The following is a 72089-nucleotide window of genomic DNA, read 5'->3' on the forward strand; positions in this document are numbered from 1 at the left end:
TATTTTATTTATGAAAAGGTAATTTAGTTTTTTCATTTCTTCCATTTTGCATTTTCTGCTTTCCTTTCCATTTCGCAAGCAAGGTTTCAATTCAGCAAGTAGCTTTTTCATTCTGTCAGTAATTTTCATTCAATCAACAATTCCAATTCTTCAAGTACTTTTCAAGTTTGAAAAAATACAAAACCAAACCAAAAATATTTCCTTTCATGCCTCGTAGGAATAGGAACAGCTCAGGGAAATATTTGCCAAATACCCCCACTACATCAAACAGCCAACCTTCCCTCTTCTCCGGTGGCTATGAACGGAAGGAACCGGTAGGTGATCAACCTGACATATTTGAAGAACCTACAGGGGAAGAAGAAGAAGAAGAACCCATTCCTACTGAACCAATGGCTAAAAACAGAAATGACAGAGGGAATAGGGAGAGAGTTGAGGGTACCTTCCCCATTAGGGAAACCAATGGGGACACTAAGATGAAAAATATAAGCCCCTCTGCCCTTCTTCATTTCCATGGCCTGACCACAGAGGACCCCGACACTTTCCTATTTGAGTTTGTTGTTATATGCTGAACCTATGACTATACAGATGATGAACAAAAGTTAAAACTATTTCTATCTACCCTCAAGGAAGCAACAGTATGCTGGTTCATGGGTTTACTTGGAGATAGCATCACAACTTCGGCTCAGGTGTAGCAGGCCTTTAACAACAAATATCGGGACTATTGTCGGTCAAAGGATACTAAAGAAGAAATTTTCAAGATGACTATAAGCAATGATGAATCCCTAAAGGATTACGAAGAAATATTCCATCTTAGTAACAAAAGGGCCAGGTGCACACATGACCCTGAGTCACTAAAGTCAGTCCTGCTTAGGGGAGTAAGGGAATATCTTCTAGATACCCTACATTTTTTAGCAGGAGGAGATGTCTACCAGTTAATATATGAGGATATCAAGACTATCTTTAGAAACCATTCTAGGGAAGCTAGGAAAAAGGGTAGGGGTGGTCAACCTATGGTCAGTACATCGTCTTTCAACTCATCCATCAAGGGTGAAATTGGAAACATGCTGGAAGATTTCAAAAGTGAGATGTTGCAAACCCTTGCCTTGCAAATGGATACCATCCACATTAATAGAAAGCAGGAGGAAGTAGAGAGATCCTTGGCCATTTTTTGTCCTAGGTGCACCAATAGGCATCCTAGGAATGCATGTCGATTGAACTCTATTGAAATTTTCTCAGTCTGTGAAGAAAACCACTCCACAAACAAGTGCCCTTCTTTGCCTGGATTCAAATTTGTATATCAAGGAGCTAAAGGGGTCACTGAGAAGCTCTACTGTATTAACCGAAGGATACCTCATGGGCTTAGACCATACCAATAGGGCATGCAAGGGTTGTCCCATGCATATTACAACCCCAACCAAACCACAGCCATACTTTTTTGGGGACCACTTGCTCATTCTTCCTGGTCTACACCCCCTTCTTCATCCTTTGCATATCAGTATCACTCCCAGTCAACCTGTTGAGAATGCAACAAGATGATGGAGCTTAGTGGAAAGGAGTCGCCTTCATTAAGTGGGCCCGCAGGGAAATTATGGTGCAAAGTCTATTTTTAGACTATGTCTATTTTTAGACATATGGATCATGTCTATGAGCTGCAAGATGCTGTTTATGGATGATTGGTCATGTTTTGAAAAATAGATGGACTTCTATTTTTGGATCATAGAAGGAGTAATCAGAGTCTATTTTTAGACTGCCAGTCAAAAATAGAAAAGTCAAATATTATTGTCTCATAATAATATTTAGACTATAAACTTTATCTTATCCTCTTGGAGCACTTCAGGTTGAGCTACAGATGTGGTACATGCAGCTGTCAGAAGGAAATACGCTTTTCTTATGAGTCAGTTGAGCTATTGCATGCATGACATCAGTTAGAACTCATGCATGTGAATTCTGTGGAGTTGATGGAGTTGTGTTCAGTTTGACTTTGTTAAACTAATTGTAATTAGTCTAAATACAAATAGACTAGTGATGAGTGATGTGAATTAATTGATTGAATTAATTCACTAATTATTAACTCATAATGCAATTGAAGAATACATCAATTAACTCAGTGCATGTACAGTTCAGTGGAGACAGGTGTTAGAGGTTGAGATTGCTATCAGTTGTGACTATAGTTGTGCATGAGATCTTGCACAATCATTGGGATTGAGTTATGCCAATGAGTATTGCGCAGTGTGGGTCAATATGCCCAGTGATATAGCCTATGCTCACGTGATTTTCAGTGTGTATGATTTTCACAAGCATTGTTCAGTGGAGGCAGGCAAAGCAGTGGAGGAGATTTGAACCTGTGATTCAGATCTTAGCTAGTTTTGTGTGTAACAAGTGGAGATAGTGCTGGATACTTGTGAAGAGTATTGTACTATGTATTGTTACATGTTCTCAATCATTAATATACAGATAGTGTGGGGTTTTCAGCTGTAAGCTTTCCCCGGGATACATACTGTGTTAATGTGTGCATGCTTTTGATGTTTCATTGTTTTTTATGCTGCTAAATTGATGATCAACATAGAGGAGGTTATGTATTATGAATGTATTCCGAAATAGTGTATAATCGGGATAATCTCTATTGAATATGTGTTTATTATTCAAAATTTCTACATGGTGTCTGAGCTGTTGATCATCAGATCTATTATTCAGAAAGTGTTTACATCTTATTTCTTCAAGCAGAGTCTATGAATGGGCCAGGTAGCCTTTGGATTCATCCTTCCTTTGGAAGGTGAGATATCCGGTAAAATCCCATACAGTCAATCTCTGTACGAGAAATACTTTGTTCTCACGAATTCTAGATCAGAGGTGGTTGAGTTTGGAGCTGGTGGAATTCGAATTTGCAGCAGTGTTTTCTTGGTATCAACGTGGCAATGTCTTTCAACGGATTACGATTGGAGTATGCTCTTGAGGGCAGCTCAAACTATATTGCGTGGAAGGACAGGATGAAGGCAGTGTTGGATGATAATGGGCTGAAGGATTTCATAGAGGCTGATGTCCCAAAGCCTACTAATACTGCACAGGTTGATGCTTGGCAAAAGAAGACAGCAAAGTGTCGAAGGATTTTGTTGGGGGGCGTGAAGGATCACATTGTGTCCAGCTTGCATGGAAAGGCTTCTCCATACTTGATGTGGAAAGCATTGACAGATCTATTCCAAAGCAAGAGCGATCAGAGGAAGCTGGCGCTCAAGGATAAACTTAGGAACATCAAATGTGAGAAGGGAGACAGTATGCCCAAGTATCTCACGAAGTTCACTCAGTGCAGAGATGAATTGGGAAGTGTGGGGGTGACTGTCAATGATGAGGACTTGGTGAGCTTGGCTCTCCTTGGTCTTCCAAAGAGTTGGCATTTCTATCAGGACTTTGTCAATGGTTGGGAGAAATTGCCAGGATGGGAAAGACTTTGGTTAGATCTTGTGCAGGAGGAGATCAGGCAGAATACCAAGGACGGATCTTCATCAAAAGGAACTGATGAAGAAAATTGCACTTTGGCTGCCAAAGAAAAGATGGGGAAGAATAAGAAGGCTTCTCAGTCTGGTGCGAAAGGCAAGAAGCAAGACATGTCCAAGGTGAAGTGTTTTCACTGTCACCAGCATGGACACTATGCCACAAATTGTTTGCAGAAGAAGAAGAACAAGCAAGCTGCTGGATCTGCACCAAGAGAGGCTCTAGCCTCACAGTTTGAGCTTGATTTTTCATTGATTGCATGCTTGGTTTCAAGTGTGATGGGATCAGTGTGGTTCTTGGACAGTGGTGCGTCTTTTCACATGACAGGAGATCAAGATTTGTTTTTTGATCTGGAGGACAAAGATCTTGGAGTGCACATCGAGATGGGCGATGATGGTAGATAGAGTGCAACCGGTATCGGTACCATTTCCTTTGAGAGGGAGTCTAGTAAACCCTTCGTATTGAAGGAAGTGATGCATGTTCCAGGATTGAAGAAGAATCTTATCTTTGTGGCGATGTTAGAAGACAAGGGATACGATGTTGTTTTCAGTGAGGGAAAAGCTTTCCTGCGCAGCAAGAAAACTGGAGAAACCCGGAAGATAGGGATTCGAGTGAGGAACCTTTATCAGTTGCATGTAGATGGTTGCGTAGCAATGGCATGCAAGGTAGAAGGATTGGTGAGTCGGGATGATGGCGAGCTGTGGCACAGGAGATTGGGTCACCTTCACCATGGAGCCTTGAAGATACTGCAGCAGATCACTACAGGGCTTCCTAAAGGCACTCTTGCGCAGTTAGATCAACGCAAGGGGTGTACCTTGGGAAAGTTTGTGAAAGCCACCTTTCACAAGAAGGATAGTTGTGCCACGATGATCCTTGGGAGAATTCACACAGACGTGTGTGGACCTTTCTTAGTAGCTTCGACAACAAAGCACAGGTATTATGTGATTTTTGTTGATGATTTATCTCGTAAGTGCTGGATCTTCTTCATGCAGAAGAAGAGCGAGACATACTCAAAGTTCTGTGAGTTCAAAGCACTGGTCAAGAAGGAGTCGGGGAAGAAGGTTAAGGCTCTTAGGAGTGATAATGGTGGTGAATACATCTCTGGCAAGTTCAAGGATTTATGCAAAGCAAAAGGGATTCGAAGAGAGCTCATAGCTCCCCATAACCCACAACAGAACGGGGTTGTTGAGTAGAAGAACAGAATGATCGTGGGTGCTGCACAGGCGATGTTGCATGATCAGGGCTTACCCCTTCACTTGTGGGTGGAAGCATGAAATACAGCAGTTTATGTGCAGAGCTGTTGTCCTCACAGGATACTTGGCATGAGTACACCCGAGGAGGCTTATTCTGGTAAGAAGCCTGATCTTTCTCATTTGAGGATTTTTGGTGCTAACATTTACATGCATGTGACGAAGGATGCCAGGAAGAAGTTGGAGCCGACCACAGAGGTTGGGATATTTGTGGGGTACACTGATATGCCCCACAACTATCATGTGTATTTGCTAGATAGTGGTAAGAATGTTGTGCAACGGGATATAAAATTTCAGGAGGAGAAAGCCATGAAGTGTTCGCTTGAGAGGGAGCTACACTTGCATGCAGATGAGGAGCTATTAGTCCCTAAGGATGAGCTTCAGGATGTGGATTAGCCACAGGACGAGGTTCATGGAGTGGAAGGGACCACTCATGCAACGCCAACCATCAGAGGGCGAAAGCACTTGACAGAAGCTGAGTGACTGGCTCAAGATGCAGAGAAAGTTGTAGGAGCACCTACAGCGCAACCCAGATAGAGACAGTCACCTGATCAGTACACTGGATACATGGCTCTCGTGAGAAAATGTGTTGTGACTGAACCATCCTCTTTCTAGGAAGCTATGGAGGATCCCGCATGGGTAGACACCATGGTGGAAGAGTATGATTCAATTGTCAGAAATAGTGCATGGGAGATTGTTCCTAGACAGGAAGGGAAATTAGTGGTGGGTTCGAGATGGATCTACAAAGTTAAGCAGGTGTCTAACAGGAGTGTGGAGAAGTACAAGGCAAGATTTGTTGCCGAAGGCTTTTCACAAATAGAGGGTATCGATTATGAAGAGACCTTTGCACCTGTCGCAAGGTATTCTTCCATACGGATGATTCTTGCTCTCTCAGCGCAGATGGGGTGGCACATTCATCAGATGGATGTGAAGACTGTGTTCCTCAATGGAGTCATTGAGGAGGAGGTGTACATTGAGCAGCACGAAGGTTTCGAGATCTTCAGTAGCGAGTCGCATGTGTGTTGGCTCAAGAGAGCGTTGTATGGGTTGAAACAAGCACCATGTGCTTGGTACACACGGATAGACAGCTATTTCACCGGACTTGGATTCTCTAAGGGTAAGGCGGATCCTAACCTATACCAGACTGTGGTGGAGGGTAAGTTTCTTATCATTGTACTTTATGTAGATGATTTGATTCTAATGGGTGATGAGTTATTGATACTTTTATGCAAGGATGATCTTGCTAAGGAGTTTGAAATGAAGGACTTGGGCCTCCTTCATTATTTCTTGGGATTGGAAATTTGGCAGCGCAGTGATGGACTATTTGTTTCTCAGGGTAAGTATGCTCAGGAGATACTGGAGAAGTTCAACATGCAAGGATGCAAGCCTGTTGATACTCCTCTTCCTGGAGGTTGGAGGAAGGAGGATGCCACTTCGGCAAAAGAAGTGGATGCCACTATTTATCGACAGTTGGTGGGTTCGCTTATGTATCTGGTCAATACATGACCTGATATATGCTATTCTATTAACCAGCTTTCACAAGCTATGGTTAAGCCTACCAAGCTCTTCTAGAAGGCGAGAAAGCATGTATTGTGTTATTTGAGAGGCACATCGGGATATGGTTTGTGGTACAAACAGGAGGATGAGGTGAAGCTATGTGGCTTCACGGATGTAGATTGGGCAGGGAGCCCAACGGATAGAAAGAGCACATCAGGAGGGGTCTTCAGTATCGAGTCGACAACAGTTTCTTGGTACAGCAGGAAGCAGAGATCCGTGGCACTCAGTTCAGCAGAGGCCGAGTATATGGCAGCAAGTTTGGCCGCATGCGAGGCTATATGGATGAGGAAGATCCTGGTCGGTTTGTTCAGTTCTCACTTGGAGCCTACTGTGATTTACTGTGATAACCATAGTTGCATTAAACTCTTGGATAATCCTGTATTTCATGATAGATCTAAGCACATTGACATTAGGTACCATCATATCAGAGATTGTGTGCAGCAGAGAATCATGTTACTTTCATACATTCCAATGGAGGATCAGGATGCTAATATCTTGACGAAGGCGCTCACCAGGAGCAAATTCGAATACCACTGAGGTAGGATAGGGGTTGCTGATAATACATATCTTGTTGAGAGGGAGTATTGAGAATGCAACAAGATGATGGAGCTTAGTGGAAAGGAGTCGCCTTCACTAAGTGGGCCCGTAGGCAAATTATGGTGCAAAGTCTATTTTTAGACTATTTCTATTTTTAGACATATGGATCATGTCTATGAGTTGCAAGATGTTGTTTATGGATGATTGGTCATGTTGGGAAAAATAGATGGACTTCTATTTTTGGATCACAGCAGGAGTGATCAGAGTCTATTTTTAGACTGCTAGTCAAAAATAGAAAAGTCAAATATTATTGTCTCATAATAATATTTAGACTATAAACTTTATCTTATCCTCTTAGAGCACTTCAGGTTGAGCTACATATGTGGAACATGTAGTTGTCAGAAGGAAATACACTTTTCTTATGATTCGGTTGAGCTATTGCATGCATGACATCAGTTAGAACTCATGCTTGTGAGTTCTGTGGAGTTGGATGTGGAGTTGATGGAGTTGTGTTCAGTTTGACTTTGTTAAACTAGTTGTAATTAGTCTAACTACAAATAGACTAGTGATGAGTGATGTGAATTAATTGATTAAATTAATTCACTAATTATTAACTCATAATGCAACTGAAGAATACATCAGTTAACTCAGTGCATGTACAGTTCAGTGGAGACAGGTGTTAGAGGTTGAGATTGATATCAGTTGTGACTATAGTTATGCATGAGATCTTGCACAATCAGTGGGATTGAGTTATGCCAATGAGTATTGCACAGTATGGGTCAATATGCCCAGTGATATAGCCTATGCTCACGTGATTTTCAGTGTGTATGATTTTCACAAGCATTGTGCAGTGGAGGCAGGCAAAGCAGCGGAGGAGATTTGAACCTGTGATTTAGATCTGAGCTAGTTTTGTGTGTAACAGGTGGAGATAGTGCTGGATACTTGTGAGGAGTATTGTGATATGTATTGTTACGTGTTATCAATCATTAATATACAGATAGTGTGGGGTTTTCAGATGTAAGCTTTCCCCGGGATACATACTGTGTTAATGTGTGCATGCTATTGATGTTTCATTGTTTTTGATGCTACTAAATTGATGATCAACGTAGAGGAGGTTATGTATTATGAATGTATTATGAAATAGTGTATAATCAGGATAATCTCTGTTGAATATGTGTTTATTATTCAAAATTTCTACACAACCAACCAGTCATTTCAACCTTATGCTCTACCACAACCTCAGTGGAATGCACCGCCCCAGGGGTGGAGGCCCCAATACAACAATGCTCTAGCTCTATTGCCTCCACCACCTGCCCAACCATAGCTTCTACACTCTACTCCACCCAAGAAACCCCCGATGCATGCCCAGCAAAATCTGGACCCGAACAAGAGGCAGGCTCAACAAGTATACAGTGGAGAGACATCATATCCAGCTTATGATGTGGAAATCCACGAGATTAACTTAAGATCTAGGAGAGTTCTCCCTGATAACCAACCTCCACCTCCACCTAGGGAGGTTGAGGAAGAGAGAGAGGAAAGCAATCTTAAAGTAAATCCACCCTTTCCTGAGAGATTAGCCCAACCACTCCAGCCTACCCTAGAAGAGACTGAACTTTTGGGAGAATTGAAAAATCTATGTGTAAAGATTCCACTTCTCTAGGAAATAAAAGATGTTCCTATTTACAATAAGTTGATTAAGAAGAAGTGCTTCAACCATCCAGGGAGGAGAAGAAGGGATTCCCCTACCATTAATGTCATTGGGCAGTTGTCTGACTTAATGTTGAGGCAGGTAATCTGTTCAAAATATTTGGACCCTGGAATCCCTGTAGTAGATGTGCACATCAATGGCTCCACTATCCCACACACTTTGATCAATATTGGGGCTGCCATTAAAGTGATTACCAAAGACACCATGCTCAAGATCAACCTCCAAGGTTCATTGAGGAATACCAAAACAGTTCTGCAACTTGTAGACCCTTCCACAGTAACCCCTGAGGGGATTGTGGAGGATGTGATGGTCTCCATTGACTCTTTGGAGTACCCTGCAGACTTTCTAGTTCTCTAGCCTAAGGCTAAGCTTATTGGTTACCCTCTCATCCTTGGGAGACCATGGTTAGCCACTGTCGACGCTTACATTAGTTGTAGAGCTAGGAATATGACCATCAAGAATGGGCATACGTCCAAGCAGTTAGTCCTATACCCTCATACTCAACCTTCTCTAGAGCATGATTTACCTTTATGGTTGGAGGAGGAGGAAGAACATGAATTTTATTCTGCCCAACTTTATACTTTAGAAGCAACCATGGGAGGAGGACAGCAGGATGAGGATGACTTGATTGAACACCTACTCCAAAGTCCAACTCCCAATTCATTTCCCTTAGAAGAAGCAGTAAAGGAAACCTATAACAATCATCCAATTGACTTATGATTGGACGATTCCAACCCCCTCCCTGTCAAAACCACAAAATTTGACCCAGAGAGAAACTTGAAAATCAATCCATCTCTTTCTGCTCTCCAAGAAGAGAAGTTATGCAACATGCTAAAGGAAAATCTGTAAGCCTTCACTTGGAGCTACAAATAAATGAAGATATTACACCCCTCAGTGTGTACTCACCACATATACATCAAATAAGGTTACAATCCGGTCCAACAACCCCAAAGGAGGATGAATCTAGCTCTTTAAGATATAGTCAAAGAAGAACTACAAAAACTACTAGATGCAAGATTCGTTTACCCTATCTCAGACAGTAAGTGGGTCTCTCCTTTGGTGTTAGTTCCAAAGCATAATGGTAAGTGGAGAATTTGTGTCGACTACAGGAAATTGAACAAAGCCACAAAGAAGGACCATTTCCCTCTACCCTTCATTAACCAAGTGATAGATGGCCTGACAGGGAGAATGTTTTTCTCCTTCCTAGATGGATTCAGTGGGTACAACCAAATCCAGATCTGCTCGGAAGACCAGGATAAAACCACTTTCACTTGTCTTTGGGGTATTTTTTCCTATAGGGTCCTTCCTTTTGGCCTATGCAATGCTCCTGCCACTTTCCAAAGAACGGTCCTGAGTATTTTCGCCGAATTAGTCCATGATGTGGTGGAAATTTATATGGATGATTTTACACATTATGGCTATGATTTTCAAGAAGCTCTGTCTAACCTAGGAAAAGTACTACACAAATTCATTGACATTAACTTGTCTCTCAGTCACGAAAAATTTGAATTTTTGATGACTACAGGGACCGTGAGAGGTCATTCAATATCTCAGCAAGGATTGCAGGTGGACCCAAACAAAATAACTGTCATTCAAAGGGTCCCACCTCCTCGAAAGAAGAGAGATATCAAAAGTTTGCTACGGTTAGTTGGATACTACCAAAGGTTTATAAAGGACTTCAGCAAGTTGGCCTCTCCTTTATTTGCTTTGTTGGCCAAGGACTCTGAGTTTATATGGTCAAAAAGCTGTCAAGAGGCCTTAGACATCCTAAAGGATAAGTTAACCACTGCACCGATTATCCGAGGTCAAAATTGGGCCCTCCCCTTTCATATCCATGCTGATGCCTCACACAAAGCCATAGGAGAAGCGATAGGTCAGATAGATGAAAAACTTCCTTATGCTATCTATTTTATCAGTAAGAATTTGTCAAAGGCTGAACTAAATTACATAGTGACCGAAAAGGAACTCCTAGCTGTTGTGCATTCATTGAACACATTAAGGAATTATATTACAAGCTATCAAATATTTGTTCATACTGACCATGCTGCAATCAAATATTTAATGAATAAATCAGATGTGAATGCTAGAACTATAAGATGGTTACTTTTATTACAGTAGTTTGATCGAACCATTGTTGATAAGCCTAGTAAGGAAAATGTTGCTGCAAACTTTTTGTCTAGAGTAAATTTGCCTGCAGGTGAAGAAGGAATGGTTGATGATGAGTGACCGGACAAGCACTTATTTTCTATTTCAGTTCTCTCTCCATGGTTTGCTGATATAGCAAACTATTTGGTATCAACATAGTTCCCACCAAAATTGTCCTTCGAATAAAAGAGAAAGATAGTAAGGAAGAACGCCCCCTTCACTTGGATTGGGGGCAATCTCTTCAAACTTGGCCCAGATCAAATCTTGAGAGGGTGTGTCAAGGAGGAGGAAGTATTTGACATCCTTCTGAATTGTCATGATGGGCCTTGTGGAGGCCACTTTGCAGCAAAGAGGACAACATTCAAAGTGTTACAAGCAGGCTATTATTGGCCCACTCTTCATCAGAATGTAAAAAAATATACTAGTCAGTGTGATCAGTGTGAAAGGATGGGAAGGCCAAATCCAAGATATGAAATGCCTCTGCAGCCTCAAGTGACTTTTGAGCCATTTAACAAGTGGGGCATGGACTTCATTGGCCCTATTGACCCTCCCTCCAAGAAAAAAAGTACATTATTGTGTGCACTGAGTATTTGACTAAGTGGGCTGAAACCAAGGCAATTAAGGAAGCAACAGAGGAGAAGGTGGCTGAGTTCCTAAGGGAGAATGTATTCTACAAATTTGGGTACCCTAGAGAGCTTTTCACAAATGAAGGCAGCTAGTTTACCTCCAACATGGTTGAAGACTTTCTCAACCTGTTGGGTGTAGGAATTACACTTAAGTAAACTCCCCAACACTTAAATTGTCATCCTGGGGGATTCGTAAACTTAGAGACAAAGCATAGGCAATGCCAAAGATGGTATGAATATTTCTAATATCAACTCCTACTTTCTTTAAAGGAAAAATTGCATAATCAAACTATAGAGATAATGGAAACTCAAACCATCAAAATAATCCAAGGCTGGAACAAGAAGAAACGTACTTGCAAAAGAGATTCAGAAATAAAAGAAGGCAATTACTCTAGCTTACTATTGATTAATTACTGAGAATGGTTTTCTTTAGCAAAGACACCTTAGCAGTCTTCAACAGATGGGCCTCTTCAAACCTGCTTATGTAAAGATGCCCTTCTTCGCAGGAACCGATCTTGCACTAGTGCAGTTTGCTTGCACTAGTGCAGGAACAACAATTTATGTAGAAGGTGTAAAATAATGTCTTGTACTAAAAGTGCTTTTCTTTGTGCAAGGGCTTTGAACTTTCTCAAGTCCAAAGCACTTAGATCTAGTACCAAGAAACTATTTCTTGTACTTGATCAGAGCTTCTTACGCTTAAAATTTTTAATTCTTGAAATCAATGCTTAATTACTGCAAGTGTTATGAAACCAGATTGTATAGAGAAAAGATGAATGTCTGCAAAAGTGGAGAAACAATATTTTCAAGCTATCCTGTTATGAAATGTTAACAAAAACAAGAAAGTTGTTAGAAGTAAACTAAAGAGGCTTACTACATCACACTATCTAGCACTGGTGCAAGAACAGTTCTCCTGCTCGGACCAGGGGAAAGCCAAACCAATCATGCAGAAAGTGAATAGCACACCAACGTGCACTGGTGCAGGTAATTTCTCCTACTCAAACCAGGTGAGGAAAACCAAACCAATTGTGCAGAAAGTGAATAGCACACCAACGTGCACTGGTGCAGGTAATTTCTCCTGCTTAAACCAGGTGGGGAAAACCAACTCAAAATGAGATGTAGAAAAGGAAATTTAACTACTTCAAGCTACAGATATGCTTCCACTCAGATAGAAATTCAAATTTTGTAAAGTAAATCACACTTGATAGTTCAAAAACATAAATTACAAGATCAAAAAAGAGGGAAAATATGCTGGGTTGTCTAGGCCCTAGCCAACCAGCGTATTTCCCTTTCAAATGGAAATGCTACTCAGTACTGAATGGATTCATCAACTATTAAACATATAGAATAAACTTCATGAAGCATAAGAAGGAGCTCTTCTTATTAAATCATCAAAGAAAGTACATGCGTGATTACATATCCAGCCCAGATTTGGACGATAACAAAAGACATGCCTATTACCGCCTTCCTGGTTCTATTCTTTATTCTGTACAATTCTATCAACCATTAAGCATCTCATCCTATTTACATTTCTTCTTATATAGATCCTTGGCCGAAGGCCAAAAGGATCGTTTAACTTGTTACATAGCAGAATAAGCTTCCGTTACAACAAAATACATAATTGATTACAAAATAAGCTTTCGTTACACTAGATTACATAACCGATTGCAAAATAAGCTCTCGGCCTCCATAATTAGACATTTTAACAGAACAGGCCATGGCTATCTCTAGTTGTTCATTCCACCTAATTCCGATCTCAGCTACTCCAGATTGACTTGCTGTTATAACTGGGACTCGGCTGCCTTCAGATATGTTCTATTGTTCATGGCTAAGGCGGTGCAAAATTGGGCGGCAATCTAAGAGATCCAGATTTGCTGCCAAGATTCGCGGCATTGGCACTGGTGCGAGATCTGGTCTGCACTTAAAATCAGCAGTCAAGGTGAGCATTTAACTATTCAATAACATAGGAGGTAATGATAAGTTACAAAAGTAATTCTAAGTAGGAAATCACATAATAAATAGTTAATAAATGCTAAGTTAAATTAAAAAATGTAAAATATGAAGTTAATGCAAAATGTGTCATCGTTCTCACACTAGTGCAAGATGAGGGCGCATAATATAAGTAAAACAGGGGTAAATAGTTATGATTTGGGAAGGGAAAAATGGTCAAAAAGGATGCAAATTAGGGAACTAACATCCTCCCATCCCTAAGCTATTGTGCGTCCTTACACAACTCTTTACCTCTGCAAAAAACTTAAAAATTCTAAGCACTCCAACTCAATCCTATTTTTGCATGTTGTCCTTAGGCTGCACTGTTTTAGCCTTCTTCTTCTTGATGTGCCTTAACTTCTTTGCTACCCTTTTCAACCACCTGAAACAACGTCCAACCCGATATTTCCAAACTCTGACCTTGCTTTTCTTTTGTTTGAGCTCTGCCATTAATTCTTCTCTGCTTTGTTCTTTCTCCTCTTGTGCTTTGGTCACAAGTTGCTCCAAGTTTTGCACTTGGAACTCTAACTCAGCTATTTGAGCAGCAGAAATCACAAATTATTTTCCTCCCTCTATCTCAGCAGGGGCTATCACCTTTTCAGGGACTTCCATATCTACCATGGTCATATCAGGGAATTCTTCTTCTTGTGGTCCCTCTTTTTCCAGGTCTCCTTCCTTATGCTCTTCTTCTAATTTTTCCTTTTCTTTTTAGGTTCTTCCGCCTCTTCTTCTTCCTTCGGTTCTTCTTCCTCCAGTTCCTCTTCCTCCAGTTCTTCTTCTCCAGTTCTTCTTCTTCCGGTTCTTCTTCCTTCAGTTCTTCTTCCTCTGTGGGTTTTGTATCTTATTTTTCAGGCTCTTCATTGTCTGGTTCCTCCTCTCCAATCTCTTCTTCTCCTACGTCTTCTTTTTCTTCAGCTCCTTCTTCTATCTTATGTTCATCTTCTCGGGCTGGTGCTTCCTCTTGTACTGGTACAGGATGGGGATCCATACCCTATGGGGGTTGTGATTCTTTACCTACATTAGAGAGTTTACTCTTCTTATGGGACCTTTTGATAAAATTTTCCAACGGAGTATCGTCCCCGACTTGTGCAATATTAGTCGTGTCTACAAGGACCGACAAGTTGTTGCATTCAAAGGCCTGTGCCTATGGAGAAGGGGTTTCTTTAGCAGGTGCACCAACTGTTTCCTTAGTGGAAGACAAGGTCTTCTCTTTTGTCGATTTCTCTGACCACTTCATTTTCACACTAGTGCGAGAAGGACTTCCATTTTCGCTTTTGTTCAGGCCCTTGCTTGTACTACCAGGGGCCTCTGTATTCTTTTCCTCAGATGACTCTTCATGCAGTTGTTTCAACAGCTCTTCCCATGACATACCTTTGCTCTCCAGCTGTTTTAGGACCAAGATCTTGATCAAGCCATGATGGTATAACCGTGTATTGACCTGGTCTTCCCTTCCATCCTATACACTTCTAGCCATTTTCTCCAGGATTTTGAGCAAGAAGTGAGGGAAGTTCATCCTCCAATGAATGTGCCGACTTGCTTCAAAGTGTTGCAACATTTTGAAGTGATACACCAGGGTGCGGGTGTCTCTCCCTTTGCAGGTCACAAATTTCTGCAAAATAAACGATAGGTCCTGCCATTGACCCAACAGGGCTTTGCGCGGGACTCCACATTTCCAGTTCACGTCTATATTTTTATCCTTGACAAAACACTGCTAGCATTTTCTTTCTAGCTTTTGGTTTTTGAACCATTTTTCTCCCGTATTCTCCAAACCTATTGTTGCTTCTACAAATATCCTCATGACTTTAAATTTTAATGGCCCAATTCTCACTTGGCCGTTCTTAAATTTTTTTGCAAATTGTAGGGCGACCTCTCTATCATACCCATCAAACTTCTGCAGGAACTATAGAAATCCCGACCCTCACAACAGTGCAAGACTGTTGTGATATTCGGTAGTTTGCTCAATTTTTCTGAGAGGCATGGGTTCATTTCGGACAGGCGACATTGCTGCTAGCAGCTGTGAACAACTGAGCTCTGAGACTTTTCATGCAATACCGGGGAATCAACCTTCATAAATAAAAATCTAACCGTTCATCCTCTGTATCTCCGATTTATTTTCCATAGATACTCATCATTTTCTGGTCAGGCCCAATTGGTACACGCGGCAGTGGTTTAACGGTTAAGTGTAATGATAATCACAGTGAAAGGACGTTTAGGATAAATGGAGGAGCAGGGGAATTATGAGTGAAAGATGTTTCAAATCATGGCAGAGCGGGGTAGATTATATGCAAGCAAGGATTAACACAATTCTTACATTTCTTCATAATTACAAAAAAAGACTTAGCATTCATTTAAAAAGGATCATGATTTTTACTTAAAAACTTTGTACTTTTAACTAATTTCCTCCTAGGTAGTATAATAACATAAATACTCATTCATGACATGAAAAGACGTCATATAAATTTCCATAATGACCACTTTTTTATGTCATATGATAACTTGTACTATGTTGCCGACGAAGTGCATGCTCGTATTGATCTTTGTACTGCTTAAATCATATAATTATGATGGTACTTTTCGGCTCATCTTATCACATAGGACAACATGCTTGCACTAGTGCAAGCATAATATTAAGACAGAGAATTAAAATATAGGCTGGATTTCACATGATTTCCTCAACTTTGTTCTGAAGTTTGCTTTGCCCTTTCTGATGTTTCAGAGCAGATCCTTTTGCTCTTTGTATGTGTTATCACTCAGGTTTTCCTTAAGCTCCAGAAAGGATACAGCCGAGGTAACCACAAACCAACTTTGGACTGCAGGTTCTAGCCCACCGGCAGTCAGAGAGGGCTCTCTCTTTTAGATTAAGCTTTGTTGATGAGGATTTTAGGCTAGCTATTAGTTTTAGGGGTTTTATTTGTATTTTGGTTGGAAGGATGATGCTTCCAAGTAGAGAGGCAAAATACTATCTGGTCGTTTTCTAACCATTAGGCATGGAGTCAAAGAACAGGACTGCCGATGTATTTTCCTAGTCACAAGATAATCATGGAGCAAGGTAGTTGTATATGAATCAACTTTTCAAGCTAAAAGAATGGAGTGAAAGCTAAGGCATGAGAGGCAATTAAGAATCTCTCAAACGTGTTTAGCAGAGGGAATTGAATGAACTTTGCCCAGGAGCAATTAAGAATTCATAGCTAACAATCCATCATATGTGAAAGAGGTTAAACATGAGCCATAAAGGAATTCATATTCATCCCTAATCCAAGAGGAAAACATTAAGAAACCACAGAAACTGAGCATAGAGTGCAAGCATGAAAATTCTAGACCAATCTTTCTTCCTGTGACTTGAGCAAATTGAAATGAAAATAACAGAGATGAAGAAGACTTATTGATTCATATAGCAACGCAAGAATTCCACGTTCACATCCTCAACCATTTTAACACAGTGCAGACAGTTGTCCTCCAAACTTTGAGCAGTCTTTGATTATAGAAAAGTTTCAGACAATACAGTGCGAGTCTCTCCTCAGATACATAAACCGACCAACCCTTTTAACAATGCTGAGGGTGGTATTTATACAAAATTGGACACAAAAATATCTAGATGAGAAGTTAATAGCTAATAACTTCTCCACCAACTCTTAAGGGGTGGTTGATGAAAAGTAAATGCTGAAATAAATACAAGTTCAACAGCTGTTCTTTTTTGCCAGTAAATTTTGACTTTTGTGCTCATTTTAGCCGGCTGGGCTGTACTTTCAAAATTCGCGCTCCTTGGCTTGTCGGTCCATCAATATTTCTCTGCGACCGCTTCATTTTGTTTACTGTGCTCCTCCGTTGCTTTGGCTGTTGTCCTTGTGCTTTAACCTGCACTTGATGGTGACCTATAGCTGACCGAGATGCTTGAAAATAAACAAAAAAGGGAGTGCAACTGACGCTTACCTGGGCAAAACCGCCAGCATTGCCCGCCACCAGTTCTCAGAAGGCAACTGATGCCTTTGTATTCTGACGAGTGTTTCATCAGCCTCTGTGAATTTGTAGTAACTGGGCGGCATCTCAAATAGATGTTTGACTTAATGCTCCAGGTAAAACAAGCTTTCCAGCTTGTCGTAGATTTCTTGACCTGTAGGCGACCCTGTTTCTGTTGTAGAACTAGATGCAGTAGCAGTAAGCTGATTAGCGACAAAAGTGTTGAGCCTAGTAGTGTACTGCTCACATGTTAATAATCTCCCAGCACTAGTCAGCAGGCTGGGTAGTCCTCTAATTTGTAGCACTGCAATCTTTAGGTCAAAATTGTCTAGATCCCTTTGTATATCTCGACATCTTGCCTCCAGAGTCTGCACCAAGCTCCTCAAGGTGATCACACTTTTTGCTGTTAATATAGCATCAGTCCTGTTCATGATGCTGAGTGCTGCCAGCTCTTCCCTAGTCTGATGATTCAAGAAATTGATCATTCTGTTGGCTTGATCAGGCATATTACCTAATGCTGCCTTTGCTCTCTGGATTTCATTTTTAGCGCGGCCAATCAGTTCCACCTACTCATATATTACCTGAATTGACCTCCATTAGCTAGCGATTGACTGATTTATTTTGGCCCACAGGAGCTTCTTTATTTCCGAAAAAGCCTTGTCTAATGATAGCTCTTTCTCCAATGTCTTGATTCTGTCCTTCAGGGCCTTGATTTCTCTTGTTTGCTCCGCCACTGTCATTTTGGACTTGTCATATTTTGTTTCTAGCTCAGCCAATTTTTCTCTGGCTTGCCTAATCTCTGTTGCCTGAAGTTCTACCTCCTTGATAGCCTTTCTTAATTCGTCCATGCTCATACTGGCCTCTGGAGCTGTTGTTGTCGCTGCTGTAGCATCTGTAGTTGTTGTTGTTGTTGGAATAATTGGAGGGGTGGCCATTGCTTGTGCTGGTGGGACGGCAACACCAGTTGGGATTGCTTGAGGTGGCTGGGAGGCCGATTCTCCCTCCTTGCTTTTTAATGCCCTCTCCAAGTCTCCCTCTAAATCAATCACTTTCTGATTTAATTTCATTATTAAATCCCATTGATCCTCAGCTTCCTTTTCCTCTTGCAGCTCTCCTGTCTGAGGGTGCTCAGTAGGTTGCAGCCTCAATCTTTTCTTTAATGCAGCAATGTCCTCATCTTTCTTTTTCATAAGGGCCCTCACACCCTTAGGATCTTTTGGATCATGACCCAAGTCAATAATGATTTCCTCCAAGGTTTTGATTCTATTATCCTTCGCAGTGGAGGACAATCTTTCAAAATCCAACTGAGTGTTGGTATTCTTCAGTGATTCGCCCAATTCATGGGACAGCGTGGCCTTCTCCGCAAGGGTAGCATAAAGCATTTCAGCTGTCTGCTTGTGTAATTCTATTTGGTCCATTGGGTGGATGTCCTTAGACAGGACTTCCAACCTTGTTTTAACAAAATCTGCCACTGATTGCGACTGCGGGACCTTGGGTTTGAAGTGGGTTAGAAATATCTTTTCTTGCTTTATATCATACGTTACCATCAACCTTTCCTGTTTGGCAGGCGTTGCTTTTAAGAATTTCTTGTACACTTGCACTCTCAATTGCTCATTTTGAGCTTTGATTTGTATAAAGCTAGCCTTGGTGCTGGCTGGTTTCTTACTCTGTTGTGTGGAGGAAGACACCTCCATGCCTTGTTGTCGATCCCGCACTGGTTGGCTCGGTTGCTCGTGCTGAAAAGAGCTTGTTGGTGTATGCAGGCTTGACTCTCTTCTTGGGCGTTCTATAACTTCTTCACTGACCTCCTCCTCAATTGGAGAGTCTCCTCTTTGCCTTTTTGATTCATGCTGCTGCAAAGATCCACTAGCAGGTGTGGAGTCTTCCCGGTCTCTTTTCCTGCCTCTCTCCTCATTGGCAGGAGTTTGCAAAGCTGGTATCTGGGCTGCCCCTGCTTGCTGTAAAGGGGCCTGCCCTTGAGTTTGTTCCATTGAGGCATCTGGCTGGTCTGTGACCACTTTTTCTGTCTCCATTGGTTCCTTTCCCTTGGTTGTCCTTGCTGCTGCTGTGGATGCTTCCTGGGTAGCCTTTGAAACTGGAGCTGCAGATGTGCCCTCCTCCACTTGGTAAGGCAGTTTGAAATTTACCTGGTCATCAGAATCTAAGTCAAAAGTTTTTTCCAGATCTTTAGTAATTTGTTCCAACATTTCCTCTTGAGTTAATTCTTCAATTAAAGTTCCAGGTGCCCATGCATCCTGATTAACATATGGTTCAATGTCTGGCTTCTTGGAGTGCTCATAGGGTGTCAGCCTATATTTGACTCTTCTGGCATTAATATAACCAAGCGGGTCATAAGGGACCCACCAGAAACTCTTCTTCAACTTAAATTGATTGCTGAGTATCAGGTCAGCCTCTTGCCAACCATCCTTCTTATTCATAATGAAGGGGCCTAGGCGGTCTCTGAATTTTAGTTGCGCCCTTTTCTTAGTGCTGTGGAAGTGAGTCAAATCTGAATTAATAAGCTGCCTGTAGTATTCCAATGCAAACAGCCTCATTGGCACATACCTTGGAAGCTTGTAAGGACACAGCTCACAGCCATAAATTCTGATGACAGTATGGTTTTCATATAGGTACCAATCTCCTAATTTGAAATTCTTAGACAGCTGCAAAATCTTTTGCATTTCATAGTTTATTCTGGGAGGAGGAACATTCATCAAAAGGCAAGACACAGGATATACAAACTGGTCGATAAACTCACAATAAGAATAGGGGGAGTCTTGAACTTGGTGGAATACAGATGACCAAAAGACAACAGACCTCCTTTCTCCTTTAGCATCCAGCTTCTTGATAGGGCATTGGAAGATTTCTGATTGATAAAACATAAACAGATGATAGATATAGGAGGAATACTTGAAAATCCCCTGCCTGTCTAGCCTAGTGAGCTGATCATGAATTTTATCTGATATGAACCTGGCATAATTATACTTGACAGCAGGAGGCTGTCCTTGACTGAAAGAAGACAATATAACCAGCACTGTCTCATCTACCAGTTCAGTTGATGTGAAGCCCAGCACATATGATATCATATCTATCAGTAACTTGCCCACCTCATTAAAATGGTCATAAGGATATGGAGGTGTTTCCTTTGGCTGGCAGCCTGCCTTCATGAATGTCTCTGTGATCATTCCCATCTTGGTAGCAAGTAGCCAAGAGGTCTCTTGGAGTAGAGTATTTATGGAGAAGGGCAATAAAGTGTGTTTTGTTCCGAAGTTAAGCATCTGGTTAATGGAGTCAGGAGTAGTGTAGAACAGTATGCTTCCAGATGAAGACTTAATGGCCCTTTGGCTTGGTTCATAATTTGCAGCACAGAGATGAATAATCTCAGGAAAAACATTTACAGAAGGGAGGAAGTAATGAGGCAGATTGGACTCCCATATATGATACTTGTCAGATTTATCCAAGAAGCTATTCCTTAGTTGGCAATAGGTGCGTAGATGATTTCTTTTGGCAACAAAGTCTTGAATCAGATAATCTGTGTCGGCCAAGGGCATGGACTCTAGTTCTTTACTTGGTGGGTTTAATGGAGCAACATTCAGAGCAGATGGAGCGGCCATTACGCAACCTCGAGTGCTTGAGCTGAAAGGAGGGATAATGAAACAATTGGCTATCAAATTTACTTGCAGCAACTTGCAGGAGTAGGCGAACTGAACTCAAAATGAAATAGCAGCTGGACGGCTTGAGAGCTTGTGCCAAAGGAGACCAATTTTGCAGAATTTAGGGTCAATTTCCCTTTTTACAATGAATTTCTCTGAAGTAAGAAGCTGCGAGGAACAATGCAGAGGAGCAAAGGCAAAATATGGCTTCAGTGGGGGCTTTAAACAACGAAAACAGGGTAAAGCAGGGCAATGTGAGACCGCTGAGGGATTTCTTGCTAGGGACCGAGTCTAACCAAGATTTTACCAGTTAAATTGCAGATGGGCACCAGGCTTCTGAGATGTTTCTGATGAAAAAGGATTTGCAGTGGATTTAATAGAGTTTCAGACGCAGCAAGGACATCAATTGGGTATTATGCAAGTTCACAGTCATGTGCAGTGGATAAACACGAAGAGCAGGCATGAAAAGAGAAGGATATGGCGAATACCTGGTTTAAAACAGTGCCAAAGGGGACGAACTGGTGCACCGGTAGACTATAAACCCGAATTGGAGACCGCAGCAGCTGGCTTAGTCACTTTGAAGCTTTGAGAGTGAGCAGGTGAATGAAACAGGGGAGCCGAGCGTTCAAATGAGGCGATAAAATGAATGGAAACGGTCGTTGGCGCGCTCTTTATGCAAAAATATGACATTTGGGCGATTTGGCGCTCTTTGGGGATGACGCGCTTTCTCCGGATGACGTCATCGGCGGGTCCCGGTGTACGGATGGATAACGTGGCGGGATGACATCAGCGGATGATGTCATCCTGTACGGACGGGTGACATGGCAATGCCACGGAGGTGAGGCACGGGTACGAAAGGGTGAGATGGTGGGAACGTGTCAGGGCACGGAGCGCAGAAGGTAACGTCAGCAGATAAGACGTGGCATTGACGTCATGCGGGAGAAGGCGGTAAGCGGTTTATGGGCGCACCGCTTATAAACACAAGTGGTTTTGGGAGGAGGGGCTCCGCCACACTCCAAAGCCTGACGCGTGGCGGGAGTATGGCGGCGAAACCACCGAACTCCCGGACGCTAAAGCTCTGGCACTTCGTGTATAGGAAAGCCCGCCCACCGTAGATCTGGGTCGAGCCAGATCTAACGGCTGGCGGGATTTTTAATCCGGCGGAGGGTTAGGGCGGGGACCCGCCCGTCATTAAATTTTAATTAAAATGAATGGCGGGGGGGGGGGTTTAACATTAATAAAGGGTTTAGGTATTATATGCCGGCGGGAGGTTAAAACTTTGGGAAAGTGGGTTGTTGGGGTTCAGATTTATGAGGGTTAATGCGCAAAGATGTTTAATAAACAGCTTTGAATATTTCAGACTGAGGTTTAACTGCGAGGGGTAAATAGTAAGGGTTCTTAGTCCTAACCAGAGGTCAGACTAATCCCGGGGAAAGAATGCTGAAGGGTTGACTATAGTCCCAGATGGTCTAAAGTCTCCCATGATCACAATACTTAGCTATAGTGCTAAGGGGGGGGGAATATCCAATATATTTCTTGGGAATTTGCATCGAATGTTATAATAGTAGGGGAAGGGGAACACTTAGGGAATTAAATAATAAGGTTAGAAGTCAATATGAGGTGGAGATGTGAAAGAGGGACAGAGTACTAAGTTTAAGGAGTAAACTCAGATTTAGAAACAGATGAAAGTGAGAGATGATTTTACACAAGAAATGTGGCTTCTTTTCAGAAAAGAAGGTCACAACTTGTCATAAGATTCTGAAAAGAGAAATGGAAGGAGGGGCATTTAGGCAGATCCTAAAGCCTTCAAGGGGATATTAGTAAGAAACTTTTGAAAGGGATGAGGGGAGTTAGACATGCTTCCCAATTTCTGCCATTGAACCATTGCTTTGCTACCTTTGCCACTGATGTGATGAGTCTACTTTGTAAAGGCAGCACTGAAGATGACCTTATTTCTGCAACCCCAAGCTACCTACCCTTTTACACTGCCTAGCATTTTTTGTTACTTCAGGAAGGGTGCACTTAGGTTTGCAAACCCTGATCTCTCTTTCTTTTGAACTGGTTTCCTGTCTAAACACTACCCTTATATCTGCCAGGGGCTCAGTTTAAACTGTTGAGTCCCCAAGATTCTCTACCTATCTACACATCTGCCAAGCTTAAGCTGTTTGGACAGACACATTCTCTATTCTAAAGCAAGCAAATTTAAACCTAGGGAAACCAAGCTTAGGCTGTTTGGCTTTCCCTTAACTGAGAAATCTTTCAAAAATGGAACCTTTGCAGCATGGAAAAGATGATCATTTTTGGTACTTCCACTGTCAATCATGAAATATGAAACCTGTTGCAACAGGAGGCTAACAGTGGCTCCACTTGGGGATGGCTTTTCCTTGTGAAAAGTCAAGAACAGCAGGTCAGACTGCCTTGTTCTTCATCTGCTTCTGTACTCTAAAAAACTTTCCCTTTGTTGGGTGCTTTATTTATATATAATCAGCAGTTCAGAAGAGCTTAGGGCCTTCACTTCGGGCTTCAACTGTATAGAGCTGCTGTTTGAAACAGAAAACCGAAAACCTACCTACCTACCCTAATCAGCACTTGTTTGCTGGTTAGGTAAAATGAAACAACCAGTGCAACCATTTTAGCACTTGTAGAAGAAAACCAACTGCTTGACTGATAGTCGGTGAAATTAAAGGCACTGCTCAATTATATGCTCTCACAATCCAGATTATGACATATGAAGGTATTTGCTGATTATCTTGGTTTTCATACTGAAAATTTGCTACAGAGTTTGGGTAGAGATAATCCTCCATGTATTCTGCTATAGGGTCTATAAAAGCATCATGCGGGAGAGTCTCTTTTAGGCTTTCTTTATCTGATGGAACAACTGTATCTTCAGGACCTACCTCTGCAGCCAGTACATTTTTCTTACTCTTGAGAGCCTGATCCACATTCATCTGTAAGCTAACTGGTAAAATAATTTCCTTATGACTAGGAGGAGGAAGATTTTGGAAGAACTCTTTCGGACTAGGAAAATCATATGACTGTATTTCAAAATGCAACAATTTAATTTCATTTTTATGTTCTTCAACAATCAGTTCTAGTAAACATATTCTGATTTGAGGTTGCTCTATTGTTTTGACCTTCAGCAGCACAGCCCTAACAAAATCTTGATCGAGCTCATACTGGGATAATAGTTTCCTGAATTCATCTAAAGCCTGCTCTGCTGCAAGATCTGCCACAGATCTTGTCATCCTCTCTCACTATTAGCTTTGGACGTGGAGTAATGTGAGTGAACTGGTGTTTATTTATTTTTTTTTATTTATTTATTTATTTATTTTTATTTTTATTTTGTAAAAAACCCTTTTAGAGCTTTCTCTTTTCAGGTTCGCTCCTCCAGCGGAGCCTTGTTTGAAAATAAGGTGGAGCCGCCAGGTGGATGACTCAACTATGAAGTGCCTGATCTCTGCCCACCATCACAGACTAGAACTAAACTTGTAATAATACTTCTGAAGGTCTGGTTCTCTCAGTGGAGCTTTCCAACTTTCTTCGTGCAACTTTGTGAAATTTATCTGAGGATGGTCCCCAGCGGAGTCGCCATTATGTTATCACTCAGGTTGTCCTTAAGCTCCAGAAAGGATACGGCCGAGGTAACCACAAACCAACTTTGGACTGCAGGTTCTAGCCCACCGGCAGTCAGAGAGGGCTCTCTCTTTTAGATTTAGCTTTGTTGATGAGGATTTTAGGCTAGCTATTAGTTTCAGGGGTTTTATTTGTATTTTGGTTGGAAGGATGATGCTTCCAAGTAGAGAGGCAAAATACTATCTGGTCGTTTTCTAACCATTGGGCATGGAGTCAAAGAACAGGACTGCTGATGTATTTTCCTGGTCACAAGATAATCATGGAGCAAGGTAGTTGTATATGAATCAACTTTTCAAGCTAAAAGAATGGAGTGAAAGCTAAGGCATGAGAGGCAATTAAGAATCTCTCAAACGTGTTTAGCAGAGGGAATTGAATGAACTTTTCCCAGGAGCAATTAAGAATTCCTAGCTAACAATCCATCATATGTGAAAGAGGTTAAACATGAGCCATAAAGGAATTCATATTTATCCCTAATCCAAGAGGAAAACATTAAGAAACCACAGAAACTGAGCATAGAGTGCAAGCATGCAAATTCTAGACCAATCTTTCTTCCTGTGACTTGAGCAAATATGAAATGAAAATAACAGAGATGAAGAAGACTTATTGATTCATATAGCAACGCAAGAATTCCATGTTCACATCCTCAACCATTTTAACACAGTGCAGACAGTTGTCCTCCAAACTTTGAGCAGTCTTTGATTATAGAAAAGTTTCAGACAATACAATGCGAGTCTCTCCTCAGGTACATGAAACCGATCAACCCTTTTAACAATGCTGAGGGTGGTCTTTATACAAAATCGGACACAAAAATATCTAGATGAGAAGTTAATAGCTAATAACTTCTCCACCAAATTTTAAGGGGTGGTTGATGAGAAGTAAATGCTGAAATAAATACAAATTCAATAGCTGTTCTTTTTTGCCAGTAAATTTTGACTTTTGTGCTCATTTTAGCCGGCTGGGCTGTACTTTCAAAATTCGCGCTCCTTGGCTTGTCGGTCCATCAATATTTCTCTGCGACCGCTTCATTTTGTTTACTGTGCTCCTCCGTTGCTTTGGCTATTGTCCTTGTGCTTTAACCTGTGCTTGATGGTGACCTATAGCTGACCGAGATGCTTGAAAATAAACAAAAAGGGAGTGCAACTGACGCTTACCTGGGCAAGACCGCCAACATTGCCCGCCACCAGTTCTCAGAAGGCAACTGATGCCTTTGTATTCTGACGAGTGTTTCATCGGCCTCTGTGAATTTGTAGTAACTGGGTGGCATCTCAAATAGATGTTTGACTTCATGCTCCAGGTAAAACAAGCTTTCCAGCTTGTCGTAGATTTCCTGACCTGTAGGCGGCCCTGTCTCTGTTGTAGAACTAGATGCAGCAGCAGTAAGCTGATTAGCGACAAAAGTGTTGAGCCTGGTAGTGTACTGCTCACATGTTAATAATCTCCCAGCACTAGTCAGCAGGCTGGGTAGTCCTCTAATCTGTAGTGCTGCAATCTTTACGTCAAAATTGTCTAGATCCCTTTGTATATCTCGGCATCTTGCCTCCAGAGTCTGCACCAAGCTCCTCAAGGTGATCACACTTTTTGCTGTTAATATAGCATCAGTCCTGTTCATGATGCTGAGTGCTGCCAGCTCTTCCCTAGTCTGATGATTCAAGAAATTGATCATTCTGTTGGCTTGATCAGGCATATTACCTAATGCTGCCTTGGCCCTCTGGATTTCATTTTTAGCACGGCCAATCAGTTCCACCTGCTCATATATTGCCTGAATTGACCTCCATTGGCTAGCGATTGACTGATTTATTTTGGCCCACAGGAGCTTCTTTATTTCCGAAAAAGCCTTGTCTAATGATAGCTCTTTCTCCAATGTCTTGATTCTGTCCTTCAGGGCCTTGATTTCTCTCGTTTGCTCCGCCACTGTCATTTTGGACTTGTCATATTTTGTTTCTAGCTCAGCCAATTTTTCTCTGGCTTGCCTAATCTCTGTTGCCTGAAGTTCTACCTCCTTGATAGCCTTTCTTAATTCGTCCATGCTCATACTGGCCTCTGGAGCTGTTGTTGTCGCTGTTGTAGCATCTGTAGTTGCTGTTGTTGTTGGAATAATTGGAGGGGTGGCCATTTCTTGTGCTGGTGGGACAACAACACCAGTTGGGATTGCTTGAGGTGGCTGGGAGGCCGATTCTCCCTCCTTGATTTTTAATGCCCTCTCCAAGTCTCCCTCTAAATCAATCACTTTTTGATTTAATTTCATTATCAAATCCCATTGATCCTCAGCTTCCTTTTCCTCTTGCAGCTCTCCTGTTTGAGGGTGCTCAGTAGGTTGCAGCCTCAATCTTTTCTTTAATGCAGCAATGTCCTCATCTTTCCTTTTCATAAGGGCTCTCACACCCTTAGGATCTTTTGGATCATGACCCAAGTCAATAATGATTTCCTCCAAGGTTTTGATTCTATTATCCTTCGCAGTGGAGGACAATCTTTCAAAATCCAACTGAGTGTTGGTATTCTTCAGTGATTCGCCCAATTCATGGGACAGCGTGGCCTTCTCCGCAAGGGTAGCATAAAGCATTTCAGCTGTCTGCTTGTGTAATTCTATTTGGTCCATTGGGTGGATGTCCTTAGACAGGACTTCCAACCTTGTTTTAACAAAATCTGCAGCTGATTGCGGCTGCGGGACCTTGGGTTTGAAGTGGGTCAGAAATATCTTTTCTTGCTTTATATCATATGCTGCCATCAGCCTTTCCTGTTTGGCAGGCGTTGCTTTTAAGAATTGCTTGTACACTTGCACTCTCAATTGCTCATTTTGAGCTTTGATTTGTATAAAGCTGGCCTTGGTGCTGGCTGGTTTCTTACTCTGTTGTGTGGAGGAAGACACCTCCATGCCTTGTTGTCGATCCCACACTGGTTGGCTCGGTTGCTCGTGCTAAAAAGAGCTTGTTGGCGAATGCAGGCTTGACTCTCTTCTTGGGCGTTCTATAACTTCTTCACTGACCTCCTCCTCAATTGGACAGTCTCCTCTTTGCCTTTTTGATTCATGCTGCTACAAAGATCCACTAGCAGGTGTGGAGTCTTCCTGGTCTCTTTTCCTGCCTCTCTCCTCATTGGCAGGAGTTTGCAAAGCTGGTATCTGGGCTGCCCCTGCTTGCTGTAAAGGGGCCTGCCCTTGAGTTTGTTCCATTGAGGCATCTGGCTGGTCTGTGACCACTTTTTCTGTCTCCATTGGTTCCTTTCCCTTGGCTGTCCTTGCTGCTGCTGTGGATGCTTCCTGGGTAGCCTTTGAAACTGGAGCTGCAGATGTGCCCTCCTCCACTTGGTAAGGCAGTTTGAAATTTACCTGGTCATCAGAATCTAAGTCAAAAGTTTTTTCCAGATCTTTAGCAATTTGTTCCAACATTTCCTCTTGAGTTAATTCTTCAATTAAAGTTCCAGGTGCCCATGCATCCTGATTAACATATGGTTCAATGTCTGGCTTCTTGGAGTGCTCATAGGGTGTCAGCCTATATTTGACTCTTCTGGCATTAATATAACCAAGCGGGTCATAAGGGACCCACCAGAAACTCTTCTTCAACTTAAATCGATTGCTGAGTATCAGGTCAACCTCTTGCCAACCATCCTTCTTATTCATAATGAAGGGGCCTAGGCAGTCTCTGAATTTTAGTTGCACCCTTTTCTTAGTGTTGTGGAAGTGAGTCAGATCTGAAATAATAAGCTGCCTGTAGTATTCCAATGCAAATAGCCTCATTGGCACATACCTTGGAAGCTTGTAAGGACACAGCTCACAGCCATAAATTCTGATGACAGTATGGTTTTCATATAGGTACCAATCTCCTAATTTGAAATTCTTAGACAGCTGCAAAATCTTTTGCATTTCATAGTTTATTCTGGGAGGAGGAACATTCATCAAAAGGCAAGACACAAGATATACAAACTGGTCGATAAACTCACAATAAGAATAGGGGGAGTCTTGAACTTGGTGGAATACAGATGACCAAAAGACAACAGACCTCCTTTCTCCTTTGGCATCCAGCTTCTTGATAGGGCGTTGGAAGATTTCTGATTGATAAAACATAAACAGATGATAGATATAGGAGGAAAACTTGAAAATCCCCTGCCTGTCTAGCCTACTGAGCTGATCATGAATTTTATCTGATATGAACCTGGCATAATTATACTTGACAGCAGGAGGTTGTCCTTGACTGAAAGAAGACAATATAACCAGCACTGTCTCATCTACCAGTTCAGTTGATGTGAAGCCCAGCACATATGATATCATATCTATCAGTAACTTGCCCACCTCATTAAAATGGTCATAAGGATATGGAGGTGTTTCCTTTGGCTGGCAGCCTGCCTTCATGAATGTCTCTGTGATCATTCCCATCTTGGTAACAAGTAGCCAAGAGGTCTCTTGGAGTAGAGTATTTATGGAGAAGGGCAATAAAGTGTGTTTTGTTCCGAAGTTAAGCATCTGGTTAATGGAGTCAGGAGTAGTGTAGAACAGTATGCTTCCAGATGAAGACTTAATGGCCCTTTGGCTTGGTTCATAATTTGCAGCACAAAGATGAATAATCTCAGGAAAAACATTTACAGAAGGGAGGAAGTAATGAGGCAGATTGGACTCCCATATATGATACTTGTCAGATTTATCCAAGAAGCTGTTCCTTAGTTGGCAATAGGTGCGTAGATGATTTCTTTTGGCAACAAAGTCTTGAATCAGATAATCTGTGTCGGCCAAGGGCATGGACTCCAGTTCTTTACTTGGTGGGTTTAATGGAGCAACATTCAGAGCAGATGGAGCGGCCATTACGCAACCTCGAGTGCTTGAGCTGAAAGGAGGGATAATGAAACAATTGGCTATCAAATTTACTTGCAGCAACTTGCAGGAGTAGGCGAACTGAACTCAAAATGAAATAGCAGCTGGACGGCTTGAGAGCTTGTGCCGAAGGAGACCAATTTTGCAGAATTTAGGGTCAATTTCCCTTTTTATAGTGAATTTCTCTGAAGTAAGAAGCTGCGAGGAACAATGCAGAGGAGCAAAGGGCAAATATGGCTTCAGTGGGGGCTTTAAACAGCGAAAATAGGGTAAAGCAGGGCAATGTGAGACCGCTGAGGGATTTCTTGCTAGGGACCGAGTCTAACCAAGATTTTACCAGTTAAATTGCAGATGGGCACCAGGCTTCTGAGATGTTTCTGATGAAAAAGGATTTGCAGTGGATTTAATAGAGTTTCAGACGCAGCAAGGACATCAATTGGGTATTATGCAAGTTCACAGTCATGTGCAGTGGATAAACACGAAGAGCAGGCGTGAAAAGAGAAGGATATGGCAAATACCTGGTTTTAAAACAGCGCCAAAGGGGACGAACTGGTGCGCCGGTAGACTATAAACCCGAATTGGAGACCGCAGCAGCTGGCTTAGTCACTTTGAAGCTTTGAGAGTGAGCAGGTGAATGAAACAGGGGAGCCGAGCATTCAAATGAGGCGATAAAATGAATGGAAATGGTCGTTGGCGCGCTCTTTATGCAAAAATATGACATTTGGGTGATTTGGCGCTCTTTGGGGATGACACGCTTTCTCTGGATGACTTCATCGGCGGGTCCCGGTGTACGGATGGACAACGTGGCGGGATGACATCAGCGGATGATGTCATCCTGTACGGACGGGTGACATGGAAATGCCACGGAGGCGAGGCACGAGTACGACAGGGTGAGATGGTGGGAATGTGTCAGGGCACGGAGCGCAGAAGGTAACGTCAGCAGATAAGACGTGGCATTGACGTCATGCGGGAGAAGGTGGTAAGCGGTTTATGGGCGCACCGCTTATAAACACAAGTGGTTTTGGGAGGAGGGGCTTCGCCACACTCCAAAGCCTGACACGTGGTGGGAGTACGGCGGCGAAACCACCGAACTCCTGGACACTAAAGCTCTGGCACTTCGTGTATAGGAAATCCCGCCCACCGTAGATCTAGGTCGAGCTAGATCTAACGGCTGGCGGGATTTTTAATCCGGCGGAGGGTTAGGGCGAGGACCCGCTCGTCATTAAATTTTAATTAAAATGAATGGCGGGGGGGGTTTAACATTAGTAAAGGGTTTAGGTATTATATGCCGGCGGTAGGTTAGAACTTTGGGAAAGTGGGTTGATGGGGTTCAGATTTATGAGTGTTAATGCGCAGAGATATTTAATAAACAACTTTGAATATTTCAGACTGAGATTGAACTACGAGGGGTAAATGGTAAGGGTTCTTAGTCCTAACCAGAGGTCCAACTAATCCCGGGGAAAGAATGCTGAAGGGTTGACTATAGTCCCAGATGGTCTAAAGTCTCCCATGATCAAAATACTTAGCTATAGTGCTAAGGGGGGGGGAATATCCAATATATTTCTTGGGAATTTGCATCGGGTGTTATAATAGTAGGGGAAGGGGAACATTTAGGGAATTAAATAATAAGGTTAGAAGTCAATATGAGGTGGAGATGTGAAAGAGGGGCAGAGTACCAAGTTTAAGGATTAAACTCAGATTTAGAAACAGATGAAAGTGAGAGATGATTTTACACAAGAAATGTGGCTTCTTTTCAGAAAAGAAGGTCACAACTTGTCATAAGATTTTGAAAAGAGAAATGTAAGGAGGGGCATTTAGGCAGATCCTAAAGCCTTCAAGGGGATATTAGTAAGGAACTTTTGAAAGGGATGAAGGGAGTTAGACATGCTTCCCAATTTCTGCCATTGAACCATTGCTTTGCCACCTTTGCCACTGATGTGATGAGTCTACTTTGTAAAGGCAGCACTGAAGATGACTTTATTTCTGCAACCCCAAGCTACCTACCCTTTTACACTGCCTAGCATTTTTTGTTACTTCAGGAAGGGTGCACTTAGGCTTGCAAACCCTGATCTCTCTTTCTTTTGAACTGGCTTCCTATCTAAACACTACCCTTATATCTGCCAGGGGCTCAGTTTAAACTGTTGAGTCCCCAAGATTCTCTACCTATCTACACATCTGCAAGCTTAAGCTGTTTGGACAGACACATTCTCTATTCTAAAGCAAGCAAATTTAAACCTAGGGAAACCAAGCTTAGGCTGTTTGGCTTTCCCTTAACTGGGAAATCTTTCAAAAATGGAACCTTTGCAGCATGGAAAAGATGATCATTTTTGGTACTTCCACTGTCAATCATGAAATATGAAACCTGTTGCAACAGGAGGCTAACAGTATGCAAGATCCTGAAATAAACTTCTGAGGGAATAAAGGAGTGGGAAAGGGGAATTTTTAGAATGGGAAGGAATTTTGTTACAAGGATTCCAGGAAAGTACCAAAAGAGGGAATAAATAGAAGTGGGATAGGAAAAAAATTTAGGGTTAAAGTGGGATTTCTTCAAAGCAGACAAGGTAAATTTAGAAGAATGTGGGAAGGTCACTATTCTGGGATCTAAGAAGAAAAATGAGGGAGTATTACGAAAGTGGAATATGAAGAAATACATAAAATTTTATGGAAATCTTCCTGCACTAGTGCAAGAAAAATAACTATAGCAAAAATTAAGCATTACTTGATTAAAAAATATCCATGCTAATTACCCCAACTGTATAAAGGTTGGTTTTGATGAACCTGATTCTACTTGGTGGTAGCTTAGAACATCTAAAGATCAAGCAACATTTTCTTTTCATTAGGAATTTTTGATCTTCCTGCCGGCAAGCTGGTTTTTAGGGGTATCCTTTTGCAATCATGTCAGCAAACTGATTTTCATAATTATAGGAAAATATTTTTTTTCCTTCTTTATATATATATATATATATATATATATACTTGATTCTACTTGGTGGTAGCTTAGAACATCTAAAGATCAAGCAACATTTTCTTTTCATTAGGAATTTTTGATCTTCCTGCCAGCAAGCTGGTTTTTAGGGGTATCCTTTTGTAATCATGTCAGCAAACTGATTTTCATAATTATAGGAAAATATTTTTTTTCCTTCTTTATATATATATATATATATATCTATATATATCTATATATATATATATATATATATATATATATATATATATATTTCTTTCTTTCTTATTATTATTATTATTATTTTGAGAAGAAGAAAAATTCATGTCTCCAACAAGTTGGTATTACCATTTTCCACTACCATCCCAAATTGTTGTTGGACATTTTGTGAAAAATCTTTCTTAGTAAGTGGCTGAAAGTACTTCTTTAATCTATGTCCATTTACCAAGAATACTGAATCTTGTCCATCAATAGTTTTAACTTCAACTGCTCCATTCTTGAATACTCAGATCACTTCATAGGTTCCCATCCACCGTGTATGGAATTTTCCTTTAAAAATTTTAAATATAGAATCATAAAGGAGCACCCAATCACCTGGTTGGAACTACTTTTTCTGAATAAAATTGTCATGCCATCTCTTCGTTGCTGTTGAATTAGTATGTTTTGTTGAACATCATCCCTTCAAAATTCATCTAGCTCATTTAATTGAAGAAGATGTTATTGCTGTGTCTCAGAGAGATGTAGTCCTAACTGGACTGCAGTCCTAAAAGTTTTGATCTGGAATTCAATTGGTAATATAATTTGCTTGCCATATACCAGATCATATGGAGTATGTCCCGTTCTATTTCTCCAAGTGGTTCTGTATGCCCACAAAGCTTCTAGTAATCTTTTAGCCTAGTCTTTTTGATGCATATTGACTGTCTTTGTAAGAATGGACTCGATCACTTTGTTTGTAGATTAAACCTGACCATTTGCTTGCAGGTGATACGGTGTGGACTTCCTATGCTGGATCTTGTATTGATCCATTACACCCTGTACCAGATTAGAAATAAACTACAGACCATTGTCAAAAACAATTTCTCTAGGCACACCAAAGCTAGTAAAGATTTCAGTAAAAAGAAAATCAACAACTTCTTTCTTTGTTGCAAAAGAAACAGCTTTAGCTTCTACCCATTTTGTAATGAAATCTGTACAAACCAAAATATGCTTTCTACTTAATGATGTTGGATTTATTAGCCCTATAAAATAAATAGCCCATTTTTCAAATGGCTCAATCATAACTTGAGGGCATAAAGGCATTTCATTGGTTTGATTAGGCTAGCCCATTCGCTGACAGCTGTCACAGCGCTTGACATACTATTTGGCATCCTTAAACAAGGAAGGGAAAAAGTAACCAGCGCGCAATACTTTATATGCAATCTGCTTATCAGCGAAGTGGTCTCCACAAGGTTCATCATGAACAGATTTCAAAATGTCAAACACTTCCTCCTCTCTTACACATCTATGGATAATCAGATCTGGGCCTGTGTAAAAGAGATCTCCTTGAATCCAGGAGTATGCAACACTTTTCTGAATAATATTCCGCTTTTCACGAGTGGACAAGTGGGGTGGTGTTTTCCTAGTAACCAAGTAATTAGCAATGTCAGCAAACCACAAAGAATTTGTTGACATAGCAAAAATATGTTCATCTCGAAAATCATCATTATCAAGAGTTGTTTCGCCAGGGTTATCTAATGTAGAAAGAAAATCCGCTACAACATTAGATTTTCCTGGTCTATCAACAATAGTAATATTAAAATCCTGTGACAATAGTAACCACCTAGTCACTCTACCACTAGTTAAAGGTTTATTCATCAAATATTTAATTGCGAAATGATCAGTATGTACAAATACTTCATATCCTGTAATATAGTATCTGAACTTATTAATTGCAAAAATCACAACTAAAAACTCTTTCTCTGTAACTGTATAGTTTAACTCAGCAGAAGACAAATTTTTACTAATATAATAAACAGCATAGATTTCTTATTTTACTCTTGTCTTAGACGTGTGCCAATAGCCAAATCTGAAGCATCAAAGGAAATATGAAAAGGTAGAGACCAGTTAGGACCTCTCAGAACTGGTGCCTGTACTAGCTTTTCCTTCAATGTTTCAAAAGACTGTTGGCAAGTTGTAGTCCAAGAAAATTCACTATCCTTAGCTAGAAGTCTAAAAAGAGGAGCAGCTGTCTTAAAAAAAAATTCAATGAATCTTCTATAGTAACTAGCGTGTCCTAAAAAACCTCTTACTTCGCTTTGAGTTTTGGGTGTAGGAAGATGCAGAATGATTTCAATCTTTGCTGGATCAACCTAAATAGCTTTACTGGAAATCAAATGGCCAAGTACCACCCCTACTTTTCACATCAACTTGCATTTATTGTCACTCAAAGCAAGATGGGCTTCCTCACACCGAAGAAGTACTTCTTCCAAATTTTCAAGAGCTTCCTCAAAAGAATCACCAAACATAGAAAAGTCATCCATATAAATTTCCACAAATTCCAGATCAGCAAAAATAGCCAAGACTGCCCTTTGAAAGGTAGTCAGGGCATTACATAAGCCAAAGGGAAGCACTTTATAAGCAAATGTAACCCATGGACATGTAAAAGTAGTTTTATCCAGATATTTGGGTGCAATCTGTATCTGGTTATAACCACTGAAGCTATCCAAAAAAGAAAAGTATTTCTTTCCTGCAAGGGTATCAAGGACCTGGTCAATGAATGGGAGAGGGAAATAATCTTTGAGAGTGCCTTTGTTTAATTCTTGATAATCAATACAAATACGCCATCTTCCATCCTTCTTAGGTACTAGCACTAATGGAGAGACCCACTGACTGTTAGAAATAGGATAGATAAAACCGACATCCAAGAGTTTTTGTACTTCTTCTTTCACAATATCTCTTAGAGATGGATTCATTCACCTTTGGGGTTGCCAGACAGTTCGGGCTCCTTCTTGAATATAGATATGACGTGTGCAGGTTTCAGGAGGGATACCCTTCATATCTTCATATCCCCATGCAAAGGCACTAAGATGGATTCACAACAAATTCACAAGTTTCTCTTACTGAGATGAGTCCAAATTTGAACTAATATACAAGGATTTACCAGGGCTAATCTCAACAAGAGTAGTATCAAGCTCGGGAGTACTCAAGGGAGTGGTCAAATGCAGTGGTGTAGAAGAATGAGGATCATGATCTTCTTGAAAATCTAGGCTGAAAATTTGGCTCAAGGGCTCAAAATTAGGCATAGTGTCTAGATTATTCAGGAAGTCTTGAATCTCATCTTCTTGTGAGGACCCAGTATAATGATGGATAAGGGAGATGGGCTGAGTCTCGTCATCGCTACTTTGATCCAACCACAAAGTATCTCGAAGGTCCTGAATGGATCTGGTAGCAGATATAGGGTAACTTTCTTCCTAGAGTCTCCATGTGAAATACATATATCACCAGAACGACATCCAATATATGCATCGGCGGTAGCAAGCCATGGTCGACCCAAGATCAAAGGGTGTCCTCCTACTGGGTTCTTTGGCCGAAGCACACTGAAATTAGCAGGATATTCCTAAGAGTATAATGAAATGATCACATCATCCAATACTCCTTCTGGCTTAATTTTAGATCTATCTGCTAATTCAAGCACAGTGGGAGTAGGGCGAAGGTGGGTTAATTGAAGTTGATCCATGGTTTGCTTAGTCATGACATTAATGGCTGCCCCTAGGTCTATAAGAACATTAGAGACAAGAACATTACCAATCTGAACTGAGACAACAGGCTTTCCAGGCTCAGTATATTTTTCCATAAATACACATCCTGTCATTAACTCTGCTGCCCTACCAACAAATTGAATGGTTTGGGGTTCCAATTTCTTCCTCCCGGGTTTCTTGAGATAAAGTTCCTTAATAATCTTAGTACAAATAGGGATCTCATTGATGGCTTGAAGAAAAGGTATTTTAATGAAAAGATTCTGAATCTCTGATGCCAAGCTAATCTAAGAAATAGGCTCCACTTCTTTCCATAACTAGCCTCTCTGGGAAGGGAGTGTTGGGTTGTGTTATATTCTTTCCATGACTAGCCCACGTAGTTAACCGGGGGGTTAGAGGGCGAGTGGAGCCCCCCTTCGTTGTGTCGATTATGTAGCGGGGAGGGGGGGGTGACAAGGGGTTTGAGGTGTACCCGTAACCCCACTTTATGGGGTCTGGGGCAGTGCCCCGAAAAATTTCAGTTTTGGATCCTATGTTAGGATGGGCAGACCCACCTATGGTTTTGTGCATGATTTTCGCACATGTTTTTTGGACACGATAGTTTTCGGTCCATGGTATTGGACGTGATGGTTTCTGATCCATGGTATTGGATGCTTCAGTATGTATAAATATGTATTATAACATTGAAAGGAACATAATGAAAAATCAAGCTGGTAGTCTTGGTTTTAGGATCTAGGGGAAATTCACTGACCTTCATTCCATCCTTATTTCAGCATGATATTGTTTTATGTGTAGCTATCCTGCTCTGTATTCCTCTTGTGACCAAGAAAACGCAACAGCAAGCCTAATCCACGACTCCATGCCCAATGGTTTGAACTTCTCACACTATGCATCCCAACTCTGTTTGAAAGAATCCCCCATCCCACCAAACATAAACAAAACCCCCTTGAACTCATTAGCTAGCCTAATATCATCTTCAACAAAGCTAAATTATAAAGAGAGAGCCCTCTCTGATTGCAGGTAGGCTAGGACCTGCAGTCCAAAGATTGGTTTGTGGTTACCTCGGCCGTATCCTTTAAGGAGCTTTAAGGACAACCTGAGTGATAACATAATGGCGACTCCACTGGGGACCATCCTCAGTTAATTTCACAAATCAAGTTGGAAAGCTCCACTAGGAAGGAACCAGACCTTCAAAAGTTTCTTTCTAACCCTTATATTCTTAGAAAAATCCCCAAAAAACAAGCTAGAAGCTGGCTCCCAAAAAGAATTCACGTTATACAAGGTCAAATCCAGACCCAAATCCCCCAGCAGCTTTTGAAAATCCCAATATAATCCCAAGGAACCTCAGGAAGCTAGAGCGAAGAGAGGATTTTGCTGATAATAGCCCTGAAGTAGTTCACCCACGTTGTGGCCCAACCCTTGTCAAAGTTTTATTTCGTTCAACCCCTAGTTCCCCTTGTTCCTCATCCACGTCTCAAAGCACTCCTTCCACACCTCCATTCACTACACATACTACCACTACTACTCATGTAATCCCTGTTATCCCTGTTGTTCCATTTATCCCTGCCAACATGGCAAATAGATATGCACCTTTACAGCTGCCTGCTAATCCTGGAGCTATGCCTCAGGATTACCAAACTAAAATCACATATTTTGATGGCACAAGTGCCTACACAGCCCTTCAGTATACAAAGAAAATGCAGGATTACTTTGAAAGCTATGAGATTGACGATGATGGTGTGAGAATGAAGATTTTTGTCCAAAGCTTGTCAGGTGATGTCAGGACTTGGTTTAGAGCACTTCCAGCCAATTCCATAGCAGACCCAGAAGCCTTATAGTAGTCATTTATCAACAGATGGGAGAAAAAGAAATACCCTTTACACATACTAGCTGAATATGATACAATCAAAAGAGGTCCACAAGAAACAGTCTTGGACTATTGTGCAAGGTTCAATAGTGTTTATAATTCTATCCCACAAATCTTAAGGCCCCCACCTGACCTTGCCTTATATAAATTCCCTGATGGATTCGACCCAGATATGGCCTACCAATTAAAATAAAGAGCCCCTAATAGCCCTGCAGACATGGAAAACGTGGCTGTCACTGTGGAGGAAAATTTAATTGCCAAAAGAAACAGAGCTAGAACAGAGAGAAGAACCACTTTCAAGGAAGAACCCTCAGCCTTAGATCAAAAGCTAGATGCTATTATCAATGGCATGCACAGGCTGGGAGATAGAGTAGAGAGTTTTGAGAGGAAATCATCATGGGAAGGGAAACAGCCCAACACCATAAGGAACCCAAATTTCAGGAAAAATCAAAATCCAAACGCTGGTAGGTCTAGCCCAGACCATGATATAAGACCTCCTTTCCAAGAAAACTATACAGAAGCATCCACATCTAGTGATGCCATAGAGGACACTCACATGAACTTGGTGGATTTGAAGGGTGAGCAACAAATTTTCCTAACTCAAGAAGACCAAGATGACCATGAGATAAGTCAATTTTAGACTAACTCTGGTGAGTCTTTTGACTTTAAACAAGGTTATGATTCAACTGTTTATGAAGTCCAAAAACAGTATAAGCTGAGGACAAGAACCATAGATGTGCCCGAAAAAGTTAAACCAAAGGAGGGAAAACAGCCCAACCATATTGGAGGCAAGGCTATTATAACAGAAACAGTTGATATAACTGTCCCAAACCCACACCAAGTGACTGTAGAGGACATAACAGACATAGAGCCTTCTATTGATCAGCCTCTGCCACCTTCTCCCTCGAAAGAGAACTTGAACAGCACTGCTAAAAGCCTTCCCAAAATAGAAATACCGCAAGGTATCACTCACCATAACACTGATAATCAAGAGGAAAACGCAAAAAATACACTTGAAAAGGGGAAATCTGCTATTGCCAACACAAAGACTCCATTAGAGAAACCATTCAACTTAGAAGCAGAAATAAGCAAACTTAAGATTTCCATCTCCTTATCAGAACTTGCCAAACATGATGTGTACAGGAAACAAATTCAAAGATCACTTCAAATGCCAGAGGTCAAGGATGATGTGAATGTTTTAGATGATACCCCTGAGCTGCTGTTCGGTCCTGAAGTTAATGGAAAATCAACATATGGATATGTTCTACCCTTTTATGTCAGTCTGCACATACATGATAAAGTTTTACATAATGCAATGTTTGACTCAGGTGCCTCACACAACCTTATGCCCAAAGCTATAATGGAGAAGCTAAACCTTGATGTAACAAGACCCTACAAAGATCTATTCTCCTTTGACTCAAGTCAGGTCAAGTGTTTAGGCTTAATCAAAGACTTATGTGTCTCCTTAGTCCAATTTCCCAACAAGACAATCCTAATTGATGTGGTGGTTGCTGACATACCACCAAAGTATGGCATGTTGTTGTCAAGATCTTGGGGGGCAAAACTCCAAGGATCTCTCCAATTAGACCTCTCCTATGCCACTATTTCAGTCTTTGGGCAACCAAAGAGGTTGTATAGAGAAACACTGATGAAGTATGTGGTAAGTAGTGAGGAAAAGCCCCAGAATTTCCCTATCTATTCAATCCATTCTGATATGGATTCTGTTATTTTGTTTAATGATGAAACAAGTCCTCCAACTGATGATAAGCCTATGGCTTTAGTAAAACAAGCACACATCAATGAAGAATCGGTTGCACATACCCATGAGACTGTTACAACAGCCAATGCAACCAGCACACAAGAAAAACCTCCCGAAACACAAGACTCAGGTCTGGCCAATCCTTAAATGACTGAAACTCTTAATACTAACCACAAGCAAGAAATCACATGGTATTTAGAGTTTGATGGCTCTGTTAACAAGTTAGGAGCAGGGGCAGGAATATGGATTCACAATACACATAAAAACGATGCAGAGGGTCATGCTTATAGACTGAATTTCAAATGCACCAACAACATGGCTGAGTATGAGGCACTCCTCTTAGGCCTTAAGCTGCTCAAAGCTTTAGGAGCTGCCAAAGTTTCCATTCTAGGTGACTCAGACCTAGTAATCCAACAAATGAAAGGCAACTTTGTTACCAATGATAGAAGGCTAAGAGCTTATAGGACTGCTGCCACTGCAATACTTGATACATTCACTGAATCCAAGCTTGCCAAGATTTCAAGAAATCATAACATTCATGCTCACAGCCTAGCCACTTTCGCTAGTACATGCAAGCTTCCTTTTGAGCCCAATCACCACTTTACTGCTGAGATAAAGCACAGGCCTGTTGTCCCTAACAATGTTAAGGATTGGCAAGTGTTTGAGGATGATGCTCAAATCAACAATTTTCTTACCTTACAGCATGAGTTTTCAGGCCTAAACATTGATATGGATGCTATGGATGATCCACTGCAAGCAATAAACCAAATCCAGCAAACTGTAATAGCTGAAACAACTAGAAAATTGCTACAGCCAACCATCTTTGATGAAGAAAACATAGAAGAGCTGAAACAGATGCATTTGGAGGAAATAGCCAAAACAGAGGCCGAAATCATTGATCTAAAGGACAATTTTCTCCCGGTTGGCCTCGCTCCACTAGAAGACATTTTTGATGCAAATGATGTGCCCAAAAAGCCAAAAATGCTACCTATAAACACTGCCATAGAAGAACACAACATTGGGACAGCAGAGAAGCCCAAAATGATCAAACTATCTCAATCTTTGCCACCCGATCAAAAGCCCAAATATGTTGATTTGTTCAAAGAATTCCAAGATGTATTTGCTTGGAGTTATGAGGACTTGAAGTCTTATGACACCTCAATTATTCAACATACCATTCCCTTAAAGCCAAATCAAAAGCCCTTCAAACAGAAACTGAGGAGAATCAATCCTATGCTTCTCCCTTTAATTGAGAAAGAAGTGAAAAGAATGTTTGAAGCAGGTATCATAGCACCCATTAGATTTTCTAAATGGGTATCCAATCTTGTTCCCACAAGAAAGAAAATAGGTGAGATTAGGCTGTGTGTAGATTTGAGAAACTTAAACCAAGTCTCCCATAAAGACCACTACCCATTGCCCAAAATGGACCACATCCTAAAAAGAGTAGTAGGGTCATCTAGAATCTCTTTGCTAGATGGCTTTTCAGGTTTTAATCAAATACTGGTTCACCCAGATGATCAAGACAAGACAACCTTTACAACACCGTGGGGAACATTTAAATATGTGAAAATGCCTTTCGACCTAAAGAACGCAGGTGCCACCTTTCAAAGGGCCATGGACATTGCATTTGCCAAGGAAATCCATGATTTCTTGGTTGTCTATCTTGATGATCTTACCCGTTTCTCTAAATCTGATCAAGAGCACCTAAGACATTTGAGACAAGTGTTCCTGACATGTAGGAAATATGGCATTTCCTTGAACCCCAAGAAGTCTTTATTTGGCCTTGAAGAAGGTAAATTACTCGTACATATCATTTCAAAAGACGGGATTAGAATTGATCCGGAAAGGATCCAAGCCATTCTCCAAATCCCATATCCAAGAAACATAAAAGAGCTGCAAGCATTCCTAGGAAAGATCAATTTCCTAAGAAGATTTATCCCAAATCTAGCCGAGCTGATAAGACTATTGAGCAACATGTTAAAGAAGGATGCCAAGGTAAAATGGTCTCTTGAAACCAAGCAAGCATTTGAGAGTATCAAAGTTGCCTTAACTCAAGCCCCAGTCCTCACAAGTCCTCAATTTGATAGGGACTTTATCTTATTTTCATTTGCATCTGATAATACCATAGCTGCTGTCCTATTACAAAAGGATGACCAAGGAAATGAAAAGCCAATTGCTTTTTTCAGCCGAGCCTTAAGAGATGCACCCCTAAAGTACCAAATCATGGAGAAGCAGGTCTATGCCCTTGTTAAAGCAATCAAAGACTTCAAAATTTACATTTTATATTCACATGTGATTGCTTATGTGCCAAATGCTATTGTAAAAGACATATTAACCCAAGAGGGGTTAGAAGGCAAAAGAGGCAAGTGGATTGCTAACATTCTTGAGTACGACATAGAAATAAAACCAACCAAGCTAATAAAGGGACAAGGTTTAGCCAAACTGATGTCCGAAACAAACTTTCAAGCCTTAGACATCAACCAACTAGATAATGAACAGGAGCTGGCGACTCCACAGATCAGTGACACCTTTCTGCAATCCCCATGGTATGCTGATATATGCTTTGTATTGTTAAACCTGTTTGCTCCCCCAGGATTGTCCAGGACCAAGAAGAGATTTTTAAGAATGAAGGCTTTGAAATTTTGTGTCTTAGATGGTGCTTTATTTTGGAAGAATCATGAAGGCATATTGCTTAATTGTTTGACCATGAATGAAACTAATAATGTCATGAAAGAATTCCATGCAGGGGACTGTGGAGGACATCTATATTGGAAGTCCACTACTGATAAAATTTTAAGGGCTAGTTTCTATTGGCCCTCTTTGTTTGCAGATGTAAAGAAGTTTGCCACGTCATGCCACAATTGCCAAATCTTTGAGGGCAAGAGAAAGCTGCTCCCTTTGCCTCTTAAACCCATCTCAACCAAGAAGCCTTTTCAACAATGGGGTGTTGACTTCATTGGAGAAATCCATCCCTCCTCCTCAGGCCAGCATAAGTGGATCTTAACAGCCACCGACTATTTCACTAAATGGATTGAGGCCATCCCATGTAGGCAAGCCAATGACACCACCATTATCCAATTCCTTGAGTGCAATATCCTTTCTAGATTTGGCTTCCCTGAAAAGATCATCACTGACAATACCTCTGCTTTTAAATCCAAAAGGATGATCAATTTTTGCCATAAATTTCACATTACCTTAAGCCACTATACAGCCTATTACCCTCAAGGTAATGGCTTAGCCAAGTCATCTAACAAGAGCCTGATCAGTATTATCAAGAAGATCTTAGAAGAAAAAAAGAAGAACTGGCATAGAAAGCTCACAAATGCCCTATGGGCAGACAGATTATCAACCAAGAAATCCATTGGGATGATCCCTTATGAGCTAGTATATGGCATGGAGGCCAGATTTCCTTCATCATTGGGCATTCCTATTATCAAGCTGCTGCAAGAGATTCAAGCTGAGCCAAATGATATACAAAGGAGGACAAACCAAACAATTCATTTGCAGCAGACAAGAGAGCAGGTCTATGACAGAGCTCAAATTATGTAAGAGAAGCTCAAAAGGATGTTTGATAAGAGGACTAAGGCTGAGAATTTCTGTGTTGGCAACAAAGTTCTAAGGTGGGACTCACGAAGAGAAGACAAGGGAAAACATGCAAAATTCGATTTCCTTTGGAGAGGGCCATTTGTTATTTCTGTTGTTCAGGGAAATAGCACATATTTCCTCAAATCTGTAGAGGGCAGCACTGCTGAAGAAGGCCCTATAAATGGCCGTATGCTGAAGCATTATCATGATCCCTTTTGTTGAACATAACGCAACTTTGTAAATATCTCTTTGTACATTGATATTTGTATATATCAACACTTTTGTTTTTATTTTGTATAAATAGTTCGATGGTTAGAGGAGCAGCAACAAAGTTTGTGAAGACACAACCAATGCAAGTCCTCTATTTTTTAATCTATGTCTCTACAGTAATCTCAGCAAAACAACAAGAGTAGCACTGTCATATCACAGTGATTTATGTGAAAGAGAAACTATTTGAAGCTTGTAGTCTTCAAGTCAACAGTATCAAAAAAGAAAGGAGGATTTTCAGTTTACTTCAGCACCCTTTCAAAGACAAGAAAATAAGAGCTCCAGCTTTATTCCCTTTTTTGTGTTTATTTCACAAGGCAGTTCTCAAGCAAAATTGTATGCAATATCAAGCACGCAGAAGAAAGCAGGCGATGCTTTATTTTTCACAGTGTTTCAGTTAAGGAGGAGTGCTGCATTCAGAAGTTAAAGTTCTATTCATTCAACAGTTAGCACAGAAGAAATTTTCAATTAACAACAACTACAGAGGATCAAGGCATTCTGACCTGCTGTTCTTGGCTTGTCACAAGGAAAAGCCATCCCCAAGTGGAGCCACTGTTAGCCTCCTGCTACAGCAGGTTAATCATCTTTCATGATCGACATTTTTACATGCCAAATATGTCGTACTATGCATGTTGCAATGCTCCATATTTGCTACAGATGACCAGAGAAGTATCCATGAGAGTGTCCTAGTCTAAATTCCACTGCTATGTTCCATTTTTGATGGGTTGATCCATTTTTGATGAGTTTTCAGCTAAGGGAGGTCCATACAGCTTAATCTTGGCTTCCCTAGGTTTCAATTTCCTGTTGTAGAATATAGAGAATAAACATCTGTCCAAACTGTTTAATCTTGGCAGATTTGTAGATAGGTAGAGAAACAAGGGTGCTCAACAGCTTAATCTGAGCCCCTAGATGCAATAAGTGTAGTTGTAGATAGGAGGACAGCAAGAAGAAAAGAACAAAAAGCTGGGTATGCTAGTTCAAGTGCACCCAAACCAAAAAGAAGAGAAAATGCTAGGTGAGTAGGCCGGGTAGGTAGCTTTTTGGTTGCAGAATCATGGCTTGTGATCCATTTCATATTGTCAAGTGTTATATCTATCATATCACAAGTTGAAGGCAGTTGTTCAGTTGGAGGACTTCAAGCGAGGAATGTCTAACTCCCCTTCTTCCTCTTTCCCCAAATCACTCACTAACTTCCCCCAAAGAGGTCAATATCTGCTTGAGACCTCTTAGATTCATCATTCTCCATATCATTTGCCTTGGTGGAGATCTGCTTCACTCAAGGAATGCCCACACTGCTTCTGTGAGTCATTTTCCCCATTAATAGCCTAAGACATCATACTTAGCGCTTTTTCTCATCATTGTCATATTAACTACTAACACTACTATGTAGCTCCCTATCTATTTCCCCTTCCCCTACTAAAACTATGTATATAACTCCCCTATATACCTATCCCTCCCCCTGGTTGAAAAATAACCATATGCATCCTTGGGGATTGCTAAGTTTATCTGAAACTCAGCGAGAACCCTCATTGACCCCTCAAACCATCTTCTCATGCATTTTGGACACTTTCCAATGCATAGAACCCTTCATCCCCCCTAACTATCTCCCAAGTGCATAAGGACTCATTCCTTTGCATAATTCCCGTTCACATGTTTAAAAATCACCCCTTTGGCCTTGGTTTGCCTTTATAAGGCATGAAACCCTCTTTGGCCACTAAAACCCTCTCAAAACCACATCACTTTCCTCCTAAGTGCCTTTGGACTCCTTCCAAGGCATAAGAATATGCAAACCATGCAAAAACCATGAAAAACCTTCAAAAAATGATAAAATCCTCCCTTTTTTGGCCATCGGACCCCTTCCGATGCCTTAGAATCCAAGCAAAAGCATAAAGGTTACCCCCTCCGAATTCAAAAGACTTGCATTTTTGAATAAATAATGGCTCCGATGAGAAATGGGTCCTTTGGGTCCCCCTCCGATGCGATATCGCTATCGGGAGGGGGCAATCATATGTTCAAACACCATATATAACTCCTCCGAATTCATGTTTCCTTTGCATTTTAACAAAATGCATGCCCCGATGAGAAAAGGATCTATTTGATCCCCCTCCGATACGATATCGCTATCGGGAGGGGGCAATGTCATATATAAGCGAAATGGCTAAGTCTCAAGGCATGGGGCATAATGCCGATGGGCCGGACCCAAAATGCAATAAAGAAGGGCCTATAATCAGATCGGGTCCGCCAGCTATTTCGCTCATCGGGGGTTTTACATGTTGGGACCAATGGTCCGCCCCGACGCGAGTTAGCGCCAGCCGTCCGATCGCCCTCCTAGATCAATGGTCATGATCTGTTTGCGGCTCTCCCCATGTCCTACTGACGGAGCCGAAATAAATTATAGCGTGGCACAATAAGGATTTCGGATCCGTAAGGATCCCTTGTACATTGAAAAGGGAAGGCTCCGATATGGCGGAGCTGAAAATTTATAAAGGGCAGCCTCAAGGCATTTCGGGTCCGCGGCAGTTCGCAGGTTTTACATGTTGGGACCGATGGTCCGCCCTGATGCGAGTTAGCGCCAGCCGTTGGATCGGCCCGCACCAGATCCAATGGCTATGATTTAATCTAATGAACAATGATCGCTCCCACCCTAGTTTTGGTAAAATTTCATGTTTGAAGGCATTTTTTCCTTATAAAAGGAAAGCGGCCATTTTTCACAGGGTTTCTTCTAGCGCCCGTGCCCGGCTCCAGTTAAAGAAATTCAGGCATCCTTAAGCCATTATGGATTGCTCCAAAGCCCTGTTTAGCTCCAGAAACCAGTCTCGGCCTCAGCACGATCAACAGCATGCAATTCCTCCTTTTTGTGGCATTTCTTCAGAGTTTAATACTATTTTGAATCGGCCAGCGCCGATAGCATCCCAAAGGCCACGGAAGTCTTTGCAGCAGTTATTTTTGCATTTAATTGGCAGATAAAGGGGCGATTAGATAGTTTAAAGCATATCAGTGGTGAGAAAAGGCCCAGATTCAGTGCCAAAGTGTATCAGGATGCGGCAAAGAGTATCAGTCCAGTTTTTCAAAGCAGATGAAGGAAAAGCAAGCCCAGCAAAGTCAACAAAGCATCATTCAGCCATTAAGGCTCACCAACACTTCTTTGTTTCCTTAAAGCCACCTAAAGGCATAAATGAAAGCTTTCAAGGCAGATTTATTGAAGAGACATTGTTCCCAGTCATATTTTTGGAGCAGCGCTGCTTCCTTAAAAGCACAGTTATCACACAGAGGACAGCGCGTGGCTCAAGGCACTCTTTCAGTCCATTTTCGAAGCTGTAGGACCATGCGCAGCCCTAAAGAGCCATTTTGATGAGGTTGCTCCCTCATGAACACCTGTTTTAGATATTTTATTGCATTTATTTCCAGCACAACTTAGCGTTAGAAGCAGTTATTGCACAGATCTCTTTTTGCTATATTTTGATAGATATTTTGAGATATTTTCTCCCTTCACACCTGCTCAAGGGATGTTTGTAAATATTTTCTATTTAAACCACCCTCTGCACTGTTTTAAGGGTTGGTTGGTCGATAACTTCCTCTCTAGACTTGCACTGTATTTTCTGAGAGTCTCTATAATCAAAGATCGCTGGAATGTTTGGGAGATGAACTGGCTGTTGTGTTTTAATGACTGAAGAGTGACTATGGAATCCTAACGCTTCTACATAGCCCAATAAGTGATTCTTATCTCTGTTTACAGTTTATATGTTTTATGCCATCATTGTTTCACTATCTAAAATAGCAGAAAGAAAGAATAGTTCAAAGCTCACTTAGTTGAATTCTGTTCTCAATTTTTGTGATTTATCTATGTTTTCCTCTGAATTAGTCCTGAATATGAACATTGATTGGCTCGTATTTACACTAGTTCCTTCATATATGAATGTTGTTTAGGAATCCTTGATTGCTCCTATATAAATATTCATTCACCTTCCCTCTGTTAGCATAATGGGAGCTAATTAGTGGCCTTTCATTCACTGATCTTCATTCCATCCTTATTTCAGCTTGATATTGTTTTATGTGTAGCTATCTGTTGGCATTATGATACATATGTTGTACTTGATGGCAACCCACTCATCTCAGATAATAAATTATAGTGTAAAGAAAAGTTCACGCACTTATATGCAGAGAAAAGTTTATTTCATCAGAGAAAAGTTTATTTCATGTAGAGAAAAGTTCACGCACTTTTATGCAGAGAAAAGTTTATTTCATGTAGAGAAAAGTTCACGCACTTTTATGCAGAGAAAAGTTTATTTCATGTAGAGAAAAAGTTCACGCACTTTCATGCAAGGAAAAGCGCGTATATGTTGGAGAACTTACCTTTGGTCCATGGTAGTTAGTCCTTGGTATTTGAACCTATGAGGAAAAGCGCGTATATGTTGGAGAACTTACCTTTGGTCCATGGTAGTTAGCCCTTGGTATTTGAACCTATGAGGAAAAGCGCGTATATGTTGGAGAACTTACCTTTGGTCCATGGTAGTTAGTCCTTGGTATTTGAACCTATGAGGAAAAGTGCGTATATGTTGGAGAACTTACCTTTGGTCCATGGTAGTTAGTCCTTGGTATTTGAACCTATGGTTTTGGACCATGGTACTTCGTCAAAAGTGTTGATCTCACGTACTTTCATGGTTGGTTCATGGTATTAGTCCAACGGTTTTTTTTGATCCTATGGTTTTGGCCCGTGGTATTGTGAAAGGCCTAAGCCTATATAAAGCAAAGGAGATCACTTGGCTAAGGTATTCTTCCAAATTGAATATCTTAAGATCTGAAATATTGGGTTATTGTTTTGAAAGTTTGATCTATGAAAGTGAAGTTGAAAGCGAATTTGTGAAGGGTGATCTCTCGAGCGCTGCAGCTGTGGAAGTGCGGAGGTGCCACAGAAGGCATAGTGCGGAGGTGCCACAGAAGGCGCAGTGCGGAGACGCCACAGAAGGCGCAGTGCGGAGACGCCACAAAGGCGCCACAGAAGGCGCAGTGCGGAGGCACCACAGAAGGCGCAGTGCGGAGGTGCCACAGAAGGCGCAGTGCGGAGGCGCCACAAAAGGCGCAGTGCGGAGACGCCACAGAGGTGCGACAGAAGGCGCAGTGCGGAGGCGCCACAGAAGGCGCAGTGTAGAGGCGCCACAGAAGGCGCAGTACGGAGGCGCCACAGAAGGCGCTGTGCGGAGGCGCCACAGAAGGCGCAGGTACGGTGGTCGCGGTGCCACAGAAGGCGCAGGTGTGGAGGTAGTACAGATATCCGCAGATCTATACCAGTGAAGTTGCAGTCCCTGCTTGAAATTTGTTTTAACTGCCTTTGACTATTCTGCAGGGTTTTGGGTGCATAACTGATGTTTGGTTACTGGTATTGAGTTCAGATAGCAGCATGATTAATGACTTATCTTTATGTACTAGATCTGGTTGATAACTCTCATAATATCATTGTATGTGTATGGATCTGGTGATTAGGTGATTCAGAAGATTGTTTGATTATGTGCTTCAATGTTGTTGTTGGGTCTAGTATGAAAATTGGATGAAACGTAGCCTTTCAAATTATGTGTTTTGCTTCAGTGTATCCAGTATGAAAATTGATGAAACGTGGTACCTGGAGGAGAGAAGATTGTAGGCCGGCGCCTACGTACTAGTATCTAAGCTAGTACAAGGGCTAAAGGAAATCTTTGGAGCATTGTAGCAGGTAGTAGCCTGCATACTAGTAAATGGATCGGCTAGTACAAGAGCAAAGGGGGTTGTAGCTCCCGTACTGGTATAAGACTGCACCAGTACATATATTGTAAAAGGATTTTATTATTAAGAAGAAGATTGAGATGACTTGCAGCAGGTGGTTTTCTCCCGCATTGGGTTTCCACCTTATATCATGGTGTTCATGTGTGTGCCTTATGTGTGATGATCTATTCTATGTTACTGCATATGTTAATTGATAATATGGTTGATAATGTTCTAATGCACTCATTGAAGATCAATTAACTTAATCATAAGAAGTTGTGGAAGTAGCATGTATGAATCTGATTATGGAAATGGAAAAAGTTTTATTAATGTGATAATACTGATTCACCCCCACCCCTCTCAGTATTATTTCCAAAAATTGGTATCAGAGCAGGTCCTTTGATAGAAGCTTGATCGCTTGAAGGAGATCCATGGAACAATGGGAAAGAAGCTTAAGAAGAAAGCACCTAAGAAAAAGAAGTCATCTCAGAAGAACTATGACAGTGGGAGAATCGATTGGGGATTAGGTATAAGAAGCTCTTCAGATTCAGAATCAGATTCAGAATCATTATCAGGTATGAATATATTATCCTCTGATGTTCCAGCTATCTTTCCTTTTGGAAGAGATGAAAGTGATAGCGAAACTACTGAATTTGCTCTTATGGGTGAACAAGAAAGATATCAAATAGAGGCAGAATTTAAAAGGCTGACATACAAAATTAGAGATCAACAAGATCTATTGAACAAAAGGGAATGTGATTTCAAAGAAGAAGCTACCAAACTAAAGGCCCAACTAGAAGAAGGAAACAAGGTAAGAAAGCTACTCAAGGACAAGGAAGACCAATGTCAAAAATTGCAGCATGAAGTGACATCATTAAGAAAAGAAGTCAACGAAAGAAGCACAACCATCAAGAAACTCAAAGATAGATCCAGCTACTATGAAAATCTTGAAGCTACAATCCTCTCACTAAAAGGAGATCTTGAAGAATCAAAGAAGCAGAATACAGATCTACTCCAATCTATTGCAAAACAAGAAAACAAAGTCACCAGCTTAAAATCTCAACTAGAATGTGCCTTCCGAGTTCGTCAAATGCAGCAGGATCTGAATGAAGAACAAGAAAAGGAGATTCTCAAACTAAGGGAACAAATGGAAGAAGGAAGGAAAGCTGAAGAAGATTTGAAAAAGCAATCTCTTGAAAAGGAAGAACAACTTCAGGTTGAGGTAAATATCTTGAAAGGTAAACTAGAAGAAAAGGATAAGCTTTTACGATTTCAAGATAGTTCTAAAGTCTTGGATGATATTCTTAGTAGTCAAAGGTATCCTGCTATAAAGACTGGTCTTGGTTTCCATGAATCTGTTGAAGGTGAATCTAGTTCACAAGGTGAGGCAAGGAACTCTAAAGAGAAATCTAAAGTGATCAACGAAGAAATGAAAGATCAATCTCATCATCAACCAAGAAAAGAGATTCCTCAAAGAAAATCCTTTACTCCTCCTATGAATAATGTTGAATGTTATGTATGTCATAATCTTGGACATGTTGCAGCTAGATGTAGAAGAAGAAGGGTTAAAGACCATTATGCAGAAAGATCATCACATTCAAGGTACTTTTATGGATATTGCTTTGCTTGCAATATGTTTGGTCACAAAGCTGCTGATTGTTACAGGAGGAATATGAAACATGTAAGATGTTATGCATGTAACAAGCTTGGACATATAGCTAAGGAATGCAGGAACAAAGTGTGGGCACCATATCAAAAGGAGAAAATGTCATCATCACGCTTGAAGATATGGAGTAAAAAGGAAGTACAGTCAGAAAAAGGCGGCACTGCACAACGTACAGACATACCAGAATCAGAGGGAGCTGAAAGTACAAAACTTCAGTGTCCTGAATCTCATATGCAAACTCCATAAAGGAAATTTGCATATATACGCGAGTTAGTTACTGCACAGTCGCGTATATGATTGTTTGAAGAAAGGCAGTAGGGACAGATTCAAGAGAAGGATCAGTTTTGCTCTAGTTAATAATAATGATGTGTGGATATGATGGTTAGAATTGTTTTGGTTCTAACTTGATACTTCTTATTGATATGCATGATCAGACAGATGGCACAGGTTTAGAGGGAGCATATGGAGTTAATGCATTATTGGCATTATGGTTAATAGTCCTTGGTGATGATACTTATATGGATAAATGATTCATCTTGCTATGGTTATGAGTTGTTCACATGGTTCTTGGATCAGATTTATGGTTGATTCTCTAATGATGCTTGCATGGGAAGCACTTAGCTTGAATTCACATCTTCTTGATGTTGAGTCACTCATATTCTGTTGTCGTCATATGCATAAAGATCATATATTACAGTTATGATTCCTTTCATTCTTGGCACAAATGGATGAGGATTGTTGGCTGGATACAGGGATGATTATTCAAAGTTGCATTGTTGGAGACATGATGATAATGAGCTCTTATCTATATGATGATAGGATTGTTTCATACATATGTTGATTAATGTAGATATTCCCAATTGATGATACTTGATTCATGTAGATCTGGATGGTTATGATGTTTCTCACATAGAATGTGAAATTCTGTTGATGCAGACATACCTTGATGATTCATGCACTAATACAAGTTGCTGGTCTAGTTGCTATTGACAGATACTATGGAGCAGATCATAAAGTGTTGTTGCTGATGTTCATCTTATTGAGGTGATGTCATATCAAGACTCATGATGTAATAGTGTCATCTCTTCAGGTCATGTAACGACCTATGTTGGTTTCCCCACTATGTCTGGGATGAAGATGTAATGTATTTGGTTTTCATTTTTCTGATATATCCCCACTTGGTCGGGTGATGGATGTATGTATTGAATCTTTTAGGAAGGTCATTTGTGATGTAGAACATCCTTTTGAAGACCTTGCTTACAGTCAGGGGGAGCCTGAGCATGAACAACACTATATAGCAGAGCAGACATTTCAGCTTGTTCTCAGAAAGAGCATGATCAGATTGGTGCACCATGACATATACAAAGGGGGAGCTCATTCAGAGATTTCAACAGGTACTCAGGGGGAGCTTATAATGCATTGTTGGCATTATGGAGGACGTACAGAAGGAGATCTTGGATGCTGGTCTGATTATTGGTGCAATCTATCTCTTTCATGGTCATGGATTATGGTTCTTCTTTGCAGATCTGGTTTATAGTCAGGGGGAGCATGTTCTTAGGGGGAGCATAACCCTTTGCCCTTGATGTCAAAGGGGGAGAGTGATTGGTTGTTGTTGCCATCAAGTCCAAAGGGGGAGATTGTTGGCATTATGATACATATGTTGTACTTGATGGCAACCCACTCATCTGAGATAATAAATTATAGTGTAAAGAAAAATTCACGCACTTATATGCAGAGAAAAGTTTATTTCATCAGAGAAAAGTTTATTTCATGTAGAGAAAAGTTCACGCAATTTTATGCAGAGAAAAGTTTATTTCATGTAGAGAAAAGTTCACACACTTTTATGCAGAGAAAAGTTTATTTCATGTAGAGAAAAAGTTCATGCACTTTCATGCAAGGAAAAGCGCGTATATGTTGGAGAACTTACCTTTGGTCCATGGTAGTTAGTCCTTGGTATTTGAACCTATGAGGAAAAGCGCGTATATGTTGGAGAACTTACCTTTGGTCCATGGTAGTTAGCCCTTGGTATTTGAACCTAAGAGGAAAAGCGCGTATATGTTGGAGAACTTACCTTTGGTCCATGGTAGTTAGTCCTTGGTATTTGAACCTATGAGGAAAAGCGCGTATATGTTGGAGAACTTACCTTTGGTCCATGGAAGTTAGTCCTTGGTATTTGAACCTATGGTTTTGGACCATGGTACTTCGTCAAAAGTGTTGATCTCACGTACTTTCATGGTTGGTTCATGGTATTAGTCCAACAGTTTTTTTTGATCCTATGGTTTTGGCCCGTGGTATTGTGAAAGGCCTAAGCCTATATAAAGCAAAGGAGATCACTTGGCTAAGGCATTCTTGCAAATTGAATATCTTAAGATCTGAAATATTGGGTTATTATTTTGAAAGTTTGATCTATGAAAGTGAAGTTGAAAGCGAATCTGTGAAGGGTGATCTCTCGAGCGCTGCAGCTGCGGAAGTGCGGAGGCACCACAGAAGGCGCAGTGCGGAGGCGCCACAGAAGGCGCAGTGCGGAGACGCCACAGAAGGCACAGTGCGGAGACGCCACAGAGGCACCACAGAAGGCACAGTGCGGAGGCGCCACAGAAGGCGCAGTGCGGAGATGCCACAGAGGCGCCACAGAAGGCGCAGTGTGGAGGCGCCACAGAAAGCGCAGTGTAGAGGCGACACAGAAGGCGCAGTGCGGAGACACCACAGAAGGCGCAATGCGGAGGCACCACAGAAGGCGTAGGTGCAGTGGTCGTGGCGCCACAGAGGGCGCAGGTGTGGAGGTAGTACAGATATCCGCAGATATATACCAGTGAAGTTGCAGTCCCTGCTTGAAATTTGTTTTAACTGCCTTTGACTATTCTGCAGGGTTTTGGGTGCATAACTGATGTTTGGTTACTGGTATTGAGTTCAGATAGCAGCATGATTAATTAATTATCTTTATGTACTAGATCTGGTTGATAACTCTCATAATATCATTGTATGTGTATGGATCTGGTAATTGGGTGATTCAGAAGATTGTTTGATTATGTGCTTCAATGTTGTTGTTGGGTCCAGTATGAAAATTAGATGAAACGTAGCCTTTCATATTATGTGTTGTGCTTCAGTGTATCCAGTATGAAAATTGATGAAACGTGGTACCTGGAGGAGAGAAGATTGTAGGCCGGCGCCTACGTATTAGTATCTAAGCTAGTACAAGAGCTAAAGGAAATCTTTGGAGCATTGTAGTAGGTAGTAGCCTGCGTACTAGTAAATGGATCGGCTAGTACAAGAGCAAAGGGGGTTGTAGCTCCCATACTAGTATAAGACAGCACCAGTACAAATATTGTAAAAGGATTTTCTTATTAAGAAGAAGATTGAGATGACTTGCAGCAGGTGGTTTTCTCCCGCATTGGGTTTCCACCTTATATCATGGTGTTCATGTGTGTGCCTTATATGTGATGATCTATTCTATGTTACTGCATATGTTAATTGATAATATGGTTGATAATGTTATAATGCACTCATTGAAGATCAATTAACTTAATCATAAGAAGTTGTGGAAGTAGCATGTATGAATCTGATTATGGAAATGGAAAAAGTTTTATTAATGTGATAATACTGATTCACTCCCCCCCCTCTCAGTATTATTTCCAACACTATCCTGCTCTGTATTCCTCTTGTGACCAAGAAAACGCAAGAACAAGCCTAATCCACGACTCCATGCCCAATGGTTTGAACTTATCACACTATGCATCCCAACTCTGTTTGAAAGAATCCCCCATCCCACCAAACATAAACAAAACCCCCTTGAACTCATTAGCTAGCCTAATATCATCTTCAACAAAGCTAAATTATAAAGAGAGAGCCCTCTCTGATTGCAGGTAGGCTAGTACCTACAGCCCAAAGATTGGTTTGTGGTTACCTCGGCCGTATCCTTTAAGGAGCTTTAAGGGCAACCTGAGTGATAACATAACTGATGCAATGAAAAAGCAATCAAGGAAAAGATCATCAATCGGGGAACTAGACAACATATGCCAATGTCCACTACAATCTCAGATCGTTCTGCACACTAAACCAATGAGAACTCAAATGACAGGAAATGGAACAGAAACTAATATTATTAACAGGATTGAACAGCAAAACCTTAACCTATAGAAATGAATTCAACAGTAATTATATCCTACAGGAATTAAGTAACAATCCTTACTTTAAAGATGAATTAAACAGCAAATGGGAATAGAACAACAACTAACAGAAATGAAATATAGAACAACAAATTAATTCAAATATAAATGTATAGCAAACCAAATCAAATATTACACACGACACTCTTAATATTGAAAGGAACGGTAATCTGAGCTTCGATACAACAAGTATGAATCACAGTTATAAAGAAACCACAATTGTGATCACGATGGAACAACAATCCCAAATGAACAACAATCACGTTTAAGAGTAAACTATAGATAAATACGGTGATACCTATTTATGAATATACAACATTATTACTCTGTAATCGAACAACAGTGGCAATCTATAAGGAACAACAATGTGATACAAGGTTAGAATGAATAGCATAGCATTCTTGTTGTAGAGAATAACATTACTTAGTCAAGTATAAACAAAATATAATAGAACTGATATGTAAAACAACAAGGCACGTCAAATTACTGAATAGAGTGAATAGAAGAGATCAAACCACACACGAATCAGAAATAATGGTACAGGAGCAAGTGATCCACCAGGGCCGGCCCTTATCCTCCAGGGACACACTGCTGAAGATTACTCCGGAATCAAAGATAGAATAGCAATCAGATTTATATATTAAAACATCAAGACAGAGTTATAGTGAATCACTCTTCAAAGAGAGTTGATGATCAAAGTTTCCAATACAAAGGAGAATTTCATAAAAACAACATTAGTTTGTCCCTCTGTGCTAGCAGTGCTGCCCCTTCTTATAATAGCCGAGAGGAGATATCAATGTTACAGAAAATAGTTAAGGTATCGATCCCTCAGGATCAAAGGATCCTAAGGGATTCACTAAACTATTAATTCTCAATTATCCTCTTGTTCTCTTGCACCGATTTGGTATCTCCTTTTCCTTTTCCTCACTGATACGCTCCAATTTGGATCGCCTTGTTTGCATGCGGTTCCTTGTCAAAGGGATAACAGTTAACTTTGTCTTTTCTTTTCCTTTGGGATGGTAATCTTCCATTTTCTCCTTTTTCTGCATAAGAAAAGGGTAATTATTAGTTATTTCATGTTGCATACAAATCTTCTAGATTTTATGATAATTTCTTGTCATCTACCTAGTTCATGATGTAAAGAGGTTATGATTTCTAAAGAAAAGATGACAAAATAAATGATAATAACATACCTTTTCCAGTGCTCAACACACCCCCTGCTTACCCTTTTTCATGCCTTCATGAAAACATTGTAGTTGACATGCAAGGCAGTGAGGGAGTAGGCTGGAGATGAGATCTCATGAGGTGGTCTACAGCCATGATGCCTAGCTAGGTGCTCAAAAGATGTTCTGTCTGACCCTCAGGCATTTCATATAACGCTTGATATCCTGGTGTAGGATGCCAAATGATCAAACTTTGGAACCTACAGCCTAACCAAGATGGGCCTTCTCTCAAAATAAGGTTACCATAGAGACCCAAGCGATCAACATCTAGCTTAAAGTTCTCATAATTAAACAGTTACCTGTGTTGGATGTTCAGATTAGAAGTCTGATATCAAAATTTGGCAGCTACAATGGCAAGATCCTTGATGGTAAAGAAGTATTCTTTCCCTTGCTAATTGATTGGTGTATGAATAGGTCCTAATGCCTTAATCACGCCCGGAGTCCTCATTAGGTTCCTATGTTTATTCGATAACTACAATGGGTCTCTAGGCTCAGCTCTCACCCATAAGTCTAATCAATTTTCTTGTCTTTGAAAGGCATTGTAGGCTTTAAGCCATTTTATTTGATTAACACCAAAATAAATGAATGCCTGCAGTTGGACATCCCCAACAAAAGGGCTGGGATTTTGCTCTGTTTCTTGATCTAACACAAGGTTGTGCAAATAGAATTCACATAATAATCTTTGAACCTTCACACCATAGTGCTTACAACAATTTATGAAGTCATCAATAGTGTTTATTTCTATAGGGGCTCATGCTTTGACAACTTTAATTTTCAATTGCAAATATCTTTCCATTAAAAACAAAGCATAGTTCCTAGCAGGTGCTCTACATGCTAAGACATCAATATACAAAGAGCATAAGGTATCCATTTGTTTGATGATTGCATATAATCTATGAGTTACCTTTTTGACTCTTTCTTCTTCCTTTCGCCATCCTTCAAAGGCCTGACTTTAGGATAAGTTGACGTTCCTCAGCTGCTGTTGTAATTTCTGATACTTTTCTCAAGAGACAGTTTGTTCTGTGAGTTTCTCTACTGCTTGCTGGGCTTGCTCTAAATCCTTTCGCAGAGTTACTGTCCTCGAGTCACTATCCCACATAGTAGTTGTAAGCAGCAGGTTTACTTGAATCTTCTTATTGTTAGGATATTCTGACACATAGGAAATAGTTAAGTACAAATTGGTCTAGTATAGAGTTAGGTAAAGTGTGTTTCTTTACCTTGTACATTTTGTAACTTACAATCCAACGATCACGATATGTAGTGATCCGACGGTTCATTCTCTCCTCGGTATTACCGACACTTGATCCGTGGCTTGACACCCGATTGGTCCATGATTTCTATTTAAAGCGCATGGAGGGTCATTTGTAGGGTAATCTGTGCATGAGAGAAGCATATGTAAATTTTCATTCTTTTATTAATAAATTGCCTGAAGTGGCCACGTTGGCTCAGGCCGTGGACTGTTTCCCTCTTTGAGGGTTTTAACCACGTCAAAAATATTGGTGTATTGATTTGAGATCTGCTTGTGAGCGGTGTCCTTTGGTGTTCTATCTGAGGAACTTACCCTGTAAATTCCTACATGGTATCAGAGCTATTTGAGAGCTGTGTCCGTTGGTGATCTAAATCTGAAGCCGATAGAATTGCATCCGACTGCCGTTTCCTAGATCTATTGTTTCTGACTGCTTTCGGGCCGAGAGGACTACTCTGTTGTGTTGGGAGCATCTATTCCAGTGAGGAACCCCTTTCGTTTCACGCGAAAAGGTTTCCGGTAGCCCTAGCTGCGTCATTTTTAAGATCTGGAGGTATACAATGTTTATTTGCAGTTTACAATTATTTTCTCTCTGTCTATTTCGGTTTCGGTTTATTTAGCCTTTTTTATTACTGGATCTATACCTTTCATTTCTGTGTATGCTCTTTGCCCTGCAACTCTGTGCGATTTGGGCAAATCAGAAACAGAAAGGAAGGATTTTTCTCATGCATATGCTCTTTTCCCTGTGCCTTAGTGTGATCTCGGAAAGTCAGAAACATTGAGAAAAATATTTAGTTTCCGGCTAAAGCTAACTTTGAGCCGCAAGGTTCATTTTTGAAAATAGTTAGTTTTTCGGCTAAAGCTAACTTCGAGCCGTAAGGTTCATTTTCTTTGCATGTCTGTGTTGGATTTTGTGTTTTTTGTTTTGTAGGGAAAAAGAGCTTTCTCAAAGCAAGCACGCAACCCAAAACACCCTCTCTCTCTCTCTCTCTCTCTCTCTCTCTCGCTCGCTCTCTCTCTCTCTCTCTCTCGCTCTCTCTCTCTCTCTCTCTCTCTCTCACAAAGTTTTTGTATAGTTCAATTGGTTCAAAGCTATTTTAAGAGAGTAGAGGTCTTGGGTTCAAATCTCCATTTTGTGATTTCCGCACATTCCCGCACTTCGTCGGCAACTTCATCAACATTTTTTCAAACAGCCATAACTTCTTCATCCGGAAGCCGTTTTCAGAGCCATTTTTTTTAAACCAGCCTAATTTTTCGAGATCTATCCATTGGAACACTTAGTTTCAGCATCTTTAGCTTCAGTTTTTGTTGAAATGGAAAGTCAATACCAAGTTACCCTTGACAGCACCAACTACTTCCAATGGTTGTCCTACATTGAGGATTTACTTAGAAGTAAAGGTCTCTACAGAATAGCCTCAGGCCAAGAAAAGAAACCGAAGGATGAAGATAGGGCTGCTAAATGGGAAAATAGGCAAGATCAAGCCCGTGGATTGATAGGGATGTCTATTTCTCCATATCTTAGATTCCATATTGCAGAACTTGATACTCCTGATGAAGTAATGAAACAAATCAATAAAGGTTTTGGGATTAAAAATGAACTTAGAGCCCATCAACTTGAAAATGAGTTGCTTACATTGGGCCCTAATAATTTTTCTTGCATTGAAGATTTCTTGTCCAAGTTCAAGACCCTTAGATATCTCTTGGAAGGTGTTAAAGTTAAGAAAGAAGATAGTAACCTTATCTATTCCATTCTTACTAAGTTGGGACCAGCCTACTCTGTGTTTGTTTCCACCTTCCATTCTACAAGAGAAGCCTTCATTTCTCAAGGAACAGACTACAAGTCCCCTTCCTTTGACTCTTTTTGTGATTCTTTAATAAGAGAACAAGAAAAACTCTTACACATTGGTCTTCTTAATCTTGGAAACTCTTCCAAGAAAGCGTTAGCCACCCAGTAGCAACCAAATTCAAAGAATCCTAAGAAGTTATATCCTAAAAAGAATGGTCCTAAACCAAACAAGGGTCCTAAGCAATCTCAGCCTCAAAATGAAAAATCATTTCAACAAAATGATAAGACAAATAAAAACAAATGGAAGAAGACTGATAGACATTGCAACTTTTGTAATCGAGATGGCCACTTAGAATCCAAATGCTTTAAGAAGATGGAAGCCTTGGAAGCAGCGATGAAGAAACATAACATCCATTTGGAGCAATCTTCAACTTCAACTTCATCTTCAAGAATGGCACTTTCTGCGTGTGGTTGTCAAGCATCTCGGTCTAGCTATGCACTAAATGTATCTTCTTCTTCTCATTCTCATGAGTGGCTCATTGATTCTGGAGCTTCTTATCACATGGCCAAAAAAAAAGCCATGTTTTCTTCTTTAAATGATTGTAACACCAAAAATATATATGTTGGTGATGATAGATCTCTTAGTGTTGTAGGGAATGGAACTGTTCATCTAGATAATGGTCAGTTTAATGATGTATTATGTGTTCCAACCTTATCCTGCAACCTTCTATCTGTATATCAGATAACTCATTCAGGTGAAGGTAAAATCATTGAATTTTCACCTCATGATGTTGTAATCAAGGACCTAAGAGATCCTAAAAAGATTTTAGCTACTGGCATTGCTGATGATTCTACAAGGTTGTATAAGTTTCACAAATTTGGGTCATCAAATCTTCCCTCAGTATTTGTTGCTCATAACGATGAAGTGAGCAAACTTTGGCATGAGCAATTTGGTCACTTAAACTATCGCTCCCTTCAGCACCTATGTAAAGAAAATATGGTGACAGGTCTTCCTATGGTATCTTGCAGAGATGGTGTTTGTTCCGGATGTGTACTCGGAAAACATCATTGGGACAGTTTTGAAAAACGTGCCCCTTGGCACGCCTCATCCCCTTTACGGCTTGTGCATAGTGATTTATGTGGTCCACTTCCAGTTGTGTCATTCTCTGGCTGCAAGTATTTCTTAACTTTCATTGATGATTTCTCCAGACGCACTTGGGTATACTTCTTAAAACTCAAGAGTGAAGTATTTCACACATTTTTGGCCTTCAAGGCCTTTGTTGAAAAACAATTTGGACATCAAATTCTTAAGCTAAGATCTGATAATGGTGGAGAATATGTTAAAAACACATTCATCAACTTTTGCACTGAGAATGGAATTCAAATGCAACATACTGTTCCATATACTCCACAACAAAATGGTGTAGCTGAAAGGAAGAATCGCACCTTAAAGGAAATGGCTAATTGTATGCTACAATCTAAAGGACTTGGTCTTAGTTTTTGGGCAGAAGCAATTAACTGTGCAAATTACATAATAAATTGCACTCCTACTAAGGCTTTAAAGAATATCACTCCAGAAGAAGCATGGAGCTCAATCAAACCAGATGTAAGTCACTTTCGTGTTTTTGGAAGTGAAGCGTGGGCCCATATTCCAGATGAAAAGCATAAAGCTTTAGAACCTAAGTGTGAAAAATGTACTTTTGTTGGATATTCTGAAGATGTCAAAGGCTATAGACTTATTCCATTTAAGTCCAAAAATGTTATCATTAGAAGAGATATAAAATTTGATGAAAATATATCGGCCTGCGAGCCTAGTCCGGCGGATGTGGCTCCTCTCCCTATCTCTTCTACTTTTGAAAACATTTCTTCTTCAGATGATGAAAGTGAGGATGACAATCCTCCCCCACCATCTCAGGATCCTCCTTCAGCTCCTCAGCTTCCAAAATGGGTTCGTGCTACTCGAAATGCAGCAGGTGATCTTGCCGGTGATCCTACAGATCAGCGACGTACACGTTCTCAGTTTGAGAGAGCCTCTTCTTTACTGGCTCAAGCTCCAGTAAATTATGATCCTGACACCTTTGCAGAAGCTTCAGGCCATCCAGATTGGGAAGCAGCTATGAATGAAGAATATCATTCATTATTGGAAAATGATACATGGGATCTTGTTCCTCTACCAAGGGGACGAAAACTTGTTAGATGCAAATGGGTTTACAGAACCAAGTATGGACTAGATGGGAAAGTTGATAAACATAAAGCTCGTCTTGTTGCTAAAGGTTTTTCACAGGTTGAAGGCATTGACTACACTGAAACCTTCTCCCCTGTTGCCAAAATGAACTCTATCCACCTTGTTCTTTCCCTTGCTGCCTCGTTCAAATGGGAAGTCCATCATATGGATGTTAAATCTGCCTTCTTGCATGGGGACTTGCATGAAGAAATCTACATGGAACAACCTATTGGCTTTCTACAAATAGACTCCAGCCTTGTATGTCAGCTTAAGAAATCCGTTTATGGTCTCAAACAAGCTCCTCGAGCTTGGTATGCCAAAATGGATAACTTTCTTTTAGAATCTGGCTTTTCTAGGTGTCATTCTGACAATACTGTCTACACCAAGAAAGTGGGCAAGTCTCTTATCATTCTTGTTCTTTATGTTGATGATCTTATCCTAACTGGTAGTGATCCCAACCTTATCAACCATGTGAAGTCTAGCCTTAAAAGGAAGTTTGAAATGACAGACTTAGGACACTTACATTATTTTCTCGGTCTTCAAGTCTTGCAATCCAAGGAAGGTATTTCACTTTCTCAGTCCAAGTATGCTTGTGATATTCTACGCCACTTTCACATGGAAGACTATAAGCCAACCCCTTCTCCCTTTCAGTCTGGAGTCAAACTTTCAATCACTTGTACTTCTCCTGAAGTTGATGCTACCTTATACCGTCAACTTGTAAGAAAACTTTTGTATCTAACCCATACTCGTCCCGACCTTTCCTTTGTTGTTGGCCTTGTTGCTCGGTTCATGCAAAACCCCCGTGAAAGTCATTGGAAAGCAGCTAAAAGAATACTTCGTTATGTTCGAGGTACAGTTCAGTTTGGGATTCATTACAGTGCCAAAGCATCTCCTCTATTGGTTGGTTTCACTGATTCTGATTGGGCTGGTGACCCTAATGATCGGAAGTCTACTACAGGTTATGTGTTCACTCTTGGTTCAGGACCTATTACATGGGATTTCAAGAAACAAGGTTCCATTTCTCTTTCATCAGCAGAAGCAGAGTATCTTGGTGTCGTAGAAGCTAGTAAGGAAGCCTTGTGGCTTCGTCAGATCCTATTAGAGTTTGGCTTTCAGCAGCAGCATCCGACTACACTTTGGTGCGATAATCAAAGTGCCCTTCAGCTATGCAAATATCGAGTCCAACATCAGCGTAGCAAACACATTAAACTGCACATGCACTTCATCAGAAAGCTCATTCATGACCATGTTCTTGAAGTGCAATATCGTTCAACAGATGATCAAGTTGTAGACATCTTTACAAAGGCTCTCACAGAGGCGAAGTTCACTAAACTTCGATTTATGGTTGGAGTTCAGGAAGTTGTCACTAAGGGCGGATAGGCTCTAGTGCCTCCTTCCTTCTCCTATTGTGTCATATTTGTAAATCCTTCAATCCTGTCCCAAGTTGTTCTTAAGGGGGGATGTTAGGATATTCCGACACATAGGAAATAGTTAAGTACAACTTGGTCTAGTATAGAGTTAGGTATAGAGTTAGGTAAAGTGTGTTTCTTTACCTTGTACATTTTGTAACTTAGAATTCGAAGGTCACAATATGTAGTGATCCGATGGTTCATTCTCTCCTCGGTATTACCGACACTTGCCGTGGATTGACACCCGATTGGTCCATGATTTCTATTTAAAGCGCATGGAGGGTCATTTGTAGGGTAATCTGTGCATGAGAGAAGCATATGTAAATTTTCATTCTTTTATTAATAAATTGCCTGAAGTGGCCACGTTGGCTCAGGCCGTGGACTGTTTCCCTCTTTGAGGGTTTTAACCACGTCAAAAATACTGGTGTATTGATCTGAGATCTGGTTGTGAGCGGTGTCCTTTGGTGTTCTATCTGAGGAACTTACCCTGTAAATTCCTACACTTATTGCATTGTCCCATATTTATGGTTCAAATTTCCTCAGAGGACTATGCCTCTATCTGAACTTCTTTGTCACAGGCTAATATGTTATCTGCTTGTACTTTGACATGGGCAAGATCTGAATGCTATTCCTTTTGGTTTTGAATGGTAGGCTGGACTTGAGTCCTCTTAATCTTTTCCTTAAGGGGTTTCATTGGGGTGGTTGCATGCTTTACCATCAAGGTCCTTTTTGTTTTCTTCCCCATTTTCAAAACCATGATTTGTTGTCGAAGTCATGCTATCACGTTAAGTAGTCTTTGCTGTTATTTTCGTAATCTTTTGATTTCCTCTGTTTTCTTGGAAGGAATAGTTGTTCGTTTACTCGGGCCTGGACTTTCGCCTTGACCAATTTCCTGATTTTCTTCTTGGGGTGCTTCCTCATTATTCTGCTGATCAGGTTGTTCAGGGGTAGAAACCCTAGCTTGTTCTGCTATCTCCTGGATCACTTCTTCTTCCACCCCTTCTTCTTCATGAAATTCTTTTGGCGTATTTTGACTAGGAACATATTTTTCCTCTTCTTTATCTTCATCACTTTTCTCTCCGGATATACTTTCATCATGGGCAGAGTGATTCTCTTCTTCTTCCTCATCATCATGAACAGATTGCTCCTGCAGTCCTTCTTCCTCATCGCACAGTTACTCGGATGTATTTTGTCATGAGCAAAATGCTCCTTTGGTTCTTCTTCTGTGTGGAGGTTTTGTGGGCTGAGAGGTTGAGCACATTCGCCCATATTGGCTAGAATCTAGGCCAATTCATCTTCTCGCAGCAAATTTTGAAATGGGCTTTCCTCACGTTGCTCTGTTTCTTCTCCTGCCTGACCAGATTGCTCAGTCTCTTCCTCTATTTCTCCTCATCATTTTCCTCCAATTCTTTTTCATTCTCCTCTCCTTCCAATTGTGGGGGTTGCTCGTCCTCTGAATCATCTATCTCTATTGGTTGACTGGTGTTCCCTTGGGAATTTTCCAGCCTCCCTCTAATCCTTGCCAATCTAACTGATTTCCTTCGTTTCAGCGGTCTATTTGATGTATTGGCAGCATGTTTTCATTTTGGGGCTAGCAAAGCCAGTCCCCCATCTATTGCCAAAATTAGTTCTTCCCAACTGCTCTGTTGCTGAGCAAGACTGTAGCTAACTATTAGTCGTATCAACCCATGGTGACTTACTACCGATTCTATGTGGTGAGATTTCTTCATGCTTCGGGCAACATCGTGTAATAAAGAATTTAAAAATGCAGGGAAATTCACAGTGCATTTTTGTTTCAATACGGCTAAAAGTTTAAGGTGGCGTGGTCTTACCATGTCTTTCCTGCCTTCACAGGTGATGTAACTCTGGATGATTCTTGCCAATTCTGCCCACGGTTCTCCCAATGCTGCTAGTAGAACTCCCTTTCCTCTTACAGTCAGGTTTTGGCCTTCATCTTGGAAGATTTTTATGGCATTTCATAGTCTCTCTTTCTTCAGAGTCCACACAGGTCCAGTGGCTAGCAGTCTCGAGACCTCTGCAATTATGTCATCGGTGACTGCTATCTATCTCCCTCTTACCGTGGAGTGATGTTCTTGCAAGTTCTACAAAAATTCAATTGCCACAGTCTCATTGGATTATTATAGACAATTGAGATAAACTATCCATCATGCCCTTGTTAGGATTTCTCGTGCAGCATTAGAGACTATCAATACCTGTGGTTCTCTACAGATTGATCTTCCTCCCATTCTTAGCACACTGTAAAAATTCAGAGATGACAATGGAATAGTAGGGTGCTCAAGCTGTTAGCAAACACAGAGAAAATGATGAAACAGCAAGCTTGTTCAAATTTCGAATTACTGCTAATTGTTGCAGAGCATAACATAGAAATAGCTTTGGAACAACAAGCCATGCAAATTGGAAAACAATATACCATTAAGCCTTGCTATTCCTGAGTGAGAATTCTCTGAATGATAGGCTGACACGTATGCCAGCAAATTATGAGGTCACCTACTCCCCCCCTGCAATGTGATAGGCCATCCTCGGCCATCAAATGAGGGAGCGGCGTGCTGAACTACCATGGTACAGAGTCATAAAGGAACAACGTATACCGAGATGCCATGTTTACAAGAATGAGTAGATTGTCGAAATCGAGGTGTATAATAGAATCACTTAATAAATAAGAGAATGTCGTGATATGATGCAAGATTTGGAGGATAGGACAGATGACGTGCACAAAAGGTCTGATGCGGTCATTATCAACTTTTTCTATCATAATTGATTGTAATAGATTTTCATGTTTTAAAGGTTCGGAGGAATTATGTACATAATCTCATTTGACCGATTACAAAGATATAAGAAGAAGAAGGGTTTTATAATTGCTATTGGTGTATAAGGAATGTGACTTCAATACCATCAACAGAGCTCTATTGACCACAGGTGTCCATAACCTTGACAAGGTTTTTTATTTCACCCATGGAACCATGATCCTTTGTGTATGCTTAGGAAAGTGCTGTGAAATGTCAGAATGGAGACCATTATGCTGGCTTGGTAACCAGATAAATTATAATGCCATTCACCAGGAAGGAGTGAAAGGTGAGCAGGTTGGCTCGTGATGAGACCTCCTGTTTCAAGGACTATTTTTTTTGATGTGCCTCTTGGATGATATCCCTGGTGTGGTGGCCATAGTGGGAATGCCACTTCACTTTCTTCCTTCTGATCATGGTAGGCTGGCTCTTGATGAGACCCCCTATCCTTAATTTGAAAAACCATGTTAGCCAATCATATAAATATTTTCCTCTATTTTTTTTATTTTATAAAGCACTTTTCCTATTTATACACAAAGGGTGGTTCAGCACTCCTTAAGAGTAGGGATGGTGGAAGAAGCCTTAACATCTCAATAGAACAATATACCCTTTGTTCTTATTTGTTAATAATGATCAAAGAGGATTATGGGAATTTAGAAAGAACCATAATGATAAAGATAACCAATCATATCAGTGTTAGTAGAATAATGACAGCAAGGTAATCAATAGTTGTGTCATTTCCTCTTTTCTCTTATCAATTCAAAGAAATTTCTTATAAAGATAGCGAATTTTATGTAATTTGCTGATTTCAATATCCTCTAGTTTTTGTATTCGTTGCATAGGTGTATAGTTGTGCTTCAAAAATGATGAAAATGATAAAACACACAAAGAAGAAAAAGATAAAACATGCACTGTGCACAAAATCACAAGAAAAAAGAAGAAAAATGCTCGAAATTATTGTGTATTAAGAGGAACAACAACTATCCCTTAATTGGAACAACAAAGAAAACAAACAGAAGCAAAAAAATTGCGAAAATGTTGTCATTTCAAAAAGGAACAGCAAAAAAATGAAGGTGTTGTTCCTTTGAACGGAAAAAGGAACAACAAAAAAAATGCAAGTGTTGTTCCTTCAGAAAAGGAACAACAGAAAATGAAAGTGTTGTTCCTTCAGAAAAAGGAACAACAGAAACTGCAAGTTCCATTCCTTCAGAAAAAGGAATAGCAGAAAACAAAAGTGTTGTTCCTTCTAAAAAAGGAATAGTAGAAAATGCAAGTGTTGTTCCTTCGGAAAAGGAACAGCGAAAACGAAAGTGTTGTCCCTTCGGAAAAAGGAACAACAGAAAATGCAAGTGCCATTCCTTCGGAAAAAGGAACAGCAAAAATGAAAGTGTTGTTCCTTCAGAAAAAGGAACAGCAGAAAATGCAAGTGTTGTTCCTTCAGAAAAAGGAACAGCAAAAAAATGCAAGTGTTGTTCCTTCTGAAAAGGAACAATAAAATGGTGGAAATGTTGTTCCTTCTGAAAGGAACAACAAAATACAAAAGTGATGTTACTTCGAAAAGGAACAACGAAGTGGTGGAACTGCTATTCCTTTGCAAAGGAACAACAAAATGCAGAAGTGTTGTTCCTTGAAAAAGGAATAGCAGAATGGTGAAAATGTTGTTCCTTCCGAAAGGAACAACAAAGTGCAGAAGTGCTATTTCCTCAAAAAGGAACAGCAAGGTGGTGAAAATGTTGTTCCTTCCTAAAAGGAATAACAAAATGCAAACGTTACATAAATGCAAAAATATGTACAGAAAGTAATTTATACTAACAAAACAAAGGAATTATGTACAGAATGTAAGAGCAATCGAATCACTTAATGAACCGAAGGTGAGGAAAATTTCTCTTCCTCAACCAGAATCTGCATGTCAGAATCTTCACAAAGTTGCTGGTAGAAGGTTTCCCGATTAAGTGGTTTGCAGTATAATCAATCTCGGTGGCCGTTTGCCTTAAAGGTATTTCCGGATCCATCAATGGTGGTTAGAGTAATGGTGCCATTATCATGTACCTTCTGAATTTCGTATGTTCCTAGCCAGCGAGTCTGAAATTTCCCTAGAAAATCCTGAAGCCTGGAATCATAGAGGAGCGTCCAATCTCCTTCACGGAATACTTTCTTTTTAATGAGGGCGTCATGCCATTTATCTCGCTGTTGTTGGATTAATGTAGTATGTTGAAGAGCAGAGAGCCTGATGTCATCTAGCTCATTGATCTGCTGTAATATATTAATCTGGGCCTCATTTAAATCTAGACCGACTTCTTGTGTTGTTCGCAGTGTCTATATTTTGAATTCTATTGGAAAGATGGGTTCCTTTCCAAATACTAGTTGATATGGTGAATAACTAGTAGTACTTCTCCATGTTGTTTTGTATGCCCACAAGGCTTCTGACAATCTTGTAGCCCAATCACGTCTGTGTGACGCAATGGTTTTTGTCAATATTGCTTCTATTATTTTATTCGTGCTTTCTACTTGACCATTCGCCTGTGGGTGGTATGGAGTAGTAATTTTATGCTGAATATGATAGTTTTTTAGTGTTGCAGCAATTTTATTACCAAGAAATTGTGGTCCTCCATCCATAATTATGTCTCTTGGGAGGCCATATCGCACAAATATGTGGAACATGAACTATATGACGGAATCCTTTTATAGCTCTTGGAAATGCATCTGCTTCAACCCATTTGGTGACATATTCTATTGCTACCAAAATATATGTTTTTTGGTTCGATGATGGGTTAATTGGACCAACAAAATCGAGTGCCCATCATTCAAATGGTTCAATAAATAGCAGTGGGTTCAGGGGAATTTCGTCAGACTATCCAGGGTGTCCTGCTCTTTGGCAACCGTCACAAGCTTGAATGAACTTCTTTGCATCCTTGAAGATCATGGGCCAATAATACCCTATTTGTAGCACCTTGTGACCAATTCTTCGATCTGTGAAATGTCTGCCACAAGGTCCATCGTGACAAGCTTTCAAGACGTCAAAAATTTCATCTTCACAGACGCATCTCCTGATGTGCATATCTACCCTTGTATGAAATAGGTAGCCCCCAATCCAAGAAAATCGAGTACTACGTTGGACAATCTGCTTTCGTTCATTGGGGTTTAGATGTTTCAGTAATTTTCCTACTACTAAATAATTCACAACATCAACATACCAGGGTGTTTTAATAGTGAAAATGAACAAATTTTCATCTGGAAATTGATCTTTGACCACTGCTGCGTCCACTAGTTTTGGCATTCGTGAGAGAAAGTCAGCTACAAGATTTTCTTTTCCAGGTTGGTCCTTTATTGTGATATCGAATTCCTGCAATAAAATCAGCCATTTGGTTACTCTACCATTTGTGATTGGTTTATTTGCTAAATATTTTATGGCAGAGTGATCTGTATATAAAATAACAGGATATCCAGTGATATAATGCCTAAATTTATTGACAGCATGTATTACAGCTAAAAATTCCTTTTCAGTCACAGTATAGTTCAATTCAGCAAGAGATAACTTCTTGCTAATATAATAAATTGCATATGGTTTTTTATCTTCTTCCTGCCCAAGGACTGCTCCAATAGCTGTGTCTGAAGCATCTGATGAAATCTGAAATGGCAGGTCCCAATTCGGACCTCTGAGTACAAGGGCTGTTGAAACAAGCTTTTTCAGATCCTCAAAAGTAAGGTCACATTTATCTGTCCAAAAAAAGTCAACATTCCCTGTTAATGCATATAAAGGTGCAGCAATATGAGAAAAATGTTCTATAAATCTTCTATAATAACCAGAAAATCCAAGAAAACTGCGTAACTCTGTCTAAGTGGTAGGAGTGGGTATTAACAAAATTATTTGAATTTTGGCCGGATCTACCTATATTCTAGCTGCTGAGATATAATGGCCTAGAATAAGTCCTTTATTCATCATCATATAGCATTTTTCATGGCTCAAACAGGGCCTGGTGGCAATGCATCGTTGCAGCGCTTTTTCTAGTGTGTCCAATGCTGGGTCGAAATAATCTCCGTATGGTGTAAAATCATCCATGTATACTTCAAGCCCTTCATTTATTAAATCTGAAAAGATGCTAAGGATAGCCCTTTGAAATGTGGTAGGGGCGTTGCATAGGAAAAAGGGTAAAAATTTGTAGGAAAATGTTCCCCAAGGAGAGGTAAAAGTAATTTTGTCTTGGTCTTAAGGGGCAATCTGAATCTGATTGTATCCACTGAAGCCATCCAAGAAAGAAAATAATTTCTTTCCTATTAAAGTATCTAATACCTAGTCAATGAATGGAAGGGGAATGTGGTTTTCTTGTGTTGCTTTATTTAGCTCTCTGTAATCTACACAAATCCTCCACTTTCCATTCTTCTTTGGCACCACTACAAGCGGGGAGACCCATTTGCTATCGGAGATAGGGTAAATGAAGTTCACATCTGAAAGTTTTTGAAGTTCATCTTTTACAATGTCTTTTATATGAGGGTTAAGTCTCCTTTGTGGTTGGCGAACAGGTCTTGCATCCTTTTCTGTGTAAATGTGGTCTGTACATAACTGGGGATTGATTCCTTTCATGTCAGGATAGTCCCATGCAAATGCTTCTTTGTATTTTCTCAGTAGTTGGATTAGCTTCTCTTCTTATTTGGGAGTCATGTTTCCATTAATGTTTAAAGTTTTTCCTGGCTCAATTTATACAGTTTTGCTATTTGATACAAAGGTAGTAGGTATTGTTTGATCATGAGTGTCTTTGAGAGGATATTTTCTAATTAATTATCAAATGCTACTTCTATCATGTGACATTGTATGTGAGATCTTGATTCAGCTTGGCTAATAAAGTTTTTAATGACATCATCCTATGTTCGATATTTGAAATCGAGGGCATCTTCTATGGTTAATGGGGATCTAATATTTTCGGTGAGGTATGATACAGGATGTTTGTTAGCTCTTATTATTGTGACACTTGGCTAGGATGGAGGGTATAAGGCTAGATTCTTGATATTAGCCCCTCTAGTTATGGTCATATTGCCTTGTCGGCAGCCAATATAAGCGTCAGCGGTTGCAAGCCAAGGTCTGCCTAAAATCAATGGATGTCCATCAAGTCGGTTTTTGGGGTTTATTATCAGAAAGTCAGCAGGATACTCCCAAGAATCAACGGATACCATGACATCATGTAGTGTACCTTTTGGCCTAACCACGGATCGGTCAGCCAGTTCTAATAAAGTGGAAGTCGGTTCTACTGATATAATGCATAGTTTTTGACAAGTGGTGGTTGTTAGGATATTAATTGTAGCCCCTAAATCGACTAAGGCATTTGCAAAGGTTTGTCCATTGATTTCTACCATTACTATTGGATTTCCTAGGTCTTCGTATTTAAGGTTGTTTCTTTTCCTGATAATAGGTTGGATAATGTGCCAACTACTTGGACTATTGGGTTATTTGTTATTCTCCTCCTTGGTTTTTTAATACATATTTCTTTGATAGTATTTGCATATATTGGGATGTCTTGGATGGCTTCGAGGAGCGGAATTTTTATGTATAGGTTTTTAAGTTCTCCCAGAATATCAAAATCAGGATGTTGTATAGGTCGAGGTATAATTAATCATTTTGGGAATGGGGGAGAGGATGTGGTTGCTTGATCATGAGTTTGTTTTCTGATCACATCCTCTTCTTGTGGTGGTTGTTCTATAGGTAACTGATTTTCAACTTGAGCGGTTTTATCTCCCTCTGTTTCTATAATGCACCCAGATCTTAATTGAAGGTCATTACACTCCCTTAGATCAGTTTCTATCTCTGGTGTTTCAATTATTTGAATAGATTGGACCGGTATGTTATTCAGAATGGGGTTGGGTTGGGCTGGGAATTGCGGTCTTAAGTTAGATTGGGGGTTTTGTTGTAATGCTAGCAGTGTAGGTTGAGGGAGAAAAATGGTTCCTACTGGCTGATTCATCGGTCTTTGCCAGTTTGTCTGCTAGGCTTGACTCTGTGAAGTAGGAGAGGACCATTGTACTGGATATACATTGTTTTGCCAATATGGTGGGGCATAGGGAAAATTTGGCCAATTGGGTTGACTTGCTTGATTTGGCCATAGTGATGATGAAGGAAATGTTTGCTATGACCAATTTGAGAAGGGAGGTTGATTTTGCCACATAGTGTTATATTGCTAAGCATGATATTGTGGAGGCTGAAAAGAAGAATCTAAATTGGGGAACTTACTTGATTGTCGTAGCTGCCATTGACGGTGCTGATTAAGTAGATACACTGGTTCTGGCTCTTCTTCCGCTTCCTTGTATACTGCTTTCAATCCAGGGAGTGAGGGATAGCTCT

The sequence above is a fragment of the Pinus tabuliformis genome, chromosome 6, assembly GCF_031772625.1.
Source record: "Pinus tabuliformis cultivar Carrire ecotype Pingquan chromosome 6, CPIR1, whole genome shotgun sequence".
NCBI classification, from domain to species: Eukaryota; Viridiplantae; Streptophyta; class Pinopsida; order Pinales; family Pinaceae; genus Pinus; species Pinus tabuliformis.